At 44.7% G+C, this 71433-nt stretch overlaps 2 protein-coding genes across 5 annotated transcripts; one reads left to right on the forward strand and one right to left on the reverse strand.

Annotated features, from left to right (window-relative positions):
• The first annotated feature begins 6529 nt into the window (after positions 1 to 6529).
• MYBL2 (MYB proto-oncogene like 2) lies at positions 6530 to 28116 on the forward strand. 2 transcript variants are annotated; one of them, XM_033153355.1, is made up of 14 exons: positions 6530 to 6658; positions 10249 to 10336; positions 11176 to 11244; positions 11451 to 11543; positions 13350 to 13570; positions 13875 to 14031; positions 14814 to 15086; positions 16772 to 17149; positions 17787 to 17926; positions 18285 to 18384; positions 19305 to 19418; positions 20658 to 20774; positions 24993 to 25142; positions 27551 to 28116. In XM_033153355.1, exons 1-14 carry the CDS (start codon positions 6639 to 6641, stop codon positions 27677 to 27679), a joined length of 2049 nt encoding a protein of 682 aa, XP_033009246.1. In that variant the 5' UTR covers positions 6530 to 6638; the 3' UTR covers positions 27680 to 28116. The 2 variants fall into 2 exon arrangements, with proteins under 2 accessions (XP_033009246.1, XP_033009247.1); XM_033153356.1 differs by having other exon boundaries at positions 25014 to 25142.
• A 14293-nt stretch (positions 28117 to 42409) lies between these two features.
• Positions 42410 to 48668, reverse strand: LOC117048911. Of its 3 annotated transcripts, none has more exons than XM_033153358.1 (3): positions 48370 to 48668; positions 44239 to 45059; positions 42410 to 43571 (listed from the first exon to the last, which is right to left on the reverse strand). In XM_033153358.1, the coding sequence occupies exons 2-3, from the start codon at positions 45038 to 45040 to the stop codon at positions 42970 to 42972; spliced, it is 1404 nt and encodes a 467-aa protein (XP_033009249.1). In that variant the 5' UTR covers positions 45041 to 45059; positions 48370 to 48668; the 3' UTR covers positions 42410 to 42969. The 3 variants fall into 3 exon arrangements, with proteins under 3 accessions (XP_033009249.1, XP_033009250.1, XP_033009248.1); XM_033153359.1 differs by lacking the exon at positions 48370 to 48668 and adding an exon at positions 47933 to 48153 and having other exon boundaries at positions 44302 to 45059; XM_033153357.1 differs by lacking the exon at positions 48370 to 48668 and adding an exon at positions 47933 to 48153.
• Positions 48669 to 71433: the final 22765 nt, after the last annotated feature.

A 71433-nucleotide genomic window follows, 5' to 3' on the forward strand; every position in this document is an offset into this window, starting at 1 on the left:
TTTTCTAATTAAGCTAGTTTGCAAGGATGTTCAGAAGACACCACCTGAAACTGTTTTAGCCACCAACCCTGCAACAACACTTGCTGCAATTTTGTTCCCCTTAAGTATACAACCTGGATCTTTGAACCAGCAAAGCTTAAAAGTATTAATTGCAACTATTTCCTGAGGATTGAAGCAACTGAATTGCAATTGATCAAGAAGTTCAGCTCTATTCATTTGGGTCTGAACAGAAGCCATATTTCTCTTTTCCACTATAGATGTTAATTAATTACTAAGTTGATTGTTTTTATCACCTCTCACCTCTGCTGTAAAGAGTCACTGTGCATGCATTTTAGCTGTAACTGAACTGTCATTATCTGTATTATTACAGTACTTGCATTTTATTTCCCTCCGGCCTCACTGCTTACAACTGCTCAACCTTTATCACCATGTGCAATCTAGTCCACAAATGCTTATGCCATAATAATATTGATGAGTGATTAAGGTGCCATTGTATGAATTGGCTACCACTGGGCAATACTTTTGTTAGGACAAATTGAAATGTCATAAAATAGTGCTTGGTTTTCCAGTCCAAAATAGTGGCAAGCTGGATGTTGTAGACTGGAAAAGCCTCCTTTAGATGCTACAGACATCAGATTACATACCAAAGATTTTGGGATAAAGAAGCCATGGTTGCTCCCCATTTTAAACCACCATAAAGCCTGGCTGTTACCCATATCTGTCCTGCACCTGGAGCAAAACGCACAGGTTTCTGGTTAGGCAGAAAGCAGAAGTGGAGAGAAACATGTTTGCCTTTATATTAGCGTAGCTGGAGATCAATTTTGGTGAAAAGAGGCAATTGAAGCCAAATTCTGTAGGTTTAAGGGGATGTAATCCTCAAAACGTGGTCTCTCTTCAGGTGGCAGAAAAGAAATTAAAACTTCCTCTGGGTGCAGATCCCTCCAGGAACAGGTAAGTTTGTTAAATTCTCCAGGGCACATAAAAATCAAATGGAAATGAGTTGGTCCAAAAGCAAAAACAACAACAACAAAAAACAAAAAAAAACCCTGGATTTCAATCTATTTTAAAAGCAATACTTTTATTAAGACCAAGCAAGATGTCACAAAACAGTGACAAGCTTTCAGCTATAATTTTCTCCACTAGTGAAGGCACAATTGAATCCCTTGCACTCGTTACTCCTGCTTCTTTACCAGTGGGTGGAGATGACTACTACACCTGTTGTATTCTATGAAGCTCTTAAACAGCCTAGGTGAGCCCTCCTCAACCTGACACCCTCTGTGCTGCTGGCTGGGGCTTGATGGGAGATGCAGTCCAAAAGATATGGCGGGCAGCTGGCTGGTGAAAGATGGCCTTGAGATCCAGGCTGGGGAGAAAATAAGCGTTTCTATCCAAATTTCGCAAAACAGAGATTCTACTTTGAGTAGAAATGTTTCTGTGACTTTATAGAACCACATTCTGTTTTCTCCAGACAATTCCTTGCTGTTCTGCTGATTGAGGGGGGAGTGAGTGAGTGTTGAAAGAATACATGCCAGAAGGCACATGTGAGAGCTAGCACCTTTCTTTATCTGGTTGCCTAGGCAACGGGAGGTGGTGGCTCTCCATCTTCTGAGCTATTTTGCATTTCAGTATGAGAGGAATGCAGTGCAGAGAAACATAATGGGCGTCAGTGATATAGAGTAATCATGTTTGCTTGCGAGTAAGACCCATTGGACTCAATGGGATTTACATCTGAGTAAACAGCAGTCATGGTGCATACCCTGGCCATTAGTACAATGTGCATTAAAAAAAGAAAGAAGTGAATGTGAAATGTGTATTCAAAGTGTTCGCTGAACCAACACAGAGAGATAGGCACTTTCTCACATTGAAGCAAAGGGACATATTAATAAATTAATAAATCCTGCCTAACGGGGTTGGACTATATAACCCCCGGGGTCCCTTCCAGTTCCACGATTCTATGATTCCATGTCCAACAGCTTGACCTCACCCCCAAAGGCACACTCCTCCACTGATTCTATATAAATAGAAATTCTATATAAATGCTCAAAAGGAGTGAGCTACATAATCATGGAACCTGTTCTGCACCTTGTTGAAGGTGGATCATTCTGGTTGATGTGTTGAAACACAGTGCTACAAAGCCCTAGCCGATGCATTTTTATTCAAAAGTAAGTCCAACAATGGGACGCGGGTGGCGCTGTGGGTTAAACCACAGAGCCTAGGGCTTGCTGATCAGAAGGTCGGTGGATCAGAAGGTTGGTGGTTCGAATCCCTGCGATGGAGTGAGCTCCCGTTGCTCAGTCCCAGCTCCTGCCCACCTACCAGTTCAAAAGCACGTCAAAGTGCAAGTAGATAAATAGGTACTGCTCTGGCGGCAAGGTAAATGGCGTTTCCGTGCACTGCTCTGGTTCACCAGAAGCGGCTTAGTCATGCTGGCCACATGACCCAGAAGCTGTACGCCGGCTACCTTGGCCCGTAACACGAGATGAGTGCCACAACCCCAGGGGTCCCTTTACCTTTAGTCCCACAAAAGTTCCGTGCCTCGGGCTGCAATTCCATGCACTTTGAGATGCTGTGCACTCCAACACATGTTACGGTAAGTTTGTTAAGGCCTGCTGAATTCATGGGGCATACTACTCCCTAGGAAGGACTGCAGCCTAAATTCTCATTAAACTCAAAGGGACTTACTTTCAAGTTACACATGCTTTCTTACCCCAACTCCAAAGAAGGCACAAACCACACAGACTGTCTTATCTATTTGTGGTGGCACCTAGAATGCATATGATAGCTCTTGCCTTTCAAATCACCAGCGCCACATTAAAATAAACCAGGGTGCTAGAATGTGAGTTTATAAGGAACATCAGCGCCATCTACCGGCAGTGACAATGAATGTCTAATCTTGACAAAATGATTAACAGTGCCAAGTCCAGATATAAGACTTCTGGAAATCCCTTACTTTGCGGATTAGTGCCTGCCTTCATTTCGCAGGCACGGAATCTTTCAATTGGGGCACACAAGTCGCTGAAATACATCAGACCTATACCCAAATATAGGTGTTTCCATGTGCTGCTCTGGTTCACCAGAAGTGGCTTCGTCATATGACCCGGCTCCCTCAGCCAGTAACGCAAGATGAGTGCCGCAACCCCAGAGTTGGACACGACTGGACCTAATGGTCAGGGGTCCCTTTACCTTTACTTATACCCAAATATAGTTTGTACCCATAGGAAGAACTTCAGTGGCACCCAAAATACTAACAAACGTATTGTGGTAGAAGCTTTCATGGGCTAGAGTCCACCTCATCAGATGCACAAAGTGGTCTTCCCAAAGTTAGAGAGTATTTTTTTAAAGCAGCAGCAGCAACAACAAAGGGATCAAAGGGCCAATAGTCTCCGCTGGGTGTGTCGCATTATCATGCATGGCGCAAATGAGTCTGGGATTCAATGGGAGTGGGTGTAACCAACACCAGACTGGTGGCTGGTTGTAAATCAGATAAAAGCTATTTTCCCTGTTATGGCCATGGTACATGCTGTTCCAATAACATCTGTTAGGATGAGAGGAATTCATCTGCCTCAGGAAACCACCACGGCTCCTTTCCATGTCAAGGGTGCCCTCCTAGGCTGGGTGACTTCGGCATGACAAGAAGGAGTCATCTCAGCAAAAGGACCTGCAAGATCCCACCTATCGGACATCACCACAAATATGTGGGATGCAGCAGGGAGATTAGCCTATTTTTATTTTCATAGCAGTCCTTGGGAAAAAAAATGACTTGTTCAAGGCTAAGCAGGTACAAGCTCAGCACAGTTACAGGTAGGTAGCCGTGTTGGTCTGCCAGTCAAAACAAAATAAAAAATAAAAAAATCCTTCCAGTAGCACCTTAGAGACCAACTAAGTTTGTTCTTCGTATGAGCTTTCGTGTGCATGCACACTTCTTCAGATACAAGCTCAGCACAGTACATCATGTCTGAGTTTTGCTTTCTTTTGAGAAACCATCTGATGTGAATGAAAGCTTTGCTAACTGCAGGAACAAGTAACTGACCTGTACATTTAGTACAGTGAAGAAGTCGTGTCTTGAGGGGGGGAAAAATGACTTGATTTATTATTCAATTATTATTCTTTATTACCACTTGTTATTTATTAAATCTCTACACTGCCCTTCATCCGAGGATCACAGGGCAGTTTGCAATATAAAAACACAAAAATGCACAACTTAGTAACAAACAATTACACACACACACACGCTTAAAAGGTCAGAGGTTGTTTTAATTAGCGAAAGGCCTGGGAGAAGAGGAATGTTTTTTGCCTGGCGCCTAAAGATATGCAACTTAGGCACCAGGAAAACCTCCTTGGGGAGACCATTTCACAAATGGGGAGCCGCCGCAGAAAAGGCCCTTCCTTGTGTTGCCACCCTCTGGACCTCTCACAGAAGAGGCACATGAAGAAGGGGGAAGGGCCTCAGATCATGACTGCTGGGTCCAGGGTCATGTGGGGAGAGGTAGTTCTTGATGCCTCCCAAACTGCTTATCTTCCTACCATCTACTGGAAGCGGGGGGGGGGGGGAGAGAAAAAGGCATATGTATCTACGTTTAATGGAGCAACTGTGTCATGTGATAATGAAACAAAGGGAAACTTGATATTGTAATGCAATCAGCATTCTTTCTTTGCAAAGAAATAACAGGAATAGGCAAACTAAGGTGCCCTGCAGACAGGGCCAGATTTAGGTTTGATGAGGCCCTGAGCTACTGAAGGTAATGGGGCCCTTTATATGTCCAGGTGTCCTTTGTCAACAACAAATTGTTGCTGTTTTTTGTGTTGAATATATGCTAAATGGTAGTTTATGGACCTAATAGGTATCTAAAGCCATTTGCACATGCAGAATGTAGGCATCCTATATATTGAAATGAGAAAACCAGTGATATTTTAGGGAGCAGGCGGGGCCCATTACTTACATCATAGGAGACTACACAACACAAAACACTGTTGCTGTATGTAGGTTTTATTTTATTGTATCTTATATTTTGGAAATGTACATCCATTTTTTTCCTTTAAATTTTTTGGGGGGCCCCAAGAGAGTGGGGCCCTAAGCTATAGCTTGTTTAGCTTATACGTAAACCTAGCACTGCCTGCAGATGTTGTTGGACTGGACTACAACTCCATTGGCTATGGTGGCTGCACTCGATAGGAGTTCAAAATCTGGAGGACCATAGGTTCTCTTTCCCTGCACCACCTCTTGATCTCATTGAAAGGTAGCTTGCTAACCCCTTACTGACTTTCTGTGTTCGTCTGCCTGTTAAGGCACACAACACTCCGTGGGGTGGCATCACTTACCTTTGGGCACTTTTTCTCTCTTGCAGGGGCTTTCTCGGCTTTTAACATTTCAATGGCAGGCAGAAATCCAATGAGTGAAGCTTTCCCAGCACTGAGCTAGTGGCGGATGGAAATGGCACCGCCTCTTGAATTTCTGCCTGCTGCGCAGCAATAATGAAAGACGCAGATGCCCTGCTAGAAACAAAGATTGCAATCCTAGGGTCACAATGATATGGGATGCGCAGAGAGAAGTTGTGTAGGGTTAATTGTTGGAGCTAAGAGTCTCCTCGGCCAACCATGAAGCTCGCTTGCTGGGGGTTTGCTGGGACCCCTCACTTTCTCTCAGCCCCCTACCTACCTCAAAGGGTTGTTAGGAGGACAAAATGGCCCGGAGTTTGTGCGCAGAATCGACACTCTGAACTCCTCCACTCTAACCCCTTGGAGGAAGGGCAGGATAAAAGTACTAAACCGGAAAGCGTGAAGAGCCGTCCACTAACCCTAAAAGAAACCACCCCGCGTCCGAATTCATTAATGGGAAAAGTTACATTTTAGCAGTGCTAATCAGCGAACTCTAAAAGTGAAAGGAAAGAGGGACGCTGCTTATTCAATCTCAACACATATTTTCCTCAATAGGAGAAAAAAAAACCCCCAAAATAAAGAGGCGGGTTATATAAATACCTGCAATCCACAAATACAGTCTGTTGAAGAAATGTAGCACTTTATAATAATAATTTGCCTATTGAAATAATGAGAAACCGATTGCACCCATGTTATTTCCCATGTAAGCATGATTTTTGCTCTTGTTTCTTCATTGCTTGCTGCAGTGTCGCAACACCGTATTTCACTTTCTTAGATTTGGGGCGGCCTTCTCCTTTAAAAAAGGAAAATAAAAACTTCATGTGGGTGCTAATATATAGCGAGGTAGTATACAAAGCTGCAACCAGCCCGCGCGCGCCACTTTTTTTTTTTTTTGCCCTCCCCACCTCTTCTTCCTCCGCCTCCTCTTTTTCCCTCCCAAGAATACCCTGTGTGTCGTCAGCCGCGCGCGCGCGCGCGCAGCGTCACTCCGCCGGAAAAGGTGGCTGGCTGGGGCGGAGTTGGCGCGAGATAGGAAAGTGCTTTTCGGAGTCCCGGGCGGGCGCGAGCCACGGAGCTGCAGTTGCAGTAGCAGCAGCAGTCTGGCTTGCGCGCGCTATTCAGAGGGGGTCCTTTAGCGCGGCATCCGTCCGTCCCCCCACCCCACTCCAAGTTCTGGTAGCCTTTTCTGTTCTTTTGGAAGTTCATTTTATTATTATTCTGGCCATCGCATGATTTGAACGCAAGAGGGGAAAAAAGGCAGGATGTCTCGCAGGGCTCGCTGGTGAGTTGCATTTGGAGGCGGGGGGCGGCGGGAAAAGAGAATATTGCAGCTGTTTTTGGAGGCATCGTTTAGGATGGGTTGGAAAGGTGGTGGGAAATCCGTTCCCCGCCTGTTTTCTTTTCTCTCTCATCTCCCACCCTTCCTCCCCCCCCCCAACTGATTGACCCACAGTCCACGGTAGTGGAGCATGGCATGCACAGGGATAGATCTGTAAAATTATTCCGCGGATGGATTTATTTGCCGCGATCTGGAAGGGAGAAAGCTGCGTTAAAGGTGCTTAAAATGGCCCGCGTGAATTTGCAAGGGCGGGGAGAGGAACTTAGCTCTTTTTTTGCGCCAAGCGGTGCGGGAGGGAGAAAGGAAGAGCGTCACTCGGCTCTCCCTAGTTGTCCTTTTTCCAGCATCATTATTAGTATTAAGGTGATACTTCTGCAAGGAAGAGCAGTTCGGTTATGAAAGTGATCGTGGGCCACAGTCTGGAGGGGGACCCCCCCCCCCAGATCTTGTTTAGAGGCCTTCTGGTGCTAAAGCAAGGAGAGGAACTGATAACGAGCTGGCAAAGACTTGAACTGGGCTTGCCTGGTTGGTGGACCTAATGGTTGTTATATGAGGGCTGCCAGGTCCAGCTACCGGGTGGGGGGGGGGGTTGGGAAAGCTGTTAAAAATCATGGCTTATGGCTGCATCCTAAACTCACTTTACTGGGCGGTAGGCCCCACTGAATTCAATAGCGCTTACTTCTGAGTAGACACACTGTATCTGTGAGGAGACTGCTGGGGATGTTCTGCCCACTTAGGTTGCTGTGATGATGTGTGAAAGACAGCATGGCATTAGTTATATATTATTTGGTGTTGCGTTTATAGCTCACATTTTCTCCAAGGTCTTTAAGGTGGTGTGCATAGATCTCCCCTTTTCCTGTTGAGCCGCACAGCAAGTTACCTGTGAGGTGCATTAGGCTGGGAGACCCAACCATCATGGTTGAGGGGGAATTTGGACCCTGGTTTAGTCTAACACTCTAAATAACCACTGCACACTAAGTGGCCTAGATGCCTGCCTTTGGGCCAAACTAGGGATGTGAGGAACCAGAGACCAAATTGCAAACATGCGCTGGATTATGGAGAAAGCTAGAGAGTTCCAGAAAAACATCTACTTCTGCTTCATTGACTACGCAAAAGCATTTGACTGTGTCGACCACAGCAAACTATGGAAAGTTCTTAAAGAAATGGGAGTGCCTGATCACCTCATCCGTCTCCTGAGAAATCTGTATGTGGGACAAGAAGCTACAGTTAGAACTGGATATGGAATAACTGATTGGTTCAAAATTGGGAAAGGAGTACGACAAGGCTGCATATTGTCTCCCTGCTTATTTAACTTATATGCAGAATTCATCATGCGAAAGGCTGGGCTGGATGAATCCCAAACCGGAATTAAGATTGCCGGAAAAAATATCAACAACCTCAGATATGCTGATGATACAACCTTGATGGCAGAAAGTGAGGAGGAATTGAAGAACCTTTTAATGAGGGTGAAAGAGGAAAGCGCAAAATATGGTCTGAAGCTCAACATCAAAAAAACTAAGATCATGGCCACTGGTCCCATCACCTCCTGGCAAATAGAAGGGGAAGAAATGGAGGCAGTGAGAGATTTCACTTTCTTGGGTTCCATGATCACTGCAGATGGTGACAGCAGTTACGAAATTAGAAGACGCCTGCTTCTTGGGAGAAAAGCAATGACAAACCTAGACAGCATCTTAAAAAGCAAAGACATCACCTTGCCAACAAAGGTCCGTATAGTTAAAGCTATGGTTTTCCCAGTAGTAATGTACGGAAGTGAGAGCTGGACCATCAAGAAGGCTGATTACCGAAGAATTGATGCTTTTGAACTATGGTGCTGGAGGAGACTCTTGAGAGTCCCATGGACTGCAAGAAGATCAAACCTATCCATTCTCAAGGAAATCGGCCCTGAGTGCTCACTAGAAGGACAGATCCTGAAGTTGAGGCTCCAGTACTTTGGCCACCTCATGAGAAGAGAAGACTCCCTGGAAAAGACACTGATGTTGGGAAAGATGGAGGGCACAAGGAGAAGGGGACGACAAAGGATGAGATGGTTGGACAGTATTCTCGAAGCTACTAACATGAGTTTGGCCAAACTGCGGGAGGCGGTGAAGGATAGGCGTGCCTGGCGTGCTCTGGTCCATGGGGTCACGAAGAGTCGGACACGACTGAACGACTGAACAACAACAAAGGGATGTGGAATCTGTGGCCCAAGGATGTGGTTGGCCTCCAACTCCCATTAACCCCAGCTAGCGAGGCCAATGGTCAGGAGTGAGGGAGGGTCTTGGGACTTCCCAGCCCTGGCCTAACTCGTCTTGCCTACTAGGAATATTTGTGCAGGGATCTTTTTGAATCCTTCAGTAAAAAATATTCATGAATATTCTAGCTGTCTGAGAGATTGAATGAGGTTTTTACCTAGCCCTAGCGGTTGTGTTTTAATTTAATTTATTTGGTTGGGTATATATCCCACTTGATCTTGAGTACTTTGGTCGAGACATGTGGTGACTGTTCTACCAAAACTCTGGCTACCAAAAATCTGGTGGAATAACAATGTCTTGTGCTTTGGTAAGTCTCCAGAGGGAGACAATTCCAAAGATGAGGACAGCAGCTGGATTTGCAAATGGAATCAGTGGTTTTGAAATAACATAAAATTATACATGGAGCCTTCTCCCCCACTGCTTGTTCTCCTCTGTTTCTTAACCTATTATTTCCGTCTAAAGCTGCAATTCCGAACTCTCCTTACTTTCTAGTAAGTCCCACTAAATGTCTTACGAGGGCACATGCTTAAGGCCACTTATTTTTATTTATTGAAGTGTTTGTAACCCGTCCTTTCCATAAAGGTACAAAAGTTACAGTAAAAACAGTCAAAAACATCAGTACTGATTGGGTAAAAGGGGAAATTCATATTGCAGCGGCCTGTCTAAACAATAGTACAGTTTTCAGAAGTTAACTAGAAGCAGGACTGGGTGGTTACTGCTGAAGGATCGATAGCTCAGACTCTTAATCTCAGGGTACTGGGTTTGAGCCTCATGTTGGGCAAAAAGATTCCTGCATTGTAGGGGTTGGACCAACTCTACAATTCTATAGTTCTACAATTCTGCTGGTAGCAAATTCTATAGGGCAGGGCCTTCCACACTAAAGCCTCAGCCCCAGTGAAGTTCAACTGAACCTCATGGGTGCAGAAGATCTTGGAGATTGAGGTAGAGCATAAGGAGTCAGGTCCTTAAACTACTTTGGCCCCAAGTTGTTTAGGACTTCGTGAATTACCACAAGTTCCTTGAACCTGTCCCGGTAGCAAACCAGCAGATGCATGCTCATGTTCACAATGAAGGAAGTTTAGGTATTTGGTTTTTATATACTGTACCTACCTACCCTTTCTTCTTTCTAATGTTTCAATGGGTTCTGAGGTAGGGGCTGGAGATTCTAGTCGGTGGTAGAATATTGGGGTGTAGGCCTATGTGTGTTGAATTAAAAATCTGTAAAGCAAGATACTAACATGCTCTCTTTTCCCATTTGCTTTTAAATTTTGTTTACAATAGTGAAGAGCAAGATCAACTGCATTACCAAGATTCAGACGCATCTGAACGGCGGGATAACAGATGCAAAGTCAAGTGGTCACGTGAAGAGGTATGTCATGTGTAGATTGTGTTGAGGAAAGTAGGGAGTGTGGCCTTGGGGAGCTTAGCTGAATGGAAAACGCTTTGCTGACATGCAGTATGTGCTACTTTGAAAATGCTTGCAGAGGTCCTTGTATACACATCCAATAAAGAAATAAAATGGGAATGGAATGTATGATTTGCCTATTCCAGCCATGTTCCCCTCTTCTCTATTGCTGCTTTCCCTACTTTCACGAGGACTAGAAACTTGCTTTTAAATGAAAACGGGCCCAGACCTTCTCCGGAGGCTAAAGTTCTGTTCTTAAGTATTGCATGTCAAATTGTTGGAATACATATAGCATTACTTGTCCCAAATTGGCCAAACTGAGTGGGAAAAATATATGAACCAATGGACTTGTGTGTGTGTGTGTGTGTGTGTGTGTGTGTGTATGTATCTTGATCTTGTTAAAGACTGGACCTTTGTCACCATCTTAGCTATTGTGCCATGAGGAGAGGCTCCTGGAGCAACTGCGAAATAGGCATTCTGTCCCTGACAAATAAGATGGAGGTAGCCAGTTCATCCTGCTTTCCGCTATAGCACCCTGCTACTTCAGAGTGCAACATAAGACCTAGTTTCTAGCTAGCAGCTGTGTTTTCTGGGTGGCACATAGAAATAGCTGGAATGCTGTGTTGAAGGTCAAACCTCTGTTCCTTTTCTTGGCATGCTGTATCTCATGATGTCATGGGGTCACAAACTTCCATTTTGGTGAATTCCATTCTTTTGTTCCTGAAATACATAATTTAGGTAATGAAACAACATTCTGTTTATGTTACTTGTGTGCCAAAGCTGATTGCTTTGCTTTTTTGCAGGATGAGCTCTTGAATTCACTGGTGGCACAGTTTGGACATGACTGGAAGTTCCTAGCAAGCCAGTTTCCTGTAAGTGTAGTTTTTCAACAGAGTAGAAGTTTTTGCTCTTGTTGCTTTGCTGGTGGGGTGTTTGGGAGCAGAAATGGAAATGGCAGATTTGCAAAAGATTAAGCTGCTAGTTAAAAAAAATATCTTTGCCTGATACTTTTGGTTTCTCTTTATGCCTGCCTTATCAATCTTCACTTTAGCATGTACTTATTTACGTTTGCTCATAGAACCGCACTGAGCAGCAATGTCAATATCGCTGGCTTCGGGTGCTAAACCCTGTCCTGGTTAAAGGTCCTTGGACAAAACAAGAAGATCAGAAGGTAACTATTTCTCAACATGTGTCTCTTATAGTTGAATAAATTGGAATTCCACCTTGCAGGTAAAATCTCTCTAGAATCCCAGTATTTGAAAGATCCTGCAGTATTGGCTGCCACTCTTCATCTATCAAATGCAGGGTCTATTTTGTCCGTGGTACAGATTCCTAACCCTAGCAGCTTTCTGCTAAGATTCTGATTTGATTCTTAAATATCCTCCTTAAAAATGCACAGAGCATCATGATGTCCTAACTCTCCACCATCAGCTGCTATCCTAAGGTTGCAGTCCTGTGTGCTTTTACTAGGGAGTAAGTTCCAGAGAAATAGGCTTGCACTTTTAGTAACGTGTGTTCATACACTCCATGCAGCCATTGCACTGTCCTTGGGGTAAGGTAACTCAGGTTTCTCAGTAGAAATCGAACATGAGTTACCGTACGCCAGGGGTGGCCAACTCCCAAGAGACTGCGATCTACTCACAGAGTTAAAAACTGGCAGTGATCTACCCCCTTTTTGGGGGTTCAGGTCAAAGTTGCTGAACTTTTTTTAGGAAGGAGGAAGGCTTATTTTGGGGGGAGGTTCGGGTCAAAGTTGTTGAGTTTTTCAGGGAGGAGGTAAAATGTTGAGCTTTTTTTTAAGGGGAGCCACAGTTGTTCAGCTTCTTTGGGGGGAGCCAATGATCTACCAGTGATTTACTGCAGACGTCCAATGATCTACCGGTAGATCACGATCTACCTGTTGGACATGCCTGGTATTCACTAATGGCTGTTCAGTTGGGCAATTGTGAAACAGCAATGTTTTAATAAGGTAGCAAGCACAGAAGCTCATATACAGTAGTACCCTGGGTTACGCACACCCCATGTTGCGGACGTTCGAGTTGCGAATGCCCGCAACCCGGAATTGTTTCCGGAGCGCGCACGACCCCCGGATGCACAGAGGCATACTTCGCGCATGCGCAGAAGCGCTCAAATCGCACTACTTCCGGCCCCCCCATGCATTCGTGATATGCACACCCGCGTTACATACCGCGACCCGGAATGGATCGCTTTCGTAATCCGGGGTAACACTGTAATTATGTCTCAATGTAACTGTGTTGAATGGCACTACGGTATGGGATGGTGAGATCTACACCCTTCCCCCACCCCAATTCAATGGCTGTGTGGAGCCTACATGCACATAACTACACACATTGGATATTCTCAACCCAGTCGGGAACTCTGCTTTTGCAAGCTACCCAGTTTTATTGAGAGAGCCCCTTGCAGCTATTCAATGGAATCCTGCACTCTTACACTGAACTCAGAATAATTTTTCTTCTGGGTAGAATCATAGAATGGTAGAGTTGAACATATGCACAGTGAAGAGGGATGCAGGTGGCGCTGTGTTCTAAACCACTGAGCTTCTTGGGCTTGCTGATCAGAAGGTTGGCGGTTTGAATCCCCGCGACGGGGTGAGCTCCCGTTGCTCTGTCCCAGCTCTTGCCAACCTAGCAGTTCAAAAACACGCCAGTGCAAGTAGATAAATAGGTACCACTGCTGCGGGAAGGTAAATGGCGATTCCGTGTGCTCTGGCTTCCGTCAGTATTCCATTGCACCAGAAGCTGTTTAGTCATGCTGTTCACATGACCTGGAAAACTCTGTGGACAAACACTGGCTCCCTCGGCCTGAAAACGAGATGAGCGCTGCAATCCCATAGCCGCCTTTGACTGGACTTAACTTTCCAGTGGTCCTTTCCCTTTTCCTTTTAATGCACAGTGAGGATGGAGTCTGCCACTGTGATCACACAATGAGTAACAATTCATCCTTTCCCCCCCATGAGGTCACTGAATTAGTGAAGAAGTATGGCACAAAGCAATGGACGCTCATAGCCAAGCACTTGAAAGGCCGGCTGGGCAAGCAGTGTAGAGAACGCTGGCATAACCACCTGAACCCGGAGGTGAAGAAGTCATCATGGACAGAGGAAGAAGACCGTATCATTTGTGAGGCTCACAAGGTTCTGGGGAACCGCTGGGCTGAAATTGCGAAGTTGCTGCCTGGGAGGTAGGCTCCTTATGGACCTTTGCATCCTTCTGTCCCATACTGGGATGGATCTATCAAACAAGAAAATGGAGGGGGGCGGGGAGCGGCCATCTGCTTTGCATGCAGAAAATCCCAGCTTCAACCCCTGGTGCTGGGAGAAAGCCCTGTCTAGCACCCTGGAGAGTCACTGCCAATCAGTGTAGACATTATTAAGCTAGATGGACCAATGAATGGCCTGACTTGGCCCAAGGCAGCTTCCTCTTGTGGATGCTGCTCCTTTTGTGATTCACTTTTCAATGATGTGTGTGCTCTTTCTACTTAACAGGACTGACAATGCTGTGAAAAACCACTGGAATTCCACAATCAAAAGGAAGGTGGAGACAGGAGGCTTTCTTAGCGAAGCAAAAGACGCTAAGCCCCTCTATCTCCTGGTGGAGGTGGAAGGAAAGGAAAGCCAAATTGCACAAGAAATCGAAAGCCAGGTATTGCAAACCATTTTTCTGTCCCTGAAAACTTAACTTTATTAAACAGAGAATACAGTGGTACCTTGGTTTGCATATGTTTTGGATTACAAACATGTCAAACCTGGAAGTGCGTGTCCTGGTTTGCAACCTTTTTTTGGATTACAATCCATTTTTTGGGGATAATGAACAATTATTATTTTTTTGGAGGCCCCATTGGCGAACGTGCGCCTTGGGTTACAACCTGTTTTGGTTTACAAACAGACCTCCGGAACAGATTATGGTTGTAAACCAAGGTACCACTGTATGTTTAGGCAAACTTCCAGGTGATAATGTCACAATATTCTATACGGCCTTTTTAAATTCATTTTTAATTCAGGGGCCCAATTGGCAGATGAAAGCAGGAGTTTTCTTTGTAGCCAAGATGCTGTTTTGGAATCGCTGAAGGCAGAACTGTTTGTATCATAACCGCTCAACTTTTTCTCATTTGCATTTTGTAATCCAACAGGAGTTCGCACCGAAGCTTCAAAATAATTCTTTAACAACATAGTCCTCATATATCAAGCACTGGTCCGTGGGGTTAGGATTGCAGCCTCATTCAGATGCTTCGGAAATGTTTCATGACTTTGTGCTTTTACTGTGAAGGGGGTGATTTAGCACTGCCAAATACTGTTTTGGATGTTGGTGCATGATTTTAGTACCTGATTTTGCAGCCTTTATGCTCTTTGAGTGCAGCCGTGTACTTGATTTGCTTTGATTGTTGTTGTGTAGCAGTCGCACAAATCCTCATTTGCTTTCCACAGCAAACCTTGTTGACAGACTGGCCCGTTCAGGCCTTGGAAATAAAGCAGGAGGTAGCCATGGATGAAGAAGCTGTTGGCCTGCCAAATCTGCTTCCTGAGCAACTCCCAGAAAGCCTGGCGGACGACAGTATCGCGGGAGCATCAGAAAACACAGCGCCTGACAGTGACCCGAAGGAAAGCTCATCTCAGTACACATGGGTGGTCGAAGCAGGCAGTTATTTGTGCACCTCTACAGCCCCAGCTATTACAGAAGCTCTGGACATGATTGAATCTGTAAGAAGTGGATTGATGTCTATTTCTATAGTACGGTCAGGGCTGAGGAGTTTGCATTTAGGCTGTGCTCATCATAGGTTCTTTTGTGCTATGATCACAATCATCATCAAGTTTATTTGTATGCCTCTTCTCCTTGGTAGAGCCATGCTCAAAGCAGCTCACAGCAACATGCAGAATAAAATACAACAACATTTCAAGATAATGCTCTTAACAGCGGTTCCCAATTATTGAAGTGCTGTTTTTTGCAAAAGCCAAGCCTTGCAACCCCTACTTTTGAAATTTTTGATATCTCTATTGTAGTTTTTGTTACGTGAATGGTGCTGTGAACCCCCTGCTCTAACAGCTACAACACGATTTAAACACCAGTATCATTAGGGCAGCAGGTGGCGCTGTGGGTTAAACCACAGAGCCTAGGGCTTGCTGATCAGAAGGTTGGCGGTTCAAATCCCAGCGACGGGGTGAGCTCCCGTTGCTCGGTCCCTGCTCCTGCCCACCTAGCAGTTCGAAAGCACGTCAAAGTGCAAGTAGATAAATAGGTACCGCTCCAGCGGGAAGGTAAACGGCGTTTCCGTGCGCTGCTCTGGTTCGCCAGAAGCGGCTTTGTCATGCTGGCCACATGACCCAGAAGCTGTACACCGGCTCTCTCGGCTAGTAACACGAGATGAGCGCCACAACCCCAGAGTCGGACACGACGGGACCTAATGGTTAGGGGTCCCTTTACCTTTTATCAATAGGGCCAACAAACATCTCAAGTTAATCATCACTACAACAGTGGCTAACAATAAAATGCAAAGCATCCAAATAGCAGCACAAACACTCCCCTCCCCCTTCTTATCGACAGGGAATTGGCACAGTAAGGGCAGTCATAGTTGAGGTGTGAAAAAATTATGCTTGGCGCAGCAATAGAGAATTTTCTTCCCTTTTCATGAATGTGGGGCCATCCATTGATGCTGAGTGGGGTGGCTGGTTCAGGGCAGACAAAAGTGATTACTTCTTCACACAGCACATAGTTAAACTATGGAGTTTTTCTTCTGTGAAATGGGGCGATAGCCACTATAGAGGCGGGTTACGAAAATTCATGGAGGAGAAAGGCTCTCAATGTCTACTAGTCATGGTGGCTAGATGCTACTTCCAATCTCAGAAGCGGCTGGGGAACATGAGCAGGAGGTTGGTGTTGCGGTCATGTCCTGCGTGCAGTCCTTCCATAAGCCTTCTGTTGGCCACTGTGGGGAACAGAATGGTGATTAGATATCCGTTTGGTCTGATCCAGCAGGGATCCTTTAATGTTCTTGGAAGCACTATCCCTCCCTCCAGTTTACTACTGGTTTTTAGTATTCGTGGCTGAGACGATTTAAAACTGTCTTGCCATTATATATAAAACGAAACCCAGCTATGCTGCCTTTTTTCCAGTGTTGGGTATTGATTTTTCAAGCAAAGTGTGTAGAGGATTGTGGCACAGAGGACTTAAGTTAGTCATTAAGTTAGCTTTTCCACATGGATTTGAATGGGATCTCAGTGAAAATAACTAGCTCCATATCCAAGGCCTAAGGTTCCAGTACATAGCTCGTGCATTTGGTATGCATTGTGATTGCTCAAATTTACTTGTGCCAAGTTATTCTGCCCTGCCCCATTCTTTGTCTGCAGTTTTATCCTCCCAAACTTTCTGACCTTTCCTATTCTGGCAGGACCCAGATGGTTGGTGTGATCTGTTTCAATTTGACCTCCCTGACTACCTGTCTACAAGTAACAGCAGCAGCCCAGAAAGGCAAACATCCCTCAAGCCCTGCTCCACCTCGCAAAACGTGACAGAGTACCGTTTGGATGGCCACACCATTTCGGACCTGAGCAAAGGCAGCAAGGGCGAGCTCATCCCCATCTCCCCTCGCACGGACATGAGCTTTGGTACGCCGCCTTCTGTGCTTAAGCGGCAGAAGAAGAGGAAAGTAGCACTCTCGCCTGTTCCAGAAGGGTGGACCAGTGGCAACCTCTCTTTCCAGGACTCCTGCAACAGCATGACTCCTAAGAGCACCCCTGTCAAGACGCTGCCATTCTCCCCCTCCCAGGTACGGAGGTGCAAAGAGTGGGCAGCAAGGGCGAGTCAGTGGCCAACTTCATGCATGACATTTTATCTTCTGCAAACCACCCTTTTATTCTTGAGTGGTGTCCTCCATTTATTAATGGTTCACTGGAGCCCACATGGCTTCTATGTAGAGATCTGCTCACTTGAGTTGGTAAAATCAATGGGAACCAGATAGAAACACAAAATTTGCTTTAGAGCCTGCTTTCTTATTGTATTCTTTTTTTAAAAAGTCGTGTTAGATACTCTTCCTACACTTCCATATTTAGGTATACAGCTTGGAAGACCTTTATCCAAGAATGATCAGGGTGTCCTGGTCACATGACTTTTGTCAGACTGCTTTAGACCCTCACTCTGCAGACATGATTTACAGGTCTTCTTGGACCTACTTGACCACAGATTCATGCACTTGTGGTGGAGGAAGGCACAGCCTCACATGCTTCCTTTTGGCCAGGTGTTTACAACATGGAAAACTGTCCTTGGTCATTATACTGAAAATGTACCGGTAAAATCCAGGGCTCAGGATTCACCACGCGAAGCTGAAATAGATTTGAAAACCAATCCGTTACTTAATCCAATTCAGCTGATGTGTGTCGACTCTTCTAATTTCCTTTCTTTGGCAGTTCCTGAATTTTTGGACCAAGCAAGACACTCTTGACCTTGAGAATCCATCTTTAACTTCCACTCCTGTGTGCAGCCAGAAAGTGATAGTGACTACCCCACTACACAGAGACAAGACACCGTTGCTTCAGAAAAACTCGGTGTAAGTGTTTTCTTCCCCTCATTCTCACTCCAGCATGTATCCTATAGGCTTCACTGGTATGTCTGGGCCTAGTGTTCAGTGTTGGGAGGACCTAATCCTACAGTGACACCAGTGAAGCTACAATGGTGTGGTCTTGGGTGAGGGACCACTGTGCGACACGTTCCATGCAAATCCCACTGACCTTCCTTCAAGGAAGAGCATGTAAGCTGGTATTTTTTAATTGTTTGGATATCTGTTGTCTGGTTAGCTTACAATCAAGGAGAAATTAAAATACACAGTTAATCGACAAGTCACGAAATCTGTAAGAACTAAAAATTCCTGCAGCAAACCTGTTTCCTCTCCTCTTTTGTGCTTTCAGATTTGTGACACCTGATCAGAAGTACATCACGGACAATACACCTCATACACCCACACCTTTCAAGAATGCTCTGGAGAAGTACGGACCAATTAGGCCTTTGGTATGTGTCTCTGGTGTGTGTGTGTGTGTGTGTGTGTGTGTTATAGCTGTTTTGTGGGTCCTACCTGTATTGCATTCCATTGTGCTTCTACTGCTGGGACCGCAGTGCTATAATTCTGGACCAAGTCCCTCATCTTAAGCAAAAAAAAACCAAGCCAGCATTCAGCAGAAATATCCTTACATTACTATAGAATGAAATGATGCTTCACACAAAAATTAAAAGATTAGCAGATTTCTAGACTGTTAGCTAGATTCAACCTGTCAGGTTTTTTTGGCCTGTGAGATGGTGTTCTGCTTCTCTGAACAATGTTGATTTTTTTTTATAGGTTAACAAAGTAGGTCCAAAACGGCAGCTTTCAGTTTTGTTCTGGCTCTCAACAAGCCCAAGCACTTTAAGGCTGGCATTTTACTGTATTTTTCTCTATTAAGGAATTGCGCGATTTCCTTATTTTTAGATGTGTCTTTTTCCTAAATTGCTATGGGTGCCATATCAATCAAGCTATGTAACAAGGTTATGGGGACTTGATCTTGCCACCTTTTTTTTGGTTCTTCGTAAGGAGGGTAAATATCCGGAGGCTATTGTGCTCCAATAGTTCTAAGGCTTTTGCAGTTTTTCAGATGCACAGCTCTTTCCTCAAAGCTGCATGCTTGTCTTTGTGCGTGTAGCTTGCAGAAACATTAGTCCTAAGAGAAGTGTGCTCTGTGAGTCCTTCCAGGTCAGGTTAGCTAAGAGCCAGTTTAGAGACATAGACTTTTGTGCGCTATCAGAAAGAGCCTTTATCTATGATGGAGATCTGCACAGTGGCTACGAAACAATTTTATATTCTTGGCCTGTGCTACACGTACTAGTCACATATATTGTTCATGATGGAAAGTCTGGAAGCACAACTTTTTCTCTTCCTCCTGCACCCCTAACCCCAGCCTCAAACGCCTAACCTGGAAGAGGATTTGAAAGAAGTACTACGGAGCGAGGCTGGTATTGAGCTGATCATAGAAGATGATGTGAAGCCAGAGAGACAGAAGAGGAAACAGGGTGTAAGTATCTTGTATATTGTACAAGTATGATTTGCAGGAAAACAGTGGAGTGCTTCTGTTTAAGGTTTCATCCCCTGCTCATCAAACCTTCAGTCAGCATTCAGTGCCCATTGAGCAGGCTAACTCCTCATTGAGGTGCTTTTACCTGGAGTAGGTGGGTTCCTCTCAAGGGCTATATGGTTCCTAAATAATTTTGGTACTTCTGCAAACTGTAGAGTTGCTCCAAGCCTTCTGAGAGCTCCCTCTCTCATGTGCATAGAGCCATTCTGACTACACGAGGACCAGTATTGGATAAGTGAGATAACTGTTCAAGTATGTAAGAGCAGGCTAGGTCATTGGGACCTTTAGGGTTCTGCAGGAATTTGATGCATCCAGAATGCTGAGCATTTGCTAACAGTGTTGGCTGCCCCCACCCCCAAATAAAAATTGAGCTGTAGCATCTTTAACAACTGGTAATAAGACATTCCTTGTGGACCACAGCAGATTCTCTTTCCCAGGCTCTAAAAGGATGCAATTCTTCCTCAGTTTATATTTGCCAACAAGCATGATATTTTGTCCATAGGCATTGCAGCTAGCAAATTCAGCTTTGCACCTGTGGTATTAGGTATGGTTTGAAGCTAGCTCTGTACTTACCCGGTGCTGCAGTCATAACAGCCAATGCATGCATGCGGTCTGCCAGTTTGTACATCATTATGGTGAAAGGCTGTAGCTCAGTGGTAGAGCACCACTGATTTTCACGCAGAAGGGCCCACATTTAATCACTCCCATATCTACGTAAGGCGTGAAGAGACTCCTGTCTGAAACTCTGGAGAGCCACCACCACTCAGTCTGGGCTGGGGAACCTGTGGCCCTCCAGATGTTGCCAGATTACAACTTCCATCATTCTCAATGAGCGTGGTCAACGGTCAGGGATGATGGGAGTTGTAGTCCAGCAGCATCTGGAGGGCAGAAGGTTCCTCACCCCTGGTGTAGACAGTCCTACATTAGATGAACCAGTTGTCTGACTTTGTAGAAGGCAGATTCCTTTGTTCCTATGTAACTGCAGAGATAGTATGGAGTCTTCCTGACAGCTGTCAAGTGTGCTCAAATGAATTCGTTCTCCTTACCTTACTGGTGCCCCATGAAGCTTTCACAGTAGCTCCCTTTGTTCTAAAATTAGTACACAATGCTACTTCATCCCCAAATTGTTACCTTTTGTTTTTTTGTTGGGACTTAAATATTCTTCTCTTGTCTTTCCAGATGCACAGGAGTCCCATTAAGAAGGTCAGGAAATCTCTAGCCCTTGACATTGTGGATGAAGACTTGAAGCTGACAGTTTCCACTACGGCCAAACCTGTTTGCTTCAAAAGATCTCAGGTGAGTCGTAATCAGATGGGTGGTGGTGATAGTGGGGAATAGATTTAAGCAACCAGAAACTCTTTTAAGATCATTTTTAAAAACCACAAGTATCTGGTCCTCGTGGTTCCGAATAAAAAAGCTTGGAACAGGCCAAACTATACGAGACTTGGGACAAGTATCTCACAGGCCTTTGTGTTACCTTTCCCAGAATGCAACCACAGTGGACTGCAGATTTCATCAGAGAAGTGGATGCTTCCTTCCCACAAAATATGAGAAACCCATTTTGATTGGAAAGGGGGTTAAGTCCCCCACTCTGCACCAGTGCTGCCTGAATCAAATCTGCCCCCCACCCTTGGGTGTATTTCAGTGAGGAACAAACTAGACAAGGCACTTTTGCTGTGCCTTGTCTAGTTTGGCTTTTGGATGCCTCCATATTTTTTGTGGCAATGGATATGCACTGAGGCAGGCCATAGCTCAGTGGTAGTGCATCTGAATACAGAATGTCTTAAGTTGAATTCCTTGCAATTGGTCAGAGAAAAAAAATATCGGTTGGAGATTTTCAAAAGCTGCTTCAAGTCAAAGTAGGCTGTACTGGGCTTTGATTGCCCAAATGTGTGGACCAGTGGGCACATTTTGAATTTTGAGACAGTAGTGAGCGTGCCAACCAAAAAATGGCTGCCTTGGGGACATGACATAACACAGAATTAAGAGAGTACAGTCATTATTGCTCCTCCTTTTCTGGATTGTGGAAAGTATAACTGTGAATGAATGAATGAACTTTAATTACGGTCACAGACCAGCATAAGGAGTACAACTGTGAAAGGCACAAGACCCCTGTTTTCTCCAATGCCAATCCTAAACCAAAGTGAATTCTTAAAGCTTCTGGTCTTTAGCTTCTGCACAGTCTAAGCCTATTTGCAGAGTTTTCACAACTTAGATTTGCCATTTAAAGAGGGGATTCTTGAGCACTCACCCACACTTATTCACAGAAAACAAGTTCTAGGGAGTACCTGATCTCAGATGACCCTACCACAGGAACACTGCATTCTGATTGCTAGGGGAACACTGGAGATTCCAAGGACTACTGAAAAAACACAGCCAGAAGCAAGGAAAGTGCAGTAAAAGAGAGGTGGAAACAGCAGCTCATTAGGACCCCAGGGATTTCTACCACCCAGTGTCCAAACAACTTGCTTATCAATTGCAGCTTTGACTTCGCTGACAGGGAGGAGCAGCCAGGCTGACTCATTTCAGAGACATTTGCTTAGTGCATTGCAAGTGCCTTCAGTACTAGAATCTGGGAATTTAAATGAACTGTTTCCTTGTGAGGCAACCCTTGGTGGCACTAATTTCTGCAAGTGGCATGTTAGTGACTAGCCTGTCCATGCTAATGAATTACCTTGGAACGCTAGGTTTGCTTTTAATTGAGACAAATCCCATATGGCTTTTAAAAACAATTGCTGAATGTTTGACCCTCATTAATTCTGATACAATAATCAATGTTTTGCTTGCTAACGGGGTGCACTTGTGCAGCAGTACAAACCGGCAGGCAATGGCTTTTCTCATGCATGCTGTAAAACAGTTAACCTCTGTAGAGTCGCAGGAAGGCTGCATTTGGCCCATGCTGCTTTTAGCAACCGTGCCGTGGCAGTCTGCCGATGAGAGGCTCAGGTTGTTGCAGGTATAAAGGGTGGTAAAAATCTGCTGGGCAAATGGCTCATAGGAAGAGGGGGAAATGGGGGAAAACGCGTGCGAGAGAGAGAAAATAAGATGAAGCAAGTCTAGGAATGGTGCTGAAAAAAAGAACTCTTTGGGAGCTGGTAAAGCCAACCTGTTTGTTTACAGTGGAACCTTGGTTATCATTCCAGGAGTCCATTTGACTCCCGAAACCATTAAAAAACCAAGGCGCAGCTTCTGATCGGCTGCAGGAGCTTCCTGCACTCAAGCGGAAGCTGCGTCAGATGTTTGGTTTCCGAAAAACGTTCACAAACTGGAACACACACTTCTGGGTTTGCAGCGTCTGGGACCCAATTTGTTCAGCTAAGCAGTTCGGGAACCAACTATAACGTCTTATTAGTAAGATGCAGCTAATATGATGCCTTCCAGATCTTTTGAACTACAACTCACATTATTCCTGATCATTGGCCATTTTGGCTGGGGCTGGTGGGAGTCTGGAGTCCAGCAAAATCTGCAGGGTGTTGTGTTGGCTACCTCTGATGAATCCATATGCATTGCTGCCCAACTGTGCCCTTAGGTGGAACTTCTTCTGAATTGTGCTTCTGAATTGTGTATATATGCATGTTTTCTCATAAATACATATCCCATTGAGTTCAATTAGATTTAATCCTGGTTGTGTGCTTAAGCATTATAGTTTAAACATCTTAAGAAGCATACTACACATTTCATAGAAGCAGGGGTTGGAATTTTGGATTGTACCACTTAAGACCAAGCAGGACATTTTATATTTAATGCTCCCTTGTCGTTGAAAACACTTCGCATATAACTTCTAGGTTGGTGAGTCAGAGAAAATTTTTAATACTGCTCTCCCCACCCCCCAATAAGATGAACTCTGAAGTGTTACAGTGCAATACACCCTCTCATTTGTGTAACATTTACACAATGTTGACTTTCACATTTATGATTCTTGGAGGATGGGAGACCTGGCTGCTCCAGCTTGTTCACTGAGTAGACTTGGGCAACAGAATCCTGAGATACTTTCTTTAAAAAACAAACAAACCCCTCAGCTTATTAGGATCAGCTGCCAGTCATAGGATAGTGAACTGGCAAAGGCAGGTGTAGTGGTTAGCATGCTGGAGTTGCATGACTTTAGCCCTGTGCAGAATTACCTGGGAGTACGCTCCATTGAACGCGGTACTCCTGATTGTACAGGTTACATTTCTTAAAACACTGAGATTTAACGAAAGCACTTTAGCCTGCTGAATTGCAGCATTTAGCTTTTAATTAAAATGGAAGCAACCTTGCAAATAAGTGTTGGCATTTAAATTGCAAGCACATTGCAGGAACCCCATCCAAGGACAGTATTCTGCTTAATTATTTTCCTCCTGATTTCTACTGTAAAACTTGAAAACTTTGTTTTTCGCCTTCTTCGCTTGCCAGAGCAAGAAAGGTCTGTCCGTTATCCTAGTGATCCGGCAGATGATGTTGCTCTCAGATGATGTTGAGAGCCAGTGTGGTATAGTGGTTAAGAGCGGTAGACTCGTAATCTGGGGAACTGGGTTCGCCTCTCCACTCCTCCACATGCAGCTGCTGGGTGACCTTGGGCTAGTCACACTTCTTTGAAGTCTCTCAGCCCCACTCACCTCACAGAGTGTTTGTTGTGGGGGAGGAAGGGAAAGGAGAATGTTAGCCACTTTGAGACTCCTTCGGGTAGTGATAAAGCGGGATATCAAATCCAAACTCTTCTTCTTCTGAAAGCATCCTGGAGCTGCAGTTTCCTATGGCCACCCACACCACTGTCCACACAACACACTACATGGTGTGGGAGGAGTTTGTGAGGGTTCACACTGCCTCTCCTGGGCCTACCAAGGGGCTGTATAAGAGCTAGGCTGAAGTCCAGTCAGCACAATTTGCTAAGATACCCAGCTTCTAACCTGCCAAAAATGTTCAAGTATTTCTCCACACGCATTGTGACTAGAAAGTTGAAGCCATTGGGAGTCCGTAGAAGCTATTGTTTTCTGTGACCAGCAGGCAACCCTATCTCTTACCCTTCCATCATGGTGTAAATGGTTGTGGGGTTTTTTGCGGGGGACGACGACGACGACTGCCCTTCTATGACTCATTTGTGCAGCAATTGGAACAATACGCATGATACTGTTATCCATCAGCTGTGTTGCCTAACCTCCTTGCCGGCAGGTGTCCATGACAATTAACGGTGGAGCAATGCCAAAGGTTGAGTTTTTCCATTATTTCACAGTAATAGTTATGGAGTTTCTTAGTCACGGAAACCCACTGCCGAATATGATGCTAGACTGCACAGCATTAGGCTATCAGGCTTATTGTTCTGATCACTGCCTCAGTGATTGATTACAAAGTCCTATTTTTCTCTAGGAAGCTTGCACCGTGACAGAAAGATAGGAGAAACTTGATTACATTAAATATTTGCTTCTTTGCCTGCCTCCTCTTCTTTCTCTAAACAGGATTTGGGAGGGAAATGAAACAGGTTAATCTCAGCAATGCCGCTCGTTGTAACTTTCGTTTTCTCCCTTTGGTTGATTGCAGTCTGTGAACTTCCTTCCGCAGTCCCTAAACCTCTCTCTGTCAAGCAGCAAGAATGACAGCAGCTTGCTCAACAGGGGGTTTGTGCATGTGAAGGCAGAGAAGGCCCCGTCTTCCAAGAGAATCCAAAGCAAATTCAGACCACCTCCTCTGGTAAGCACAGCCCGTTGGGGAAACTTTGCAGGTGCCACAGTTATGGGGATTTGAGAGACTTGTAGTATCAGATCCTGCCATCTCCATGAGCTTTGTGAAGGTGGTAATTATTATTATTATTATTATTATTTGTACCCCGCCCATCTGGCTGGGTTTCCCCAGCCACTCTGGACGGCTTCCGACAAATATTAAAATACATTAATATATCACAGATTAAAAACTTCCCTAAACAGGGTATTTTCTGAATGTCAGGTAGTTGTTTATCTCCTTGACCTCTGATGGGAGGGCGTTCCACAGGGCGGGTGCCACTACCGAGAAGGCCCTCTGTCTGGTTGTGCCCTGCTCAAGTGCCAGGCAACATGGTTGTACGCCTGTTAATGATTTTGCATTTCTTAAATGAATTAAGGTCCATTGTGGAGTTTATGAAGTTGTGATGGTTGTGAGTTGTGATGGTTAATTTTTCCATCATTTCCCTAGAGTCTGCTTAGTCACTATTTCTCATATTGTTTTGTGCAAGCTTAGAACAAAATCGCCTATGGAGGGTGGTGTTCAACGAACCTTTACTCAGAGCAGACTCACTGAAATTTGAACCCAGAATCTAGGTTATAAATAAGTGGGCTGAGTTTTTAAAACAAAATTATGTTGATAAAGTATCAAGTGGGGTTGGGGGGGGGGGGAGAGAGATTATCCTCCAGTCCCAGGTTACATCAATATTATTTACCATGGTATTTTGTGTGAGCCTTCTTCTAACCTTGCTGAAAAGTTGTTTCCTTGAATTGATGGGCATAGAAGCTGCTTAAAAGTTTGTGGTGAGACATCTGAAGTTTAACAGCAAATCGATAACTTGTAGCCCCAATTGTGACACTGACTCCGGCAGTATGAGTCTTCGGGTTCCCTAGTTTTTGGATTGGTGCCAGTAGGGTTAACAACAGATGACCACCGCCAGATGTAATTGTGGTTGTCATTCTGCGAATGTGGTTTTGCCCAGTCACCTGACTGACTTATTTTTAATGGTCTTGAGATTTTCAGTCATTAATCTTTCCTGGCATTGCTACAGCAGTTAATGCATAATATTCAGGGAATGGGTCTTGGGAATGTAGGAAGTTGCCTTATACTTGGTCGATCCATTTATCCCTTTAGTCTTGTTATTTGAGGGTCATTTTTAGCTGGAGATGTTTGGGGCTGAATTTGGGACCTCAACCTGTTAAGAATATGCACACTGGTTGCCCCCTCCTGCTTCCCTATCCCAACTCTCACCCTGTGCAACACTTGAGTAAGCTGTACAACTCCTTGCCTGGCAGGCTATGCCTCTGAAAATATAATCCAAAACGAGTGAGCTTCCTTCTGTGAAGAAGTTGTGGAGTTTGTTTGGAATTCAGAATTGCTTTTCAGAATTTAGACTGTGTGTATGCGTAAAGTATGCAGCCTTATAACAACAAAGAGCCTGCTTTGGAGACAGCTAAGGAAGAGCTATACAGCACTGGCGGCTAAAATCATGCTGGTGCCTTTGGCGGGGTGGGGATGGGGTGGGCAAGTGAATGTGGCTGTGCCTATTGGGACTTGGGCTCCTAGGAAACACATAATTTGGGCTATCAATACAGGGCAAAGTATCCAACAAAGCAGTTCCATTAACGTAAGAATTTCAGTTTGCACAGCACAACTTACGCATCCCTAGTGCCCTACCTTGGATCTGTTCCACAAGGTTGCTGGAACTCCCAGAACAGTTAAAACTATGGAATTGCTCCCACTGGAGGCAGTGGTGCCCATGGAATTTTATGGCATTACAAGAGGATTAGAGAAATTCATAGAGGTCAAATCTATTGATGTTTGGCCTCCGCTGCCAGAGGCACTATGCCTCTGAATACCAGCTGCTGCGAATCGCAGGTGGGCAGAGTGTCCTTGCTCACAGGCTTCCCACAGGCATCTGGTTGGCCACTGTGGGAAGAGGATGCTGGACCAGATGGGCCACTGGCCTGATCCAGCAGGCTCTTACGTTCTTAAAGGATTTAGGGGGCATGTGGGGAGAGGAGATGGAGGGGAAGCTCCAATGTGCAGTGAAAAGCCCTTGCAGCATTTCCCAAACTTGGGCCTCCAGCTGTTTTTGGACTACAGTTCACATTATCCCTGACCACTGGTCCTGCTAGTTAGGAATGATAGGTGTTGTAGTCTAACAACAGCTGGAGACCCAACTTTGGGAAACTGTGCTCTAACAAAGCTACCTTATGTTGGATACAGTATGCATTACATGGCTTAAACCCACTGAAGCCTTTCAAGTAAATCCAACCCCCCCCCCAAAAAATACTAGTCATCTAGTTGTTTGTAGCACATAACTTGGGGGACTCATTCTCAACTTTTTACAAAAGCTTTCCCCAAAAGTGTGCTTACTTTCTCTTCTCTTCCTTTCTTAGATGTCCAGTGCTTGGAAAACAGTGGCTTGTGGTGGTTCTAAAGACCAGCTGATCATGCAAGACAAAGCTCGACAGGTCTTGGGCGTGTTGAAACAGAACCACACATCACGGACATTAATCTTATCTTGAAGAACTCTTGTAAACTCTTGTAGCCATGGGTGGAGGGAGGGAGAGGAAGAGAACCGAACCTGGGATGCCACTCTTCTATTCTCATACCAGCTCCTTCTTTGTGACTCCTGAGCTCTACCATAGATGTCCTTGTTTTGATTTATTGCTCTAAATTCTGGGTTCTAAGCTTGATATAGAAAACAATGTTCAGAAGAGATTTTTTTTTTTAACTTTGGCAACAGCCCTGCATTAATTGAGCGGAGACATTCTCACTTCCCTTGAGAAGCCTTCTCTACCTCCCTTTTCATTTTGATAAAACAGAATCAGTTGGCTTGCAAAGAGGGACATAAGAGAAGTGAATCGATTCATGGTGAAGAGAAAGCCCTGGACTTCTGGATTTGGTTTTGTCTTCTCTGAGATCCTTCAAGTGTAATTATGTTTAAAGTCCCTGCCCGTTCCACCTGGCTCTTTTGGAACTTTTGTCTGATGGTAACGGGCAAAGGGATTGAGATGGAAGGAAGAAGAACTGCTAGCAGTTGGAAATGTCTGCAATATGCTCTTTAGATTGGACAAACTCTGTGAACTGGGATGTGGTCTGTTGCACTATGTAAAGGCAGGCATCAAAACCTCCTCTCCAGAGTATTCCAGTCTTCAGAATATCAAAATCACTGCCTCGAAAGATACTCCAGCACACCATTGCCTCTTACCCTGATCTGCTATCGCTTGCTAGGTTGCATATGATGTTTTGGTTTGCTTCTGATTATTTCATATTTCCAAGTCCACCAGATGGTGCTGATGCCAATCTCTTCACTCCAGCTCTGATATAAGGAAAGGTGCAGGCTGCTTGAAGCGAGCTGGTCTGCTCAGTGCTGGGAGAGTTAATCGGCTTTATCGCTTCACAACTGCTATGGTAAAAGGAGCTTTTGCAGAGATCTGTGTAAACCACATGTGAGTGAAAGTGTGGCCCATACCCCTTGAAAGAAAGTGTGTCCTAGATAAGATACGTCTCTGTCTCGCAGTACTTGTCTTCAGTCATGTTATAGATAGGTTCTTCAAAGCACTCTTACACTATGCTTCAGATTAGTTTGATGTAATCCATGGGAAAGCAATTCAAACAGATCTTCCCCAGTGTGTCAACCTTCTCCTTTTAATGGCCTCCACTAATCAGGCCTGAGCTGAAACACGAGAAGCCAGAGAGTAATGTGGTTCTGTGCTGTATTCTCCACAGCACTTCATTGTCTGGGGCTTTGTATTCTTCCTGGGTCTATCATGAGTTGTGTTAGATGAATCCTGCAGAAGGAGACATTGTGAAAATTGCATTGTTAACTGAATCAGTTCTACATGCCTAAAATGAATTGCAAATTGGTAATCAATGTCACAGATTTCCATGCTTCCCAACCATCCACTATATGCTAACAGCCACTTCACACATTTTATTTTTACAGCTATATAGATGAATGACATATAAGTTTGCAAATGCCTGTATCAAACAGGTACACTAGGCAGGAAGTGGTGATTGGCTGTGGTCCCTATTTACTAACCAATGCTTTCCTTTGCATAATATGTGAAATAATAGTTGTATAAGAGCTCTGCTGGATCAAACAAAAGGCCGGTCTGGTCCAATATCCTGTATCCCATAGTGGCCAATCAGATGCCTCTTGGGAGTCCACAAGTAAGGTAGTTGTTGTTTCTGAGCAACTGGGACACAGGCATGGTTTCTCTGATCTTGTAGGTACCATAGCCATCATGATAAGTAGCCATCAATACCTCCCATGAATTGACCTAAAACCCCTTTAAAGTTGTCTAAATTGGTGGCCATCTTCACATCTTGTGGAGGTGAATCACATAGTTTAGCTATGGGATTTGTAGCTCAGTCAGAAGCTCTTGGACATTTTAAGTGTGCGTCTACATCCTGCACCTTATGGTGGGTGCTTTAATGCACATGTTTGGACAAAGAAAATAGATTTGACCAATGCCTCTGCAACATGTGCTTATGGAGGGTAGCATGCTTCTCTTATCTCTCCATCGTTCAGTCTTTGAAATAGCACTTGAAGTCAACCTGTGCTAAAGAGCTTATTGGATCGCTCTGGGCAAGCAAGATCCCATTTCTCAACCTAAGGTGCCTCGTGCAATGGATTTAAAACAAATAGTGTGGCTCTGAATTTTTTTTGGGAAGGAACTGTTATGAAAGTAAGACTACTTCGTGGGAAGATGTCATGGTTCGTTCCGATGTAAATGCCTGTTTGGAGAAAACAGGTGAGGTTTTCTTGGTGAATAATTAGTATTATTTTTGCTTTAAGAATTTATCTTTCTTGGTACCACTGTCATGGCTAAAACCCTAAATAAATTATCATTCATTGTAGAAAGTGAGGCCGATTTGATTTGGAGTCTGCTCTAAATTAAAAGATTATGATGAAGGTATTAAAAGCCATTTCTAATCCCATAAATCTGATTCTACCAGCGTGCCCTGCTATGTGTTTATTGCTTATTAAGGAAGATCTAGTGCTGAGCAAATTTCAGGGGAAATGAACAGAGGGAGCCTGTTAATGACAAAGACAATTAACTTTTAATTGGAAAGCTCAGACATTTCCTGTCTGAAACACATGCCTGGCCATGTAATCCCCGAGTCCTAACACCTGTAGAATAGGTTATATCATTGTGAGTCTAGGCTCTTAGCTTGTTGCACAGGAATAGTTGAGAGAGGAAGGTTGGTATATCTACCTTGTGGTATTCTGGGCGTGAGTTAAAATAAAATTTTAAAAATGGTGTGATAAAATGATTCCTGTTCGGTAAGGTGTCAAAGATCACAGGCTTACCAGGTGTGTTCAGGCTAACGAAACTGGAGGACTTGAACATTAAATAGCATCCTGGAATCTGCCCGAGTGACCTGTAAAGGTGGCTCATGGTGCAAGGGGAACAGTGTGCCTATGAAAAGAGAAAACCGATAGGCAGCACAGCCTGCTGAGGAGGAAGATGGCTTGAAAGGAATCTATTCTTAGCAATGCAAATTGTCTGTCTTGGAAGAATAAGAAGCTCCTTCATCTACATACATTCGTTGTGAAGATTCCTGCGTGTATCTAAAGCGAGGTCGGCAAACATTTTCAGCAGGGGGCTGGTCCACTGTCCCTCAGACCTTGTGGTGGGGGCAGACTATATTTTGTGTGTGGGGATTGAACAAATTCCTATGCCCCGCAAATAACCCAGAGATGCATTTTAAATAAAAGGACGCATTCTACTCATGTAAAAACACGCCGATTCCCGGACCATCCTGCTACATTTGGCCTGCAAAGGGGGGGGGGAATAGATGTCTCCCTCAATCCTCTCTCCCAATAAAAGCATTTCTTTCTCAAAGTCCCACTTTCTAAGCTTGCATGTTATGCTAACGTTGCAGTGATGTTTCCCCAGCATCCTTTGTGTGCTGTATCTTGTTCCTGGGGGAAGATAATGCCTCCCCCCAACCTGGCACAGTTATTATTTGTTAAAATGCTTGCTTTGTGGAAAGTGGTGGGGTGTGTGACACTTGCGCCTTTCAGCATCACAGGCAAAATATACCAGGTGGTCATTGACATAAACCCTTCTGCCTGCTGGAGCCATTTTGTGATCTTTAAAAGTAGCCGCTCCGTCAATATTGCTTGTGTCTTCCCTGTGACTAGGTAAAGGTAAAGGGACCCCTGACTGTTAAGTCCAGTCGCGGACGACTCTGGGGTTGCGGTGCTCATCTTGCTTTACTGGCCGAGGGAGCTGGTGTTTGTCCGCAGACAGCTTCCGGCTCATGTGGCCAGCATGACTAAGCCACTTCTGGCGAACCAGAGCAGCGCACCAAAACGCTGTTTGCCTTCCCGCTGGAGCGGTACCAATTTATCTACTTGCACTTTGACGTGCTTTTGAACTGCTAAGTTGGCAGGAGCTGGGACTGAACAACGGGAGCTCAATCCATCGCGGGGATTTGAACCGCTGACCTTCTGATCAGCAAGCTCTAGGCTCTGGTTTAGACCACAGCGCCACCCGCATCCCTTCCCTGTGACTATCCTGCTTCAAATTCTTATCCAGTCCCCATTAAGAAACGAAAGGCAACAAGAAGAGCGCTGCACTACTTACATTTTTAAAGGATTGTTACTGGCTGGCTGTGTGCTCCCTCCTCTGAGCTTAATACAACAAGCATGTGTGTTTGTCTCTCATATTTTCTCTTAGGTGTAAGATACAATTCTTCCTAGCCAGAGATGATGCTTGAAAATAGATACAGTGGTGCCCCGCTAGACGAAATTAATTCGTTCTACGAGTGTCTTCGTAGAGCGAATTTTTCGTCTAGCGAAGTGGCAATGGAGCGCGGCGGTTTCCACGACGAAAAAAAATAAAAAATACTTTCGTCTTGCGAAGCAGCCCCATTGACGTTTTCGTCTTGCAGGGCTGCCTTCCGCTAGCGAATGCCGTTCGTCTAGCGAGTTTTTCGTCTAGCGAGGCATTCGTCTAGCGGGGCACCACTGTATCTGGGCTACTATTCTAGAATGCAGAACACAGGATCATAGAAAACTCTGAAGTCGCATGATTGGTTTATCTAGCTCTGACTCCAGGATTTTTCAGACAGACTTACCAGGAGATGGAAACTGGGACCTTCTGCATGCAAACCAAATGCTCTAATATGGAGTTACAGAACATACTGATGAATGCAGATCAATTTCCCATTCTGTTTTGGAGAGAGTCCAGTAGCAGTAATGCTGTGCTTAGGAGTAGGGATAATTGAGGAATTCAATCTTTGTGAATTCTTATACGAACTCATCTTATCTGGGCTTCCACTGCTGATGTGCAGATTCGCCATGACTCATATCTGCCTTTGCATTTCCTGAATGTTCTGATGTAGCTTTTGGCTTGAAAAACACACCAGAATTTATTTTGTGAGAGAATGCATTTAGCAATGCATATTGAAACATAGGGCTGTATTCAACGTAGTAGTTGCGTCTGCTTGCAATGGAACTTCCTCTCCTTGCATGTTCTCTAAATCTGTTCTAGGGAGCACGTTTGGGGGTGGGGTGGAGTGCTTTTGCACTATTGGTAATCCTTGTGCTGATCAGACAGGATACAATAATAACTGCCCGCAAGTGCAAATTTTCATGCAGAATTTTTAAACATCCCAAATGAATGCTGAACTGAACTGAACTGGACACATGGAAAAGTGACAAGGACTGGAAGTAGACTGATCTCCGATCCTTTTTGCTGAGAAGAATGTGCTCCTTTTCATCCATATTCATGTAGATAGGAGAGGAAGATTGATACAGTGTCATGGATTGGAAGTAATGCTTAGCGTGAGCAAGCTGGCATATTTGTATTCATAGCAAAACTTGTGGCACTTCATTACTTTCCCCGATCCTCCAGCTACCCAGAGCTAAGCCATGACTTAGTATTGCATGTCAACCTGAACTTTTGGTTTGTCTTGCTTCAGACAAACCATGGTGTGTAGCCAAGGTTTGTTCCTGGATTACTGCTTGTAATTCGGGGGGGGGGGACGGGGACGGACCCATAAGCCAGAGTTCTGATTTAACACTAAGCTAAACCATGGCTTACCTTCAGGTAGTGAAGGAGGAAGAATGCAGCCAAGACCCACATGCATATTTGTTCAAACTATGCCAGGGATGGGGAACAGCCAGATCCTGAGTTCCCCTACACTTGACAGGCCACTTTGACAAGTGATTGCGGCTGCTCACCTGCCAACCACATGGCATCACAATGACCAGTTTGCACATTTTTCTTCTGCAGTGTGGATTGAGTTCAAATTGCTGCAAAGGGAAGAGTCCAGCTGATCATAGTGGGACTTGCTGTCACCACTGACAAGTGCTATCGGATGTGATTGATGCTGCTTTCAGCAGGGATTGGCTCTACACCATCCCAGTGGGGTTTGTGAAAGTTGCCACACACAGATTTGTCAAGAACAACCAGGGGCTCCTGATTGCTCCTGTGACTTTGCCTGCCCTGTACCTGACATTATATATGACATCAGTTGTAGGACAGGTGGGTAAAGCTTGGGGAACACAACCTCATGGCCCTAATTTGACCCATGGACTGTAGGTTCTCCATTAAGAACAGGTTGACTGTACCCATGATCAAACTCCCTTGGTGCAAAGCTCTGCTGAAGGCAGACAATATAGTAAGTGCTACATACAGGATTATAACCTAGTAATAGCTTGTAAACATTACATGTGCGGCGGGGGGTGGAGGGTGAGAGCTTTGCTCATAGTATATTCAGTTCAATGAACTGAAAAAGGAAGACTTCTGTTGCCAAAGCCAAAAGCTGGCACTCCAATGCTGGCACACTTATGCCTGTTTCAGTTCATTTCCCCTCTTCCACTCACCTCGGATACATGCCGAATATCTTGTTATACATTTAAAATGCCTTCGATACCAAAAATGTCAGAGAACGGCTCTCAAGTATTACAAAGCTTTTTTCTTTAGCTAAATTGTGAAGTGATTCCTGAATGTTATTAACGAGGTATTTCTGGTAGGCGTGGCTCTGAAAGGCCACAGTGACCCCCAGCTTCCAGCTTGCATCCCTTCCATTTTATTTAGTCTGGGGCTTAAAATAATTCACACTGGCAGAATTAAAGCTGGTCTCTTGGAGTTGGCTGCTCTGTGGGCAGAGTCAGAACAACATGGTGGTGGGTTCATAGGAGCATTTGAGGTGTGTGCGATAGATGTAGGAGTGGGTGGCTAAATGCTATGCATATCTATAACCCCCCCAGAGGCTTCTTAAAATAAAAATACAGGGCAATGTCCAATCAGCAGAAGGATCTACACTTCCACAATGAAACTTTCCCTTCTCTCTCCAGCCCTCCCTCCGCCCTCTCAAAATCAGTGCCGCAGGGTTGGGAGAACCCTTAGAAGAGATTTAAGAGGCATGTGGGGAGGAGGAGAGGGGAGCCGCTATGTTGCTTAAGTGTAAAACTTTGCACTGACAGGGTCCATTAGTTGGCTACTGCCCACAAGGTTGACTGGCTGTGTGGAGTGGACTTCTGTGTATGTAACAGGGCTTCAGCATCTTCCTTCTGCCTGCCACTCTCCACACAGTGGGTTGGGAGACATCCTTGAGCAAATTTTGGGAGAAGAGAACGCTGAGGTTTGCTTGTGCAATGTGGTGAGGCAGAATTCAGTTCCATGGCATCTAAGTGCCAGTGTGTGGCCCTTCTTTTATTCATTTAGAACAAAAGAAGGAAGAAGAGTTTGGATTTGATATCCCGCTTTATCACTACCTGAAGGAGTCTCAAAGCGGCAAACATTCTCATTTCCCTTCCTCCCCCACAACAAACACTCTGTGAGGTGAGTGGGGCTGAGAGACTTCAGAGAAGTGTGACTAGCCCAAGGTCACCCAGCAGCTGCATGTGGAGGAGCAGAGACGCGAACCCGATTCACCAGATTACAGGACTATTGCTCTTAACCACTACACCACACTGGCTCCCAAAGAATTGTAGAGCTGTAAAACTGCAAGGTACCACGAGGGTCATCGAGTCCCAGTGCCCCCCCCCCCAAATAATATTTAGGGGTACTTTCATTTTGACTCAAGAAAACCACCATTTTATAGTTCAAATTGGGAAAAATAAATACAGTAAATGTACAAAAATTACAAAGATTTACAAAGTGTTTAGGGGTATGCGTACCCCTCTGTCCGTCCCAGAAAAAAGCACTGATTAGTCCTAAGAATGCTTTCCTACCAGTTCCCACCACTGAGCTGAACTTTGGCGACAGTGCAGCTAGAAGCAGACCAAAAGATGAATCCACTGTTCCCTGCAGCCATATAGCTCATCTCTTCCTCCCTCACCTCAGCATAGGTGTGGAGAGTCAGAGGTTAATGGACTTCGCTGTGCTCCTTTATTGGCTAAGCCCTTTCTGCTCCTGCTCCTTTAACGTTCCGTATGTCCCAAAGTCAGGACTATCTTTTTTTATTCTTGCAGGTTGTAATACTGTCCTTGAGCAGTATAAATAACATTAGCATGCTGGTCTTGTTACTGTGCTTGGGATGTTGTTCAAGCAGAGCTGCCATTGTAGTCCTCTGAAAAGGCACACTCGAGTTGTTTGCTTGTTTGGCTTTTTCCTTTGTTGGTTCCAGGGGTTCTCGCTACTCTTGTTCAGAAAACTGGTACCATTTGCTAATTTCCATTTTCCCCATGCGGGACAGCTGCTCAGGTAAGCCTGATGTAAAAGCCATAAATCTCTCCCCCACTGCACTGTCTGTCCCTTCTGTGGAACCAGCGGGGCAGAATTGTCTGCTTGCATGCACCAATTAGGAATCTGTTTTGCGTAACCTCATTGTTCTTCCTGTCTTTCCCTGTCAGATGCAGATGCTAGTTCCTTGCGTGTATGAACACTGTATTTCCCTGTCTGGGTGAAAATAAACAAAACTGCAGCGAGATGTCTGGCAGCAGCTTGAACACAGAGGTAGCGAACCTCAGGCCTGGAGGATGACAGAAGCCCTCTAGCCCCCTCTGCCTGGTCCTGAAGACCCTCCCAAGGTCACACCCTTCAGTGTCCCCGCTTCACACCCTTGAGTGTTTTTGCCAGCCTTGAATGTGTCCTTCAGCTCTGATAACGATAACACTTCCTCCTCTGGATGGACAACAGAGAGAGGTGTATGTAAAATACACATTCATTTTTCTGTTCACTTTTGCCTCTGGCCCCGTCTGCTCTTGCCATGTGGCCCCTAGAAGGAAATGTAGCCGGGGAAAAGGTTCCACAAGTTATATACGTCATGCAAAGATCATGGCCCTGCTGAAATTAGTATGGAACCACGTTTTTAGGTACTGTGATATTGGGAGCTTACAAAGGGCACTGGGTTTTGCAAAGGGTGATGGAGCAGAAACAGCATGGGTTCCACACTGCTTCTGCCATCAAGAGCCAGTGTGGTGTAGTGGTTAAAAGTGCTGGCCCAGGATCTGGGAGACCAGAGTTCAAATCCCCACTCCGCCATGAAGCTCACTGGGTGACCTTGGGCCAGTCACCGCCTCTCAGCCTCCCCAACCTCAGAGTTGCTGTGGGGATTAAAGGAGGAGAGGGAGAATCATGCACACCAGTTGGAGCTCTTTGGAGGAAAGGTGGGATGTGAATAAACAAGAGCTGGTTCAGCCTGTTATATTGGATACTGGACTGGGTTCAACCATAACAATGGGGAGGGACTGGATATCAGTGGGAAAGCACATGCTTTTCATGACGAAGCTTCCAGGTTCAATCATTGGTATTGGCAGGATCAAGCAGCGATATTCTCTCCAGACCAGGGAGATGTTGTAGGAAAGACTCCTGCCTGAGAACCACTAAAAGAGTAGACAATTCTGAGTAAGATGTACAAATTGCACTGGGTTAAAGCTGACTGAAAGTCCAGAGGTAGCATTATTATCAATTTATGATGCGGTGAAAGGTTGACAGGCTATGAAGGACTTGCTCACAAATTTATTGACAGCTGCACCAATTATTATAGCTAGGAAGTGGAAGGGGCAAGCAGAAAATGGAAGAATGGTATAAAGAGGTGTGGGACATAGCTATTAATGATAAATTAACATGCACCATTAAGGTAACAGGGGAAATATGCAGGAGAAATGATTTTGAGGAGATATGGAGGGTGTTTGTAGAATTTGTACTGTTAAAATGGAAAGGGGTCAAACCATCGCAAGAGGTGTTGAAATTTTGGGAGGTTGGATAGTTACAATGGAATGGTCTCGGTGGTGGGGTGCACATTTTTATTCTTATTCATTTATGATGATTACTTTGTCAAAATAAAATTAAAAATTAAAAAAGATGGACAATTTGCAGTACCCAACTTGGAACTTGTGGGTATTATAAGCCCTTCTCAGTACACAGGGCATGTCTTTTGGCATATATTTCCTCCATAATTTGCAATCAACACTTCTTGACATTAAAATGGCAGGTACCATTAAGCGGAAATTAACTGACAGCTGGCACTGGGAGATTTTAAGTAAAGATAAATGCAACTGAATTAATGGGATAGCTTTGCATTTTATTTTTCTGAAGCTGTAAATCTAGACCTGTTGGTATTCTAAACTCAGTTCTTTTTAGCTGTATCAATTTCTTAGTCATACATGGGGAATTTTTTTAATAATGATAATCAAAACAGTTTTAAATATAATTTGCATAAGGCTTTCTGAAACAAGGTTTGTTCAAAACTTTTACTCAAATGTTGAAATTCCATCCAACGAGCTTACACATAAGGGAAGCCTCTACATGTTTACTTAAGTCAGACCAAATGAATTTAACAGAATTTACTCTTTGATTCAACATGCACAGGATTGCAAGCATCCTAGTCTTAAACATCCTAGTAACTGCAATGGGATTTACAAGCTGTACATTCTGTCGAAATTACTCCCCAGCAAGTGTAAAATACGGCTGCAGTTTTATTTTTCATGGATACGATTATTTGCTCAATGCACAGGATGAGGTGAAAGCCTCAAATCTGAAGTAAATCGACCGTGCTAAGGACTGGGATATTCATTTCAACCCGTGCTTAATATCCTATTGATTCAAGGCCGGTTTTTCCTACTAATATTTCTCTTTATGTTGGAATCAGCAGTTAAGAGAAACCTTTCTGTTGCCATATCATCATAATATGTAGGGTTTTATCTGGCTGCACAATGGGACTTCCTCTTATTCCTGTGAGCACCACCTCCATCTGCTCTGGTGATTTGGGAGGAAGCCCCAGAACAGATTTTTGTTTTTGGAGGGGTCAACATAAAAAAAGAGGGCAATGCCCTGAATAAGCTACCAATTGCACGAACCTGTCTACAGTGCTACAGCAGCAGCTTGTACATTTCTGACGAGCACAGAAACATGGACACCCTGCACAAATACATTATGCACATAGCGGATTTGGCTACCAAGGGGGTGTTTGGGAGATGGGAGGTGAGTTAGCATGTGTTATGATGCCTGTGGCTTGAAAGATGAACGAAGAATGTTGGCTCTTCCCATCACACAGCAGTTTAGTGACAGAAGTTAGGACACTTTCCCTTTCCATCCAACCCTGGAAAGACCTGCATGTCCTGAGGGAAGGCAGAAGCCCAGACCAGGCAGCATGATTCAATTGGCTCCTGAAGAGGCTTTCAACCCAAGAGCTCATGCTCCATTTCTGTCTCCCTTCAGCTCTTTCTGACTCAGAATTCTCCCCAGATCACACAACCCTTGCATTTCTTCCAAGGCCTCACCCCCCACTGGCCTTTCTTCATGCTCTCCTTGAGAGCATTACCCAGCTAGAATATGTCCTTGACCTCTGATAACGTCTCGTTTGTCTGGAGGAGAGAGTGGTGTGTGCGAAGGTGTACAGAAGCTACCCTACTGCAGAAGTGCTAAATTTTTTGTTCACTGGTCCGGCCACTTTCACCTCAGGCCCCAGCCACATCTAGCACATGGCCCTCATTAAGGTTTCCTAAGAGAATGTGGTGCCAGGGTGAAAAAAGTTCCCACTCTTTGTTTCGTACCATTTAATTTGTTTTAGTGTTTTAATACTGTATTATAAGCCACCATGGGTGTGCCTTGCAGCAAGGTGATTTACAAACAGAATAAGTAAGTAACACTGGAACCTGGCATAACATCACTTGGGGAAGGAAAAAAAAAGGCAAAACAAGCAACTGACTACGAAGCGAAATTGGGCCTGTGTGTGTGGATGAACATTTCCTCTGTTGAATTATGTTTAAAGGCTGCATTACTATGAGCATAGATTAGATGCTTAGGCATTCAACCCGTTGCATCCTCATTATACCCCTGGTTAATGGGAAATTAAATTGATTCAGTTTCCCAATGAACAGTTATGAAACAGCATTTAAACTCTTATTAAGAATGTGTCAATGTGTCTCCCCTTAATGTAGATTATTATATGCAAGTAATTGTACTGCAGTCACTGGAATCATAGGTATCTAAAATCACATCCAAGCACAAACTGGCTCAAATACCATTACTTCATCCGAGGAACTGTAGTTTTGTGAGGCTTAATAGAGATCCCTAGACTATTTTCAGTTTCTTCTATAGGCAAAATGAAAAAAAAAAGATAGCTACATTGACTAAGATGGAATTGTTTTAAGATCATTATTATTATTTTTTAATTTTCTGCATTAAAATGCCTGAGTGTCTCATTTCACAGAATGAACCTAAGCCTATTTATTAAAATGTTAATGATAGTTGAGTTCAAAAGAACTTCAAACGCTATTAAGTCTCCCCCTCCCCACCTGAACTGCTGGGCATACATACCAAATGTTAATAAATGGTCACCACTTTTAAGTTTTTAGTATCCAACTTTATTGGTAGGGTAGCCATGTAAAAAACGTCGAGCTTTTTTATTTATTAAAAAAAACAAAACAAAATTAGTATTACTTAGGTGAAGCATAACCCTGATCTTCTACAGTAGAGATCCCAGTTACAACTAGGCAATTGAGAACCAATAGCACTCTGCACTTTTCAGTTAAAAGTGACAGTGCCTCTTCAATAGCATATGCGCTTAGAATGTATTGGCAATCCTCTCTCACACACCTTTTACTCGCAACTTCCGCGAGCCCCACAATACAGGATATGTGGCATTTTGATGCTGTCTGCTTCGTTCCTTCCTTCATGGCCTTCCTGAAAATGTAGCAGGCTGGCACAATTTGCTTCGTAGAAGGCGTTCTTCGGTCTCTCTCTCAGCGTGCCAAGAGGAGGTAGGGCTCCTTCTCTGTACCCGCCGTGGAAACAGAAGCTGCTAGCCCCTTAACAGGCTAGTAATAATTGGGGCCTTAGTTGCAAGGCTGAAATAACCAGCCAAATCTTTGGATGCAGGCCTCTAGTTCCCTAATACACATTTTTAAAAAATGGGTTGCTTGTCTGAAATGACCACATACTTTGTTTCGGAATCAAGGTGCCTGGGGTGGGGTGGGGGGGTGCACAGTGCTTTCAAATATAGGAATGAGGACACTCAGCCTGACCTAGGTCAGTTGGAACTGTTTGTCATCATGGGGACTGGGACTCTTTTCAATCCCTTTCCCCACTCACATCCGCACAGCGACTGCAGGCAGGTACTTGCAGTCGCAGCTGAGCACTAATACAATTTACATTCCCGTCCTATCTCCAAAAACGTACAGGAAGTTTTAACGGGAGAAACTCCAGCTTGCACAGTGTGCCTCTGTCAGGCCAAATGCATTGGTTCGTGAGGCTAATAATCTTTTTTTTTTCTTCCTGTGCAGTCACAGCTGCCCACCTGAAGAATGAGAGAGGAAGGGGCAACTAGGAAAGGAGACGAGAGTGTTTCACTCTTCCAATATCTAGACATTGGCATCGTAATCGAAGTTGATTGTCGGTACATCTCGGGACTAATGAACAGAAGCACTTCTCACTCTGCACAAAATTAACTTATGGAACTCGCTACCACAAGAAATAGTACTTGAAGGCTTTGAAGACAAATTCATAGAGTCTGATTTCTCCACAAGCAATGGTCAGGGACAACATAGCCTTTGAATGCAAGATTTGGCTGTCACACTCATACCCCCACCTTGTGTGCTGCCCAGAAACAACAGGCAGGGTAACGTTAAAGAAACAAAATCCTGAGTTCAGGGGTGAGGAACCTTTTTGGCTCCATGACTGTCCTCAAGGGCCAATTCTGACAGGGAGCAGGCTGTGTGTACCACTGCAGGATTAACCCTGGAGGTTCTCCACCCATGACTTAGCCACAGAATCATAGAGTTGGAAGGGACCACCAAAGGCCATATCAACTGAAGCATCCATGACAGAAGGGCCATCCAACCTCTGCTCAAAAACTTCTAATGAAGGAGAATCCACAATCTCCTGAGGGAGACTGTTCCAATGTCAAACAACTCTTACTGTCATAAAGTTCTTCCTGGTGTTTAGTCCTTGATCTTCTCTGCAAGGGTAGTGGTTGGGAGATGATTTTCATAGAACTCTCAAGCGCAACGAGTTCTTTGAAAGCCAAAGGTTTGCTTTGCTTCTCTCACTAACCCATTTTGCCCTGCATGAGCTACAAAATGGAAACCATTGCTCTACGCACTCAGGTCTATCCCTCCTCCAGCTGTAGTCCAGCTGTGAGGAGCTTTGGCCCTCCAGATGTTGTTCAACTACAACTCCCATCACCCCTGGCCATTGGTCATACTTGCTAGGGCTGATGGGAGTTGTAGTTCAACATCATCTGGAGGCCTAGAGGTTCCCCATTCTTATAACCTGTGAAGGAAAGAACCACCAAGCTTGGGCTATGATCTTGCAAGAGCAGCTGCCGCAACCACATAAAAAAATTCTATTTTAGTAAAAGGTAAAGGGACCCCTGACCATTAGGTCCAGTCCAGTCCGACCATTAGGTCCAGTCGTGTCCGACTCGGGTTGCGGCACTCATCTCGCGTTACTGGCCGAGGGAGCCGGTGTACAGCTTCCGGGTCATGTGGCTAGCATGACAAAGCCGCTTCTGGCAAACCAGAGCAGTGCACGGAAACGCCGTTTACCTTCCTGCCGGAGTGGTACCTATTTATCTACTTGCACTTTGACGTGCTTTCGAACTGCTAGGTTGGCAGGAACTGGGACCAAGCAACGGGAGCTCACCCTGTGGTGGGGATTTGAACCGCTGACCTTCTGATTAGCAAGCCCTAGGCTCTGGTTTAACCCACAGCACCACCCGCGTGGTATTTGAAGACTATTTTTGTTTGCCAATAAAGGCATGGTTTCATTGAGACAAGGGAGGAAAAGAGCCCATCGCTCACCATGCATTTCACTGATTTTAACATGTTATGTATCAACAAAGAATGTTCTCTACTCATTTATATCAGTTTCACCGTGCACAATGATTCAGTCTTTAAATTGCTCATCTTCAAAACCACCAAGCAGTGCAGATTATTTGTATTACCCATTTGGAGAGAGGAAAAGCAGCAGCTCACAGGGAGCTGACAAAGGCCACCAACTAACTTCAGGGCTGAGCAGAGATTTTGAACCGACCTTCTCTGTGGCCCAAGCCTAGATCTGAACCACACTTACACAATGGGGCTTTACTCCCTAGCAAGTGTGCACGGGACTGCAGTCCAAATTGCATAATGAAGCAGCAGAATATGGAGCATGGGACAGAATAGTGGAATGCCAGTGAACTGTACAGTTTTGTCATCCTAGGCAAAACTCATCCTTCCCTCTTCTACGCAAACATGCCTTCAAACCTAAATTCTGGCTACATTAAAAAAAAGAAAGGATCTGTTACAGCTTCCACCATCCTGACTTTCCCCCTCAAAGGAGTTTGTTTTTTTTAAGGATGAGTGTCTACCCAATGAGAGCAAAGAAGCATGTTTGAGGGATTGTCAAACGATGAGATTCCACTAGTTGCCTTCTGTTTTTATTTTCTTTTTCTCCGGCTGGCATTCCTCAGCCTTGCTGGAAGCTGGTGATTCTGGTGCTTTGGGAGCACTGGCGTGGTGTGCCCCCAAAGTGTTTGGAGCATTGTGCAGCGGCGGTGGCGATGATGATGATGGGAGCAGTACAGAGGTGCTTGGGGAGGAATGCGGAGGCTGCCCTTGGGATGTGGAGGGCACTGGAGGAGGTGGCGCCCTAGTGGCAAACAACCGTGCCAGATTCTCCAAGGCAGCTGTTTGCCTGTCCATGGCATCTGCAATCCGCCTGGTTGACGTCTCCATAAGAGTGATGAGTTTGTCCATGTTTTTTGTGGCCTGGCCCACGTGGCTTGCGAGGATGGTCAACTCCTCCTTGCGGGCGTTGCTCTCCCTGGCCTGCGCAAGCTCAGACGTCTCCCTGTGCCTCGAGTGCAAATCGGACAGGGCACACACTAGCCTGTCGCCCACTTGCGATATGGCGTCCACGAGGTCCGAGGCAGCGTCGGGTTGCTTCCTCTGTTTCCTGCTCCAGTGGTTGCTTGCTCTGTCAGTGTCAGCCAGGGGCCCCCTGGGGAAGGAGCTGGATGGGCCTGCAATGGAAGACAGCAGGAGTTAACAAAGCAGTGGCTTTCTGCAGGTGGCCAGCAGCACACCAGATGCCAAAGGAAGTTAAAACAGCAGCAGCAGCCTACTTAAAAGCAGAGGGGAACCTGTGGCCTTGCAGTTGCTGTTGGGCCTACAAAACCCATCATCACTGGGAGCTATAGCCCCAGGAACATCTGGATGGCTCTAGGTTCTCCACGCCCAACTTAAAGCTTAATTTCAGCCAGTGTTCACTAGGGCTTAGCTCTGGAGCATGCCCAACAATGCTAAGGAGACAACCTCTGACACTTGTGTGGACTCCACCCCCCCTCACTAAGTAGCTATGGCCAACCCTCATACATCTGGGATTACAGCAGGGATGGGTAACCTGTTGGACTATAACTCCCATTATCCATCACTATTGGGCTATGGTGGCTGGGACTTATTGGCATTGTGGAATCTGCCATCTGGAGGACCACAGGTTTCCAATCCCTAGATTACAGGGACAGGCTTCTAGTTTATAAGTGGAGTCCTCTCAGCACATCTCAGGGGTTTGTTTGTTTTTTAAAAAATAAATCAAGCTCAGCCCAAACCACCAACTTAACGTAACCCACCTAGGTGACATTGCTCAACAGCAATGATCTTTGAAACAGGAGTTTAATTTTCAAAATTCACCTGAATTGACAGCCGAATGGCTCTCTCCTCTAGCACTGGGGAAATGGGGCAAAGCCTCATCATCTGCCAGGATGTCGTCTTCTCCGTGCTGCTCCCATTCATCACCTGGAGATTGGGCATTCACAGGGTCGGAATCCATCCGCGGGTCTTGAAAATAGCCATTTGAGTCATCCGCAGGGTCTGGGATGGAGGCTTCGTCGTCATCGGAAACAAGGACGACACTTAGTTTTTCATTTTTCTCCTGCTCCAGCCCCAGCTTTTGTGCCTCTCGATTCCTCCGATCTATGGAGAGGGAGACTTTGGACACCACCAGGCCTTTGTGCATGCACAGGAAACTATTCAAGGAATCATAGAATGGCAGGGCACGTTGGCCACTCACAGAGGAGTTGTTTCCACAAACAATGGCCTTGTATCCTCGCCGAAGCTCTTTGGCACGCAAACGGCACTGCTTCATATCCCTGTCATAGCCGTATTCCCGCATCCGATCAGAGATCCACTCATACTGAGCCTCGTTGCGAAAATTGGTGGCCAGCGAGGCTTGGACTTGGTCATCGCCCCAGATCTCAATGAAGGTCCGGATTTCTTCATCAGGCCAGTAGGGGTTGCGGTGGCGGATGCTCTTTCTAGGAGCAAACGGCTGGATGTTCATATTTTCCCTTGGCAGTTGTTGTTGGTCACGAAGCAATGACTTGGCACCTGCAGACAAGGTACGTTTTGCTGATATGTAATACCTAGAGCGGAGATTGTTCAGCTCCTGCAAGTTGTTCTTCAGATTCTTTAAGAGGTCATCATTACCAGCCATTATTTTCTTTCTGCCTCTGCTGCCAAAAGAGAACCCACACCAGTTAAAACCTCACAGGCACAGCATAGGTTCTTTTCCCTTTAATTGGTTTTCTGACCTTTAGAGAGTTATTTGGCAAGTGGTCCCGATCACGTAAACTATCAATTTAGTTTAGCATAGGAACACAAACGTGCCGTTTTCCCAGTTACAACAGGTCCCTTTTAGGAGGATGTACATACCTCTATTGCTGAACTGTTTCTTTATATGTTATGTTGTTTATATGTTCTCCTCCCCAAGGAGAAATACAGGTGTTTCGGGAAATGATTTTAGGCTACAGTTCTATACCTACTTACTTGGAAACATAATTTATGTATGTGAGGCTTGTTTCCAAACAAAAACATAGAGAGGATTGCAAACATATATGGAGGAGGCCATCAATAGCTACTAGACTCATTGGCTATGCTCTACTTCCACAGTTGGATGCAGCATGCTTCTGAATTGCTGGGACTCACCAAGTGAGGGGAGTGCTTGTAAATTTCACATAGACATTTGGTCAGCCACTGTGAAAACAGGATGCAAGACTAAATGAAACTCTGGCCTGATCTAGCAGGGATTTTCTCATGTTCTAATTTGTCTGACATGGACAGACACCTCCAGGCCATAGCAGCAGGTACCTGGGTTTTTGAACTGACATGGGGTCAGTAGAACAGCCACACAAATTTAGATCCTGGACTTATCTGGGAGACGGGGCTATTTAGAGAAGCACGGGGTTTGTGAATGATGCAATTAATGTTTTTCCTTCTGCACACCTGACGTGTTTCGGTTTTGCTCTACCAAAAAAGTCTGCCTGCAGGTCCAGCGTCTGCTGCACCACTGCATGGGGTTAGCCCCATCACATACTTGTATTTTAGCAACGTGTGGCAGCCACAGGTGACCAGGAATTCCATGCAGGCAAACAAGGGGGGCTGGTGGAAGAGGAAAGGATTTATTCAGTCCACTTCCTTTATGTGCAAGTCACAAAGAGAGGGGTGCCCTTTTCTCTTCAACTATCATAGAAATACAGACAGCTGCCAAAGGAGGGGTGGATTGCTCCATCACTCCCCTGCCAGACTATTTGGTAGATATTTTTTTTTACTAGCCAGCCAAAAGGCTAGGTGATGGAAGATGAGGCTTCCTCTTTTGATAGGTCAACACGGAGACTCAGCAGGCTAGTATAATTTTTTTGCAGCCTATATTAATTTTATGGACTTCAAAGTCTACAGCCGCATTCTGTGTTGCTTTACTCAGAAGTAAATCTCGGCAAGTTCAATGGCACTTACTTGAAGCAAACCTGCATATGATGTGGGCCTTGTTTAAACAACATCTCACTTTATTTGGGAGTAAACATTTGCACCACACAGAAGACTTTCTGAGCTTTAGGTTGTGATTTTAAACACAAATTTGGAAAGCAAGTGCCAGTCAGGTAATTGAGATGTACTTCCAAGTAAGCAATTCAGCACAAAACAAAAGCATACAAATGTTTCATTTCCCGGTCAGGGATCACTCAGCTATGTCAGCAGAACATAAAAGCAAGACATTAGCTAATGCAGACACTTAAGAAGATGACAAATAAGCCTCACTATTAGCCAAGAGTCTCTGTAGGGATAACAGAGTAGGGCACATCTAGTGGTCTGTTCTTATGGGGTGGGCAAACTGGGTCTAGGATGTACAGACAACAGGGAGGGAAAATCACATGGTGAAATGCTCCTTCCTTCAAAAACCTTCCAGGCCTATAGAAAACTAGTTGCAAGAAGGCTTAAATAGACTTCTCTTTTATTGATGGGCATTCAATTATGCCAGCCTCCATCTGCATCTTGAGGTGGTACAGCCCAGACACAGGTTTACCTGCATCTGAGCCGTACCACTTGAAGCCAGAGGGTGGCTCGCATAACTGAATGACTGTCTATATTAGTAAAATACAGTCATACCTCGGGTTGCAAACGTGATCCGTGCGGGAGGCACGTTCACAACCTGCAGCGTTCGCAACCCGCAGCACCGCTTCTGCGCATGATGCGATTTGGCGCTTCTGCGCATGATGTCATTTTGTGCTTCTGCGTATGCGCGAGCGCCGAAACCCAAAAACACGCAACCCACAGCATTCGTAACCCAAGGTATGACTGTAATAGTAACAGAGAATTAGGCCTATCTAGCTAGAATGACCCAGGAATGAACAGGTCTCCAGTGCAGGCAGCTGATATATGACAGATTGGGCATGCAAAAATCATTGGAAAGCTCCCTTCTTGAACTCACACCTTGAGGGTGAATTTACAGCTTTCCAGAAATACTTCTGCAAAACAAAACCCCCACCAGGCATAGCTAGCTGTCTAGCCAGCAAAGATGCTACCTATACTTGCTCCGGCTTCCCACATTTAAGTTGAGCCATCTACACAGTTACTTCCACCTGCAGTACTCCAGGTCTCTCTCCCCCCACCCCCCCCCAGCTCTGGCATTTCTAACAGAGTCTTTGGGTTTGCAGATCAGTAACAACAGACTCTAAGAAGAAGCTGGAATAAATCCATGGGGTTTCCTCCCCAAATCCATTTATAAGAAACCCTCCTCCCTCCAAAAAACCACAATCCCTTTTAAGCTAAGCAGGAGATGCAAAAGGAGGAACTTTAAATCTGGAGTTGTGTTTTGTTTTTTTTAAGTATTGGAAAACAACAACTCTGGGGTGCAGCATTTAACTCTTCCTGGTGTCTGATCCTGCCCCTCCTCCAAGCGAAAGACCTCCCCTCCCTCACCCACTTTCAGGGACACCCAGGGGTGCTCTCCAGCGTTTCGGTGCCGGCCAGGGGTTTCCCAAAGCATCCCGACCCTCCCAGTCGCCTTCCCCAAAAGCTCAGCCGCTCCCCTAACCCACAGTCGCACACTTACTTGCAAGTTCCCGGCTCGCTCGTGGGCATGAAGGCCGGCTGCGATTGGTTCCCCCGCGTGACGGGCGCGGCGCCGGCCCAACCAGAGGCGGCCTTGGGGAGGCAGGACGAAGCAGAGGAAGAAGGCGGGGAGCCAGCGCTCAATCGGGGAGGCGGGGAGGGGCAAGAGTCAAGCCCGTGATTGACGTGCGGAGCCTCGAATCAGAGGGCGGACAATGGGGAAAGGGAGGGGGAAAGGGAACTAAGGCGGTTGTAGGAAAAAATAAAAATAAAAAGTAATCGCAAAAGAAGAGAAGCCGCAAATAGGAGGAAATGCATTTAACGTTGGTTGAGGAGGGGAATCTGCGATCACAAATGTTGCAAAAGCAATAAATGGATAAGCAAGAACAAAAGCAGAGGCTGAAATGGATATAAAACAATATTAAAAAAAAAAATCACCTTGCAAACTCAGTGAAGCATTTGGAGCCGGGCTGGCGGGGCGGAGGGCGCAGCAAACTTCAAGAAGGAGCAGCAGAGGTGGCCGGAAAGCGGAGCTGCACAAGTTTGATCGTCCCCGGGCAGGCAGGCAGGCAGCGCTTGCAATTCAAATAAACTTTCCCTTCCCACCATGCTGAGAGAGGCCCATGTGACCATCGGCAGCCAGACCTCCGGCCGCCCGAGGGGTGGGGCTCCGGCGGCGCTTTCGGCCGCGCGGCGAGGGTCATTTGGAAGTTAATCCCCTTGTCGTGGCTTTGTTCCGGCGGTGCTGGCTCTGCTGGCGAAAGGCGGCTCCGGGTTGCCAGAGCGGGGAGGGTGCTCAGCTCCCCCCCCCCATAAGTCTTTTGCAAACAGCCAGCGTTTGCAAAAAAAAAAAAAAAAAAGCAAATGCATCTTCTCATCCACATGCACAAACATTCCCCCCGGGAAGGAAGCGTCAGGTTCCCCAGCATGGTCCTAGAACACGCCCTACTCTTAAAAACAAACAAACACCACCTTGTTTAATTCGGAGGCGATTTACTCTCGGGATTGCAGCGTTGTCTACTCAGACGGACGCCCTATTGAATTCAATGGAGCTTCCTCCTAGGGTGGTGTGGTGCTGTGCGTTTTGAAGCAAGTCTTCAAAAGCTCTCCAGAAATTTAGGGCGCCCCATCGTACCCCACCAAGGAAGTGGCTTGCTCAAACTACATTCTGTTAGATGCCACCCCAGTCTCGGAGCAGTAAGAGACTCCAGGGGTGCAGGCACACAACCGGATTCTGTTTGCTTGGAATGAAGGTCAGTGGAGACACGGATGTCCTTAGAATAACATGGATAACCAAAGGATGTTGGTTGTTGACCCACTTCTCCTTTACACCAATTGTTTATCAGCCAAAGCTGACATGGAACATTTTTTTGGGTTACATGCCGCTACTGAGAATTCTAGAAGGAAAGCTGGGCCTTAGAAGAGTGATGAAGAACCTGTGGCCTTCCAGGTGTTGTTGGACTCCAGTCAGGATGGCCGGTGGTCAGGCATGATGGGAGTTGCAATTGAGCAATATCCAGAAGGCTACAGGTTCCCCATCTGCGGTCCAGAAGTTTCACCCAAGTTATCAACCTTATACTTCACAGAAGGGGAACCTATGACTCTCCAGATGTTGCTGCCTTATAGCTGCCATTATACCTGGCCATTAGCCATGCTGTCTGGGACTGACAGGAGTTGTGGTTCAGCATTTGGAGGGCTACAGGTTCGCTATCCCTTCTTTAGAGAGACTGACTCCACCCAGGACAGGCATTTTCACAGCCATCTGTTCTACTGAGCCTCAGGTAACATCAGTTCTGGTTTATTTGCACTGAGTTGTTTCTCTCCGCCCCCCCCCCCCACGTAGTATTCCACTGATTGCAGACAAGCATTTAGGGATGCCACCCAGATCTGATGAAATAGAAAGGCATTACATTATTTCCCAATCACCTTGCACGCTGCCTGTTCTTGTGTGTGGCGAAACACCTAGAGAAATACGTACCTGTAGGTGCAATTATGTATCTGTGTGCACAATTACCGGTACTTAGTTGCAGCAAGGCTTTTACTATGATCCTAAATGGTGGTGTTCTTCACTGGAAAGGTTGGCCAATCAACATACCTGCTACAAGGGGCCCATGCTCTGTTGATTCTTCCTCCATCCCGAAAGGAGTATCTGTAATCCTCAGGCCTTGTAAATTGAAGCAACCTTTGCAATCTAGTATCGTCTTACTCTTACCCATTTCCAGCTTCTAAGTATGATGGGAATTCAGAAAGGTTCATTGTCAAGCTTCCTAATGGGCAAATTTCAAGGCGGTGGATAACTACTCCAGTTTTATAATCAAGATGCCATATTCCTTAAAACAAAACAAAATAAAAAATTCCTTCCAGTAGCACCTTGGAGACCAACTAAATTTGTTCTTGGTATGAGCTTTCGTGTGCTTAAAAAAGTAGTTCTTCAAATGTCATCTGGAAGAGCCCTGGCCAATAGTCAGATTTTTTTGCTCACCCACTCATCTCAGCAGAAAGTTAGCACTCTGAATTCCTGGCTATGCCCTCAAAGGATAATATTTAACTAGTGGTTGCTTTCATCACTGTCATGTTAACACCCCCCCCCCCAACTGAAGTTTAAGCATATTAACCTCACTGGGGGAAACACCAAAAGTACTAAACCATATACAGTGCTGTTTTTTCTAGAAGAAGAGATACCAAAAGTCACTACAAAGGCCTGCCTTGTTCCCCTATAATGGCAATGTCTCCCACCTGAGAGGTGCTGGAACTGAGTTCCAGTTGTAAAAAGAAGAAGAAGAAGCTCTGACTGTATACATGTTAAACAGCAATATCAAGCTTGTAATCACATGAATTCAGAATTATTCCCCACAGCTTTCACAACATCTCCTTAAATGTCTAATTATTGAAGATGCATGAAGTCAACCTGTAACTTAAACAAACCTAGAGTGCAATTCTACACATGCCCGCTTAGAAGATCATCTATTAAGTTCAATGAAATTTACTCCCAAGTAAGTGTTTATAAGATTGCAACCCTGGAGTTTTATATTAATCCTATGATCAACAAAGAATTCAAACCAGAATGTTGTGTTAAGTAGTTTTGGTCTGTTTGCTTTCGAAATGACAGATCTGCAGAAATGATACCCTGCAGATGAATACCGAATGAAAGCTTTTCAGTTACAGGTGGGTAGCCGTGTTGGTCTGCCATGGACTCAACATGTTGGTCTGCCAGGACTCAACATGGACACTGGTACCAGAGCCTGCAATAAACCCAGATGCCAACTTTGCTGCCACATAAACCCGGATAACACCATTACTGGTCCCAACAACATCAAACACACCATCTCAGGACTATTTAATTGCTCATCTTCCAACATTGTGTATGCAATCAAATGCCAACAGTGCCCTTCAGCTCTCTATATTGGACAAACAGGCCAAACCCTACGCCAAAGGATAAATGGACATAAATCTGATATCAGGAATCACAAGACAGAGAAACCAGTAGGAGAACACTTCAATCTCCCAGGACATTCTATAAAAGATCTCAAAGTAGCTGTCTTAATACAAAGAAATTTCAGAAATAGACTGGAAAGAGAAGTGGCTGAATTGCAACTAATCACCAAACTTAAAACCATGGAGAAACCTGGTTTGAACAAAGACATTGGATTCTTATCTCATTATACATAACAAAGCCATCTTTAGCCATCTCACCCCTTGCCTTTCCCTGCAAGACTAATTGCAGCCGTTTAGAGTCGTCAACAGGTTTTCCACACTTATCAGCCTATCACCCATTCCCACCACCCTTCTGAGTAATACCCCTCCCCACTCCCCCACTATATTTAAGGATCTGGTGACTTCTGTTTCAGTGTATCTGAAGAAGTGTGCATGCACACGAAAGCTCATACCAGGAACAAACTCAGTTGGTCTCTAAGGTGCTACTAGAAAGCTTTTCAGACATAACTGTGGCTTCTGTTTTTCATTCTGACTGCATTCAGTGACGGTGCCCTTAGAAACCAGAAGCCAAATAGAAAGTATTCTCACTGTTATGATAACTTTTAAAATACTATTGATTTTTTTTCAATCCAGTCTTAGGATTACTTGAGGGCGTGATTTATGATCTTTTGAAATTTGCAATTTGCAGCGTTGCTAATGGCCTCATTCATCTCTCTGTTCTATTCTCACACCCCACCCACATTTCACTTCAAATCGGGACCTCTTCATTTTCACAAATAACAAATCAGGGCTCTCATAGTTTCACTGTTACAATCCATTTGACTTCCAAAATGTTTGAAAACCAAAGCGCGGCTTCTGATTGGCTGCAGGAGCTGCAGCCAAATGGAAGCTGTGGAAGCCCCGTCAGACTTTGCAAACTTGAACAGTCACTTCCAGGTTTGCGAAGTTCGGGAGCCAAAACGTTCGGGAATTGAGCTGTTTGACTTCCAGGGTATGACTTTATTTATAAAATGTTAACCTCCAAGGAAGGCAGTGTGGTGCTTTCCAAATGCTGTTGGACTCCCAACTCTCATCAGGCTCAGCCTATGTGGTTAATGGTCAAGAATGATGGGAAATGTAGCAGCAACATCTGGTGATGGTTACCCCTGGCTGACACTGAAAGAACAACAGCCAGTTTTGAGCAAAACTACATATTATCACAGGAGATAAGATGGTTTACCATTTTTGAACATAAGAACATCAGGAGAGTCTGCTGGATCAGAAGAGTTTGGATTTGATATCCCGCTTTATCACTACCCGAAGGAGTCTCAAAGCGGCTAACATTCTCCTTTCCCTTCCTCCCCAACAACAAACACTCTGTGAGGTGAGTGGGGCTGAGAGACTTCAAAGAAGTGTGACTAGCCCAAGGTCATCCAGCAGCTGCATGTGGAGGAGCAGAGACGCGAACCCGGTTCCCCACATTACGAGTCTGCTGCTCTTAACCACTACACCACTTGTTGTTGTTCAGTCGTGTCCGACTCTTCGTGACCCCATGGACCAGAGCACGCCAGGCACGCCTATCCTTCACTGCCTCTCGCAGTTTGGCCAAACTCATGTTAGTAGCTTCGAGAACACTGCCCAACCATCTCATCCTCTGTCTTCCCCTTCTCCTGGGAAGGGGCACTACACCATACTGGCTCTCAATTGGCCATTAAGTCCAGCACCCTCTTCCTACAGTGGCCAACCAGATGCCTATGGGAAATCTGCAAGCAACAGTACTTTCCTTTTCTGCTCCTTCCAGCAACTGGTATTCAGAAGCTTCGGTCCAGTATACCTGAAGGAGCGTCTCCACCCCCATCATTCTGCCCGGACACTGAGGTCCAGTGCTGAGGGCCTTCTGGCGGTTCCCTCACTACGAGAAGCCAAGTTACAGGGAACGCCCTCCCACCAGGTGTCAAAGAAAAAAACAACTACCAGACCTTTAGAAGACATCTGAAGGCAGCCCTGTTTAGGGAGGCTTTTAATGTTTAATGGATTATTGCATTTTAATGTTCTGTTGGAAGCCCGTAGTAGCCATCAATAGCTTTATCTTCAGACCTAAATGTTTTGTTTAGTTTTTAATTCTTCCCCCCAGGTTTCACAAATAACTCAGCTATACAGCTGCAAAGAAAACGTTTTAAGTGTGTTTTAGGTGCAATATACAATGTGACACTAGGTGGCGATGGTGAGCCTTATGGCAAATGCAACTTAATTTTTTTAATGCTTTTTTTATTTAAAAAAAAATCATTTTCAGGATGGTTTTTGTATGCGTGTAGATTCCACCCAACTCAGTTTAAGAGCGGTAGTCTCGTAATCTGATGAACCGGATTTGCATCTCCGCTCCTCCACATGCAGCTGCTGGGTGACCTTGGGCTAGTCACACTTCTTTGAAGTCTCTCAGCCCCACTCACCTCACAGAGTGTTTGTTGTGGGGTAGGAAGGGAAAGGAGAATGTTAGCCGCTTTGAGACTCCTTCGGGTAGTGATAAAACGGGATATCAAATGCAAACTCCTCCTCCTCCTATTCCTCCTGCTCCTCTTCTTCTTCTAACATCTCCTGTCACCTTCAGGTATTTCCCCCCCCATCCTGGACCCCCTCTTTGTAATCCTGGCCTGGTGGTACCTCTCTCTCTGTGCTCTTCCTGGGGCTCCCAGTCAGTCACTTGCCTCTTCCTCAGCAGCCCTCAACTGCCTGAAGGGTTGCTGCAAAGGTGCTCACTGAGGTGAAGCCATCAGCAAAAGCCTTGGCCAAGGCAGAAAGGTGGACTGCTCCCTGTCCTCTCAATCTCAGCCCCCCCTTCCTCCTTCCTGGAGGGCCCCCTATCAGTGTGGCCCAAGCCTGCCACTCTTGCTGATCCTGGCAAAGAGCAGTTCAGCAAGATCAGCTGTGCACAAGTATTTAGTTGCTATTGGATCAGGCAAGGGTGTGGGATCCACATGCACTCACTCCAGTAACTGACAAGACAAAATTACACAATTACGATAAAAATGTCCAGTACTGAAAATCCAGGGATTGTAAATCTAAGCTTTTTAATCTGTGATTTGATCATGTATCAGGTACTGGATACTCAAATTCCACATCAGAGCTCTTCTAAAGGACTAGATAAATTCTGCTCCTCTGAAGCATTTTGTCTGTTTTCCAGACTATCAATTTGGTTTTTGAATTAAGCCCAAACAACAGCAGATAAATTCTAAGCCTGCCATCACTCTGTCCTCACAGCCCAAAATGAATGGTTCTATTGTTTTCCTTCTGTCATATAAATTCTTTGTAATAAAGCCACAGGAACATTGGAAGCTGCCTTACAACAAGTCTGGCCATTGGTTTATCCAGCTCAGTATTGTTGCCAACCCTTTTGGGACAGTAGGCACATGTGGAATTTGGGGGAAGTATTGTGGGTGCCAGCACAAAATGGCTGCCGTTGGGTGTGTGACATAACACAAAATGGCTGTCATATCTAAAAGAGGACCACAAAATGGAGTGGGCATGCCCCTACATTGACCACCCTATTATTTGGGAGGAAAAGGCCTACATCAGACACTGTTGCTCACAAAGATAAGTTATTTTTAAAAACCTTTCCTCTGTTCAGAATAGGAGGACATGTATCCAGTTGTGGTGTCCAATGAAATGTGGCCATGTTTAATGTAGGTGTAGACAGGAATTCTGTAGAAATATCAAACAGTCTCTCATGCATTGAGAATCTTTACTGGTTCTCTTTTTGGTTTCCAGAGGCACTATGTTGGCAAACCCACTGACTCACAGTGGCTACCCTGGATTTCAAACAGGGGACATTCCAGTCTTACTTGGAACTGCCAAGAATTGAACTTCGAATCTTCTGCATGCAAAGCAGATAGATGCTCTGCCAATTAGCTACAGCCCTTCCCTCCTAGCTGTTGTTGTTGTTCAGTCATTCAGTCATGTCCGACTCTTCGTGACCCCATGGACCAGAGCACGCCAGGCACGCCTATCCTTCACTGCCTCTCGCAGTTTGGCCAAACTCATGTTAGTAGCTTCGAGAACACTGTCCAACCATCTCATCCTCTGTCGTCCCCTTCTCCTTGTGCCCTCCATCTTCCCCAACATCAGGGTCTTTTCTAGGGAGTCTTCTCTTCTCATGAGGTGGCCTCCTAGCTATGGTCCCACAATAAGAAGACTTCTGGCTGCTGGGCAGTAAGTCCCCACAGTTCAAGACCTAAGCAACTCAGACCCAGTTCAAACAACATGGGATTATCTAGAGATCTTTTGAATGAAATGCTGTTGCTCTACCAGAGTCATAGTGGGGGCGGGGGCAGGCCCATGGTGACAACATGGTGTACTTTTCAAATCCCTGAAGAGGGTCTTGTTTAGTCTTGCATTGCTATGAGAGGAGACCACTTCCTCTAGCAAATGATATCATCTCATTTGTGCACAGTTTCCAATCTTACCACTGAGTGGGAGTATTGTCGCAAGGAAGAGGACAGAACAGACTGCTCAAGAAATCTCATTCTTTAGAGGCATTAAAATGAGACAAGGGATATTGCATTAGTGCCCTCTCCATTTTTCTCCTTTATCTCACAGGAGAACGAGAAGATGACTTTCTTTTGTGAGGAATAACAGTTTTGTGATTGATCAAACTCCAGCTTAAAGTAGATTCTGGTCAGCTATATGTACAACTGTGAAACTAACTCCATGATCCCAAAGGGCCTTTAGGCTTTCGCAAACGGTAGGCGTCCATGCTGCATGGCAAATCGCTTTTGAGACTAAAGGGAGTTTTAAAAGCATACCGTATGGTGATGTGTTTTGAGAGCCTGATGTACTAAAAATAAGAGTCGGTTCCAGCATATTGCTTTAGAACTGGTGTAATGTATAGCAGAGGTGGTTTGAGGGTAGCACAGCTGGTGAGGTCACACTGGGAGTCGGCTTGGAAGGGGCACCAAAACAGTGCTGTAGAACAGAGTGCGGGAGGGGAGGGCACTGAATTTAAGCATTGCACGGGGTGCCACTGAAATTTGAGAGCCCAAACTCCACCACTAGTGGAGCTTCATTTCAAGAGGCAAACTATGGCCGGGAAGTCCTGGCTCACATCTCACCTCAGGCATGAACTGATAACGTGACCCTAGCCAAGCCAGTAGTCTTTCTATCTTCCATCTGTTTTGCCATTGAACATATAGAAATTATGGTACAGATCTACTATAGTGAGTTGTTGTGAAGACAACTTCTTTGAATTGCTCTGGAAACTCTAATTAGCACTGTATAAATGCAAATAATCATTGCCTGCAAGTGAATCAAAATGGAACTATTTCCTCAGCATTAGTCTTAGTTAATGGGCAATGTAAAACTTGCATGGTTCACCTGTAGCTTAAGAAATTTGAGAGATATGAACTCTGGAGACATGAAACCTGAAGAAATGAAAACTCAGCCCAAGAGCTTCAACCCTAATTACAACACATCCTCCCACCAGCAGATAAATCTGCTCTAATTTGGTCATTCTGCACAACTGATATCCAGCTGTGCTCTCTTCCAACCCCACCCACCTTGATCAATTAATTTCAAAAATTGATTTCAACATTCTGAGCCCCTCCCTGTGCCTTGGAGTTTTAAACCGCACAGGTCCCACCTTCTGTGACGATGGTAGGAAGTCTGACACACCAATTTTATTTTTCGTGGAGTGTTGAGGTTGCAATAGCCCCCAAGGCAAGCCCTCTTTATTAGCACTTAATGGAATAGCGCACTGGTGGCAATTCACCCCAATAACTCCATTACACTGATTTCCATCAGTTGAAGAAAAAGAAAAAAATAACACTGATTGTGTTTACATAACCTCTGAGGGGTAGGGAATACCATGCCACTGACCTTTCCCCTCTTATTACTGGTGGCAAATGGTCTTCCTTGAGAGGCCTTAGTTGCACATTGTCATTACATATAGAACAGGGTAGTCTCTCTGTGACAGGACAATTAAAATGTAAGCATTGTGCATTTAGGAGATGTGCAAGCAATCGACCTTGAAAAGCTTTGTTTATATAGCTTATGGGACACAGTTACAGCTGTGTGAATACTTTATGCAATCACTCCAGTGCTTTAAGCCTTTTAAAATTGCCTTTCTATAATTCAGGATCTGAAGAATTAGGTATCTTGATAACTGTGTCTGGGAGGTCAGAGAGACTGTTGTTACAGGGATTTTCACACTTTCCAATTTGTGTTATGGATGTACAAACTGTGCTAGTGTGGTGACCTTTATTCACACTGCTTTAATATTTTATTTCTAGAATAGTTGGTGGCTAAGGTGCCCTTTGGTTTTTAAAGCTCATGAGTTTTTTTAAAATTAAAATGCAGATTTTTGATTAATGGGGCTCTATAAACTATTCACATGAATAGTTGTGTTACCATGGGGCAAAGTGACTTTTGTTTGAGCTACAGAGTACAGGGGTGAATGTGTAATATGGAAATTGCTGACTTTCAGAAAGCCAAAAGCAGGGGCTCAATTCTGTATTTTAATTGGGGTGGGGAAAATAATGGAAGAGAACCAGTGAGTTGCAGCTAAAAAAGAGGTGAGGAACCTGTGGTCCTCCAAATATTGTTGGGCTCCAATTCCCCCGAGAATGATGGGAGTTGTAGTTCAACAATATCTGGAGGCCATAGGTTTCACATCCCTTGGGGAAGAGCTGGGCCAAATTGTTATCAATCCATGAAATCTTGGACTACTTATTGCATCTCGACTTAACCTAGAACATAGGGTTATTGCAAGAAAAAAAATGGGGTTGGGAAAACGAGGGAGGAAAAGCTCTACTCTATTGATATCAGATAAAAGGCATTCTCTGATAGTTCTGATAGAACAATAATGGTTTAGTAACATTTAGTATCTTGCCACAATAACAAAATTGATGAAAATTGTGCACCAAAGAGAAGGTTGACGAAGAAAATGAACAATTTGAGAATTTATTACATAAAACGAGAACATCCATTAGATCTATTTAAAGCTTTTTCACCTCTGTCATAATTAATGAATTATTTCAATGAATTATTTATATTATAACATTTGAATAATATGTAGTATAGTTTCAAAGAAAATATTACATTTATTCCACATTACATCAAACCTGTGATTATTTAGAAGCAAACAATAAAATTAGTGAATATTAGGACATACCGTATGATATATTGTTTGTAGAATATTTGTTGTCTTGTAATGTAAAAACACCAGTATTATAGCTTTGGTGCTAGACTCAGAAACCTCTGCTTGGGAGAGGGCATCCTGAGAGCCCCATTTTAGTGGAGACCCTAAACCATCTCAGGAAGCAGCCTTTCCTTCAGGGATCTCTACAGATGATGAGGGAAAGAAACACCCAACAACCACATGCCCGGCCCTCCATCAGTGTTTCCCTGTTGATATCACTGGTTGCCAACAACATGCACCCCACCTGTCATGCTGGTTTAAGATCCAGAAGGAACTATCAGGAGAAGTATCAACACTTCAGAATGAAAATGTCAACAATTGATTTCTGGTGAGGGGTGGCCAAGACAGCATATGTCCCTGCAACAATATTTTAAGCTATCATTAGTAACAACAACAACAACAACAACAATTTTATTATTTATACCTCGCCCATCTGGCTGGGTTTCCCCAGCCACTCTGGGTGGTTCCCAACAGAACACTAAAAACAGAATAAAACATCAAACATTAAAAACTTCCCTAAACAGGACTGCCTTCAGATGTCTTCTAAAAGTCAGATAGTTGTTTATTTCCTTGACATCTGATGGGAGGGCGTTCCACAGTAGGGTTCTGATCAGTGCTTGAGCTATATTACTTGCCTGATGCAGGTCTTCAGCATTGTTAATCTTCAGCGTTGCTGTGCTCTGTCCAGGGTCCTGATGTCTTACTGCAATACATGTTCGCCATTGCTGCCTGCTGATCTATGAACTCACCTTCGCAAACTCACTCCTCCAAGGCCCTCGGTCCTGGAAATCCAAGGGATCAAGGAAGAGATGGAGTATGAATTTGTATCATCCCGTGTATGGCATGAAACACCCCAGATATGGTGGGAGAGATGTGCAGTTTGAAAGTATGAACCTTTTACTGTGCTTAACTCCAACATCACATTGGTCCATAATGCTGCATCTCTAGCATTTTATAAGAAGAAGTGTCTTGCTGGATCTGGTCTAGCATCCTTTTTCTTTAAATAGTTGCAAACCATATGCCTATAGGAAACCTGCAATAAGGGCCTGAGTGCAGCAACACTCTCTCCGATCGTGATTCCCAACCATTGGTATGCAGAGGCATTCTGCCTCTGGCAGTGGAGATAAAACATAGGCATTATGGGTGGTACGATAGCCTTATCAATCATGAATTTGACTAGTTACCTTTTAATGACATCCAAGTTGGTGGTCACATCTTGTGGGAACAAATTCCATTGTTTAACTGTGTGCTGCTATCCCTGAATCTTCCGCCTTTTGCCTTCATTGGCACTGAGTTCTAGTATTATAAGAAAGGGAGAAAAAAACATTCTCGCTATCCGCTTTTTCCACACAATGCCTGTTTAGAGCTGATTCAACATTTGCTCAGGTGGCAAATCCAAAGAATGGTCAATGCACTTTGTTAAGTATACTTGTGCAACAAATTAAGTCTGTCTTGCTCAAGATAATTTGTGGTCTTAATGAGAGGAGGAAATTAAATAATGTGGGAATGAATTAGGTGACTATCCCCCACCCCCCACCCCAAGGGTGTATTGCTAAGTAAGTTTCCTTTTTTTCTCTCAACAGAAAAAGAGATGGGTGTTTTGACTCTGGGCTGAAGATTTTGGTGATTCACTGAATGCAACAGCGCAGGAAAGCAGTAAGCTGAGGACCATATTGTGTATCCATGAATGAGTAACATTGAATATGATGACCGCTTCCACCTAACTTTACTTTGGTTATATTGATCTAACAGGGACATCATATTGTATATAATAACAACAGTGTTCTTTCACTGGCTGTGAGCAGAATGATTAGGAAAAAGACAGAAAGCAAGGTGGAATGCCCCAGAGTCCCTTAATACCACACACCCCTATTTTTGATCGTTCTGTACAGCATGGGTGGTGAATCTTTTTCAGCCTGAGGGCTGCATTCCTGCATGGACAACTTTCCGGTGATTGACAGGGCCAGAGGCAAAGTGTGGGTAGAACAAGTGATATGAGCACCACCTTTGTACAGCAGGCTACATTCCCACCATGCAAAAGGCAGCGTTTTTTTTTCCTTCCACCATCCATGCAAAAAGAGGCATGCTCACGGTGCAAGGACACATTATAGCCAGGCAAAAGCACTCAAGGCTGGTGCAGAGAGAGGCATGGTCTGGGGATGGCATGTGTAGCCTAGGGGTGTCCTGAGAGCTGAATAGAGAGGCCTGGAGTGCTGCATTCAGCCCCCACCCCTGCTTTATGGCTTCACTTATCACCCCATCTCAGTTATATTGTACCACAGGAAGAGCAGCAAAACAGTCAAGTAAATGGAATATATTTCATGGGGGGGGGGGGAGAGAGAGGGAGGGAGTCACATCACACTTCCTGCAGCAGTTGTATTAGCAACAGCAACACTGGTGTTTCACTGGGGCTCTCTGCAGTAAGCATTGGAAATGTTAACAGATTTGGGTCCCTAATCATGCAGGCGCATGCACCAGGGAGTTTGGAATGACAGCAGCTGCATGTTGAAGGACATGCACCTGTCCATCACACTTTAGATGATTACTGTGGGAACAATTATAATTGCTGCGTAAAGCATGGGATGGAAGAACTGTGCAGTTGTGTGATGCTGCCAACCTGATGTTCATTCATATAGATGTTTATCCTTCATGATGAATAGATAAATGTAAAGAAAAATCACAAAGCTACTCTTGAGAATGGTGGTTGACGGGGAGCACTAGTAAATAGGGGACCGTTGCAGCTGGCTAAACCACCCTGAAAATCTACCAGGCCAGTCTTCCTAAAATTCAAACCAGCAGATAAAAAATATGCACATTCCCCCCCACCCCAAGTGGGAGAGTGGGCTCTATCAAACAGCCTCATTCTTCTTAACATGCTGCATTGGACACCTCACATAATGCAGGTAGAAGAGTTGTGATGACACCACACACCCAAAGCACATTACTTCCCCCAAAGAATCCTGGGAACCGTAATTTGTCAAGGGTTCTAGTGAGGGGTAAACTACAGTTCCCAGGATCCCTTGGGGGGGGGAAAGCCACATGCTTTAAATATATGATGTATACAAAGCTCCCCTGCTGCCACTGATCTGCTGTGGGTGCCTTTGCAGCAAATGATTTTCATAATCCATGACATATCCTCTCTGATTTATTCGGAATCCTCCTAAATGTTACTGAACAATCAGATCTGGGCAAGACTGTTGCTTTTGGGACTTTTCCTAATTAAACTTGAATAGTTCTGCCATATTAACAAAACCCCACGCTTCCCATCTCCCTCGAGCGCTGCATGTGCGAAAGGCCTGGGCTGCAATTGCCAGCCAGATAGCAGTAAGCAAAGGATGCTTGACTGCTCAGGAGTGGCTAAATTATGTTGGACTGCAGCAATGCAATTTCATCTTTGCTTCAGAGTCTGAGCTCCTCTAGCCTCACTGCAGGGAATAAAAGTCAGCTTGCTATGACAGAAGACTGTGTTTTGCGGGCCAGGCCGTTGCTGGCATGTTAAGGGGAAAGAGTTCAGCTTTTGTGTTTATTTGCTGAAGCACTAAGCTACCAGTCAGTGCATATTTGATGGTTTCCTGGAGCTATTCATTACTCAGACAAGTTGCTTAGCAAGCCCAAGGGTAGCATGTATTCTTTGGCTGCTCGTAGGCAGTGGGATGATTTTGTCTCAATAAACTTTTCTATTCTTCAAAGCTCAGCTGACAAATTTGCCCTTAAGCTCAACGAAGGGTATATCCAAGATGGCCAGCTCCCATCCAAGGATTTGTGAGCAGCTGGCCAATCAATTTTTGCCACAGAGGGAGCTGTGGAAGAGCATTGGGCCTGAAAATACTACCTTATCGATTAAACATTTGTGGTCTATAAAATACAGTAACAACGCGAGGCTGGCTGGGGAGTGAAGCCTGCCAGCGAATTTCCTGTGTCTCTCCCCGCACCCCACCTTCTTTCAGCCTCCAAGGACAAGAGAAAAATAAGTTAAGATGCTGAGCTGGAATTCATTTGTATCATAATGGTTTTTGATGACTAGCAAAGGTTACTTTATGATTATCCACCTAATTATAAAACGGTCGGCAAGTGTCATCTTATCTGAATCAGCATCGGCTAAATTATAAAATGCCCTTGTTTTATGCAAATTTGAGTCATATTGCAGCTTCACCCTTCTAACCTGTCTGTCTGTCAATAAGGCATGTATGGGACATAAATCTTAAGGCTGCACCAGAGTTTGATTCTGCTGCAAATAAAAAGTGAGTAGAAGGTGAATTAATTCATTTTTTTTTAACAGAATTTATTGACATTTTCATAATATAACACAAACCCAACCCCACACCTACAAATACCAAAACAAATACAAATACACATAATATCAGGATTCTTCTACTTATCTATATACCTTACAAAAAAAAAAATTCTAGTTCTGAATCTTGACGCTAGACTTCCCCCGCCTATACACCTTCGGTTTTAAATCAATATACTTATTTCCTTAACAACTTTTCTCTATAAAAAATTTAACTTTACTTAAAAAGAAAAAACACAATTGTCTTAATCTTTGCATTATAACCTAAATCTTAACCAAATATTCTTATAGCTAAACTTATTTCTTCTATCCTTTATCATGCTGCTTTTAACTTAAAATTCAATATCTCCTTACTTATTTAAAATAAACTTGTAATTAACAGACTTCACACTCCGATTTCGGATACCATGGCAGACCATTCAGATTATACATTTATTACTTCAACCCACTCCCCTTCTGTCCATTGTCTTTTTCTGTCTTTCACCAGAACCGGGTCTCCAATTATCTTCTTCTGGATGTCCACAGATCCAGGCTGCATTCACAACAAACCTTGCATTGAGCATCTGGGTATTCATCCCCTCCATTCTGGGTTTCTCCGTTTCTTTGTGCCATACTTCTTCTTCTTGTAGAAATCTTAATTCCATGTCCCTTGCCCCCGAGCTGCCACCTCGGAGTCTGGATATTGTAAGTTTTCCCGTTCCAGGGCTGCCACCCCCAGAAACCGGCCCCCCTTCCATTCGGAGTTGCCCAGCCATCTCAGACCATCCTTCAAACACCTCTCCCAGCTCTTTGCAAAAGTTTGTTTCCATTGTGTAGAACTTTTGAAAAGCCTCTTCTGTGGAAAATAGGTTCTTTCCATTTACAATTCCACTCAAGACTTGTAGTTTTCGATTAAGCAGTTCCAGTTGAAAGACAGTGAGCATTTCCTCATCCTCCAAATCAGAGTTCGATATCAGCGCGAGCGCAAAGTCCAGCATCTTGGGGGGGAGGGTGGGTATCAAGTTTCAGTTCCTGTCTCTTCCTTCCTTTGTTTCAGTTTTTCCCCACGAAAGTCCAAGTCGCCGCCATTTCTCCGATGCCGGAGTATAAAGACCAAAACTTCAAATGGAGATATTTTTTCGCCAGTTAACCCCCGAAGGGAAATCTCAACAGTCTCAGTTCTCAATTTCCAGATACTTTCTGTCAATTAGTGTAGCAGCAGTCACTTAAAGAGTTAATTCCTTTCATCTGCCGAAGGGAGGGAGGTGGGCTGCCTTTCTTCTTTCCCCCAGATCGTTCCAGAGATACAAAGAGTCAATCAATTACTCACCGCCTCTGGGTTCTTTTCACTCACTAACGACAGGTAGAACTTAGACGCTCATCACAGGCTTTGTCGCCGCATTTACATCCCGGTTGGGGCATGTCCCCTATAGCCCGGCTCCGTCGCCCCTTCACCCCCACTCCCCCTTTACAGGGGGAGCGGGGGAAGGGTTCGGAGCCACAACGGGCACAGCCGGGGAGCCCAGGGAGCGGGACGCTCTTCCCGCACCCCAACCGGAGCCCCGCTTTGCGGTAGCGGGGCTCCTAACCCCCGGGATGGACTGGGTGCTTCGCAGCCGAAGCAACCCACGACCACCCGCAATGGCGTCCGCCGCCGGAAGTCGAAGGTGAATTAATTCAGTAGCATACCTTGACTGATGGGGAACACTAAAAAGGCGGTTGGGTGTAAGGTTGCTTTCATGCCTGTAGGAAAACTTTACTATAGATGAAGAGCTGCGGCATCTCTTAGATAGACTCCCAGAATATTGAGAGTTTGATTCTCACTTCTTATTTATTCCAATTGGAAGATTTTAGTGTGTGTTCAGATTTACTGCTTATCTTACCTAAGACAGCCTTCTTCAGCCTTGGGTCCCCAGATGGACTACAACTCCCATCATCCCCAGCCAGCAAGATCAATGGTCAGGGATGATGGCTGTTGTAGTAGAACATCTGTGGAGGCGCATGTTCCTCCCCTTGGAGAAACTTCAGTCTGAACTGGGATGTGCAATTGTGCATGGTCCCCACCTCTGCCATAAAAATAGAACGACAAATTTAATAACAACAATTTGCTGCTCTTTCATGACCCCCCAAATCAGCTGACTGAGGTGGCTGCCTCACTTTGTCTAATAATAGGGTTGGCCCTGCTTTACTAGATACATGTTCTGTGAGCCTGTGTCTTTCTAGCTATATTGATGCTCTCCCCTTTGCAATGGAGCATGTGCTAGGCTTCTGCATGTTATCATAACAGTGTTACAAATTTGTATGTTATAGCCATATTTGAGGGTGGAGCAGGACAAAGCAGAGGGGCCCAAGATATTATGCTGCCAGAGGTAGAAAAGCAGCAAGCAACCTTGTTAGCTCCCCAAATCAAAGTGCACAATACCCAAGTCCAGCCAAGTTATTTCAGCACCTGAGGCAGACAGTTCAACAAGCACCTGTCTCCCTTGGCAGTAAAAACAGTATCATAACAAATTAAATAGCTAACAATTTGCTGCCCTTCCAGGATGCCCCAAATCTGCTGCCTCATGTGGCTGCCCCACACTGCTTAATGATAGGGCTGGTCCTGTCAGTCAGCTGGCACCAGGATGACCTCAGGTGACCTGTTGACATCAGACTGTGTTGGCATTGCAGGTGCTGGTGATGATCAGCTGGTAGTCACAGCTCGCAAAGCTCTCTGCCTTGGCACGTGCCAGTGATCATGGTTATTAAGTAGTGGGTGGACATAGCAGATGACACAGATATTTCTCCAAGAAGTTCTTTATAGTAAGCTGGAATTGAACTGAACACAAACAGCTCAGCCGGCCTGCTTTTATAGGCAGCCGGCTGACAACATTGTAACAACAACAGCCCAGGGTTTCCCACCTAAATTAACTGATGTGGACCTGAGTGAAAACTACATACACAGTCCCCTGGTGACCAGAGTGAGAACTTCAGTATATAACAGTGGTCATGCTTGCAAAGGCAAAAGCAAAAGCCCACAACTGTCATATAGTTTTACCTGTCCCACATCTGACATCATGTCACATGTAGGACAAGTGGGTGTGGCTTGGCTGATTGGCCTTGCGGGTCAAATGAGGAGGCCTGGTGGGCCTAGTAAGTAGACCCAAGGATGTAGCTTCTCCATGATTCTTCTAAAGCCTACAGGCAGCCTTTGTATGGGGGAATAGAAGATTGGAGTCCACCTTCCAGGACTTCAAAAAACTGCAAGGGCTTGCAAACACAAAGTACTGTGCAGATGAAGATGAAGGTTTGTCCAGGTGGTTTTTTTTTTGGTACAGCAAAGGCACGGTTGTTGTTTTGCAGAATTCATATTCTCTTTAGTCAAGGTAGCACTTCCTTTCTGACAATAAGCATTTTCTCAGCACTCAAAACAACTATATTTTGCGGCTTCCCAGCTAGCATGTCTACAGCTGCTCTGAATGCTCTGTGGAATTTTATTTTAGAAATTTATATCCCACGTTTCAGTTATGGGAGCCCCCGAGACAGCTTACAGAGTAATAGAAACAAATGCAAAGCATGCAATAGAAATATAGCGAAAGCTTAAAAAGCAGAACAATGCTAAATTCATCCAAAGCAGCAAGGGGAACATTCACACAACCACAAAGGCTGGTCAAATAAAAAATGTATTAACCTACATGCCTAAAGCAGGACTGGGAAACTTGTGGCCCTGCCAGGTGGGCTTTTCTTGTTCTTTTACTACTTCTGTGGTTCCCCTGATGTGTAGCCATTATGCCAAAAGGTTTTGGTGCTCCCTCAGCTACCCCAAGGTTGTCTTTAAAAAGAGAGAACTATTTAAGTTTTCCACTGCTTTCAGAATTAATATCAATAATCTTAATTAACCATTCATATTATAGAGCTTTAAAAATACCTCATATAAATATTTTAAATATATATTTATATTTGTGCTACATTACAATAAAGCTGCAATTTTAACGGATCATGATTTAGAAGTAAGCTTTAGTGACCTTTAGAATACAATACATACGTTTGTATGTGGAAGATACAATTTTGAAAATTACTGACTACTCCCACTATGGTACTTTGAAGGCTAAAGAGCTTTTTGTGGTCTCCCAAGCCACCCTCTCAATTTTACCCTTAAAAAACTCAGAATTAAATATTTTATTTTTTAAATGTCTGCTCCCACGAGTACACAGGTAGCACTGTGGTGTAAACAACAGAACCTAGGGCTTACTGGTCAGAAGGTTGGCGGTTCGAATCCCCACGCCGGGGTGAGCTCCTGTTGCTTGGTCCCTGCTCCTGCCAACCTAGCAGTTCGAAAGCACGTCAAAGTGCAAGTAGATAAATAGGTACCACTCCGGCGGGAAGGTAAACGGCGTTTCCATGTGCTGCTCTGGTTCGCCAGAAGCGGCTTAGTCATGCTGGCCACATGAGCTGGAAGCTGTACGCCAGCTCCCTTGGCCAATAAAGTGAGATGAGCACTGCAACCCCAGAGTCATCCGCGACTGGACTTAACGGTCAGGGGTCCCTTTACCTTTACCCACGAATACCCCACTGTGATGTCAAAAGTACTCTTTTGGCCTCTAAGGGCCACTCCAAATATATCTATTCAATTTTTAAAAAATCAATTTATTATTTAAATGACAGCTCTCCTTTTGGAAGACAACATTGAGAAGTCCAGTTCTTGCCATACTTTGCCCACACCCAGTTTGCACTCCCATTCCTGGAGGGTTGGCCGTGATGGGGCCACGATGGTCCTTGGTTTGAAAAAGGTTGGTCCTCCTTTAGGATCCAGGGTATATGCTATGTATGATCTTAAACCACATGTAACACCTGCAAACACATGCAAGGAAATGACCCTACAAAACTTATTAACTGAGCACTATGTTAAATTCCTCCCAGTCTACCTGCAACCTGAGTGGCCAAGTGGAAAAAGGGCAGGGCTTGTGCACCTTTGACAGGTGTTTAGAAGAGGAGATTACAGCTTGTCATGAAAGCTACACCTGCTGATAATCCGTGCTTCTCCACAGCAATTGAAGGTGCACAAGACCGGTCCTTTCCCCTCTGTCTTTTTGTGCATCTGTCCATCTCCTTTGCAGCACCAGCTGTTAAGTGTGAATTCAGTGGAACCAAAAAGGCACAGCCCTAATTTCAGTAAGAACAGGACCAGCCCATCATGGGGGACAAAGTTCAGCTGGGAGAGAAAGGTGCTGAGAAATGCCAATCATGTGGGATGGTGAAAGAAAACGAAGAGGGGCTGGGAGGCGAGAGAGTGTTTATAGATTAGGTCCTATTAGCCACCCACCCTTTGAACATCAAATCCTACAAAACACTCTAAAACCTATGATTATACGGTAGCACTACTCTGCAAGCAAACCCTAGTAAGAAGGAGCTCCTTTGAAATTCAGAGCCTCAGACACATTCATTATGAAGATCAGGCCTTATTAAATATATTCAGTTTGAAGATTAGGCCCTATTAAACATGAGGCAGTTCAAAGTTGAAGTCCAATTAAGCACAGGCTGCTGGAAAATTGGAGCTCGTGGGGGAAAGGAGGGGAGGGGGAACCTTTGCATATCTCTGGCTCTTTGCTGATTGAAATAAATTAAATAACTTTCCTTCATCAGGCCATTCACCTAATGCTTACTTGTGCTCCTTGGTGATGGAATTGAATTAGCCGGGCCAAACTTTTATCAGTTTGCTGGATTAATTTCTTTTGCAAACTGGGCTTCGAAAGGAGGGAGGGGGGTGGGCATGGAGAAAATAGGAAGCCGCCTTATACCAAGGGAGGCCTGTGGTGCATTAAAACCAGCATTGTTCACAATGGAGGGTAGAAATCTGCCTGGGTTTCAGGCAGGGACCTTTCCTAGTCCTGCAAGGGGATGCCAGAGATTGGATGCAAAGCATGTGCTATGCTGTCTGAGATACTGCCCTTCCCCAAAGAGGAGACCAGGCAGCAGAGTCCAAAAGGAAAAAAAAAGGATGGGGAGGGAGAAGGGGGAAACTTTGGCACACCAGTTCTTATAAGGAACAAGCTTTTAACAGGTATTTTACTGATGTCGCTGGATTACTGTGGTACAGGAGAGCCTCATTTAAAACCACACTTGCTAGGTTGTGCGGACCACACTTGACATTTGCCTGGCCATGGTTAATGGAAGAGGATCTACTCTGCATTAGGATTGTCCCAGGTTCTCAATCCTCAGAAACTTCAGGTAAGGATGGGAATGTTCCCTGTCTGAAAATCCCAGAAAGCTGCTGCTAGTCCGTGAAGACAATACTAAGCTAGATGAACCAATGGCCGGGCTCTGTGTAAATGCAGTTTTGAATTGTGTGCTACAGTGAATACTGCATTTAGCCCCTTTCTGTACAATCGTGGACTCTGTACTGTATAAGGCAGCTTCCTATGTTCCTGTTCTGCAGTTTGGGATTATTATTTTTTAAAACATCTGTGTGGACTAAGCCACCAGAGGGCACCACAATACATCCTTACAAACGAAGCAAACGTGGTCCATTGTGATGCATTTAGTTTGATGTAAACAAGGCCCTTCATAAATGCATCCTTTCAACAACGACAAAAGGCACACAATTTCCTATTCCTTTAATCTTTTAAAATAGGGTTGTTTCTTTTCTTTCTTTTTTTTTTTTAAAAAAAGGATCAGATGAAAAGGCCCACACTATATCAAGCTGCTCTTATTGCTTACTTTGAAGAAAACATTGGTGAAATTATTTAGAAAGGCACATACGCACACACAAAAAAGCACTCGAGCTGGATTGTTGTTGTTCAGTCGTTCAGTCGTGTCCGACTCTTCGTGACCCCATGGACCAGAGCACGCCAGGCACGCCTATCCTTCACTGCCTCTCGCAGTTTGGCCAAACTCATGTTAGTAGCTTCAAGAACACTGTCCAACCATCTCATCCTCTGTCGTCCCCTTCTCCTTGTGCCCTCCATCTTTCCCAACATCAGGGTCTTTTCTAGGGATTCTTCTCTTCTCATGAGGTGACCAAAGTACTGGAGCCTCAACTTCAGGATCTGTCCTTCTAGTGAGTACTCAGGGCTGATTTCTTTGAGAATGGATAGGTTTGATCTTCTTGCAGTCCACGGGACTTATTGCTTACTTTGAAGAAAACATTGGTGAAATTATTTAGAAAGGCACATACGCACACACAAAAAAGCACTCGAGCTGGATTACCACGTCAGAAATCCACTCAGCAATCTGATTAAGACATAGGCATTTTCACACCATTGACTGAAACTGAGTCATGACAGAAAGCTTTCACTAAGCATCAGTGAATCAGCATCCCATAAAGACAGCCAAGAAAAGTTTCCAGAAATACTGTTCAAAACAAAGATATAGCTGAAGGATCTGGCATTGGAAGCCCTGCTCAGCCTGGTATTTTTTTTTTAATCCCTTATGCACCACCACCCATAAGTCCTTTTTATTTTGATTGTGCTCATTATGGTATTGACGCAGTTATATGCAATCCCTCTTTCAATACTGTTTGTGCCTCCAAAAGTTTCATGGATGACATGCTGCTTTGCTTCCAATCAGAGGAGGTCCTGTAACTTCCTGCTGAAATCCTGTAACTTTTTATACCACAAATGTTCCGGTTTATTTTTTTTGTCCCACTTTTGTTGTGCTATAGTGCAAGAGTGCCCCTCTACACAGCAAGAATACAGGAACGCTGGGGAAGAACAGAAGAACAGCTAATAAAGCAGAATTATGTCTGGACAGTCGAGTATAAATCTACTGCTAATTCGCTATTATCACACCAATGAGATATTGACATAACAAAAATCAAAACAGCAATGACCTGGTTTGGAGAGGCCCTGAATGGTTTTAAGCTCAGCGGTAACCAATGGATCAACTTAATGTTGCATTTATTTTAAACGAGTTAACACATGACATAAGGAACGGTCAGAAGTGTGAGATCAGGAGGAAGGTAAAGATGAGAGTTTTCCATCTATTACACATCAAGATAATGCTGAAGAGCTTCACTCACTTGTACTGGGGAACTGGGGACGGCCAGGTTAATTTGGGTTTACCTTACTTGGGCTTAGATTCTGCTGTTCCGTGAAAGTCTTTTATTGGGATAATGGCATGCCCAGTTGATGCAATGACTCAAACTCGCTTAAATGACTTCAGGTCAATCAACGATATGCTTCCAGAGTTCCTGCATTGGCATTGTAGTGTACAGTGAGAATGGGGTAAATACCCCAAGAAAAAGCAGATACCTTCCCCCTGGAACAGACTCATGCTTGCGGTTGAAAAGTAGCCATTTAGGTTGCTCAGCACTTGGCAATTACTGTCGTCTGTGTGCCACAGTGAAAAATCAGCACAGATGAATTTGTGTGGACTAAAGCACTCTCTACATGGTGGAAGATTGAACGATCTGAAATGGCATGTCCAATCCTCTAAATTACAGCTGGTTTCCCTCCTTGCACCAGACATCTCATGTCTGTTCTTGCTTATTCTTCAGTCTATCACAACTGAAGTTTCAGGGTAGGCAAGTGTTTAGTCTGCCACTTTTTTTTTTTTAATAAAGGACTGGAAATTCTCTTCCTCCATGTTCAGGCCCTCAAGCGCTGACTGGATCTTGATTTATTGCAGGGATAGGGAACCTAATGCCAGCGGC

The sequence above is a fragment of the Lacerta agilis genome, chromosome 6, assembly GCF_009819535.1.
Source record: "Lacerta agilis isolate rLacAgi1 chromosome 6, rLacAgi1.pri, whole genome shotgun sequence".
Lineage (NCBI taxonomy): Eukaryota > Metazoa > Chordata > Lepidosauria > Squamata > Lacertidae > Lacerta > Lacerta agilis.

Bases quoted from the DNA above. Each gene is read 5' to 3' on its own strand.
- MYBL2 (XM_033153355.1), top strand. From the start codon at position 6,639: ATGTCTCGCAGGGCTCGCTG. The intron at 15,087-16,771 runs GTAAGAAGTGGA...CTATTCTGGCAG, and splicing joins CTCTGGACATGATTGAATCT to GACCCAGATGGTTGGTGTGA. The intron at 18,385-19,304 runs GTATGTGTCTCT...CCCTAACCCCAG, and splicing joins ACGGACCAATTAGGCCTTTG to CCTCAAACGCCTAACCTGGA.
- LOC117048911 (XM_033153357.1), bottom strand. From the start codon at position 47,961: ATGCCCACGAGCGAGCCGGGAACTTGCAA. The intron at 45,060-47,932 runs GTAAGTGTGCGA...CTCTTTTGGCAG, and splicing joins AGCGAGCCGGGAACTTGCAA to CAGAGGCAGAAAGAAAATAA. The intron at 43,572-44,238 runs GTGAATTTTGAA...CTTCCATTGCAG, and splicing joins CCATTCGGCTGTCAATTCAG to GCCCATCCAGCTCCTTCCCC.